The sequence below is a fragment of the Pseudophryne corroboree genome, chromosome 2, assembly GCF_028390025.1.
Source record: "Pseudophryne corroboree isolate aPseCor3 chromosome 2, aPseCor3.hap2, whole genome shotgun sequence".
Lineage (NCBI taxonomy): Eukaryota > Metazoa > Chordata > Amphibia > Anura > Myobatrachidae > Pseudophryne > Pseudophryne corroboree.
The window spans coordinates 557,670,581-557,742,669 of record NC_086445.1 but is presented as its reverse complement, the minus strand read 5'-3'; positions in this window follow the sequence as shown (position 1 = coordinate 557,742,669).

The following is a 72,089-nucleotide window of genomic DNA, read 5'->3' as shown; positions in this document are numbered from 1 at the left end:
AACCATACCAACAAGGCAGATATGTGAACCTTGAGGGAGGCCAGACGAAGACCTAAGTCAAGGCCTCTGTGCAGAAAAGCCAGAATTCTGGAAGTTCTGAACCTAGAGATATCATAATTCTTATCAGCACACCAGTTGAAGTAAGAATTCCAAACCTGTAATAAATCCGGGTAGAGGCTGGTTTGTGGGATTTCAACATAGTCCGAATAACTGCTTCAGAAAAACCTTTGTCCCTCAGAAGTGATGCTTCAAGAGCCACGCCGTCAAAGCCAGTCTGGCCATGTCTGGGTAGACACAAGGGCCCTAAACGAGGAGGTCCGGCCGCTGAGGAAGTAGAAGTGGACACCCCATCGACAGACTCTGCAGGTCTGAGAACCAATGCCTTCTGGGCCATGCTGGAGCGACTATCAGTAGCGATTCTCCTTCTTGTTTGCACTTCCATAAGACCCTGGGCAGAAGTGACACCAGAGGGAACACGTAGGGCATTCAAAAGTTTCATGGAATTGCCAGTGTGTCCACGAATGCTGCCTGAGGATCCTTGGTCCGAGATCTGAAGACCGGAACATTGTGATTGTGTCGAGATGCCATCAGGTCTACATTTGGTAGGCCCCACCTGTCCACTAGAAGTTGAAAGATTCTGGATTAAGACTCCATTCACCAGCGTGTACATCCTGATGACTGAGGAAGTCCACTTCCCAGTTTAGGACTCCCGGAATGAACACTGCCGATATTGCTGGCAGATGGTGTCCCCCCCCCCCCCCAACGAAGGATTTTTGACACTTCAATCATTGCCAAGCAGTTTCAGGTGCCACCTTGATCATTTATGTAAGCCACCATGGTGGCGTTGTCTTACTGTACTTGAGCAGGCCTGTTCTGTACCAGAGGCAGGGCGAGAAATAGCGCATTGAACACCGCCCTCAGCTACAGAATGTTTATTCGGAGGAGTTGCTCCTCCTTGGTCCAGCGACCCTGAAAAGAGTGGTGCTCCAACACGGCACCCCATTGCCTCAGACTGGCATCCGTTGTCAGCAGGACCCAGTTGGGGATCCAGAAGGGACAGCCCCTGCTTAATTGCTGGTCCTGAAGCCACCAGGTCAGCGACAGATGAACCTCCGGAGTCCAAGTGATCATGTGAGACCTGATCCACTGAGGTAGGCCATCCCACTTGGAAAGAATTAACCTCTGTAGAGGACGGGAATGACATTGAGCTTACTCTACCATGTCATATGCCAACACCATCAGGCCAAGTACTTGTATCGCTGAGTGTATTGACACTCTGGGGCGACAAAGGAAGCATCTTATCCTGTCCTGAAGTTTCAGGACTTTCTCTGGAGACAGAAACAGCCGCTGACTGTGTGTGTCCAGTAGTGTTCCCAGGTGCACCATGCTCTGAGCTGGGACCAGCGAGGACTTCTTACAATTGATGAGCCACCCATGGGCTTGGAGGAAGGTTACCATCAGATGTAGATGACTGTGGAGGACATCATGGGAATTTGCCAGAATCAGCAGGTCGTCCAGATCCGGCATGATTCTGACTCTGTGACGACGGAGATGAGCCATCATCACGGCCATAACCTTTGTGAAGATCCGAGGAGCCGTAGCCAGTCCAAATGGCAGAGCCTGGAATTGGTAATGAAGGTTGCCAATAGCAAACCGTAGAAACTGCTGATGCGATATAGCATTGGTTATATGCAGCTATGCATCCTGTATATCCAGAGATACCATATAGTCTCCGGGTTCCATAGCCAGTACAATGCACTGCAGTGTTTCCATATGAAACTTTCACACTCTCACAAACTTGTTCAGAGATTTTAGGATGAGTATAGGCCAGAAGGACTCATTTGGCTTTGGGTCTAGAAACAGGGTCGAGTAATAACCTTTGCCTGTCTGAGACTGAGGTACTGGCACAACCACTCCTGTACTCAGGCGAGAACTGACAACTGATTGCAAAGCTTGTGCCTTTTAACGGGTATGAAGGGAGAACCATGGTGCAAAACTGGCGAGGGGGACGTCTATTGAAAGACAAAAATGCAAAGAGTGTATTGATGGAACAGAAAATAGCGCTTAGTAGAAAGGAGCTGCCCAGGTGAATTCTGGTGATTCACAATCACCAATAGAAACTAATATAAGGCAATTTTTTTTTTGAATACACCTTAGGCGCTACCACCATATAGACAAATATCACATGACATTATTGATAAAATGTCCCAGAAAAGTTTTTCAATAATTGTCACGCTTTTTCAGAATTTCTCACAGTTCTTCACGCTTTAAATCTTCCTCGTGGGCAAACGGAGACAGTATGCAAGCAAGAAGAAAATATCGTATATAGTGTAGTAAATTTTTAAAAGTTTACAGTTTATTTTCATATATAACATATAAGAGATAAGAGCATTATTTTGTCCAATTAAAAGTGATAGCTTCACTCTCAAGTAAAAATTGGAACCGTACCGTGCCCAGCTCCCAGCAATGAGCAATGGAAAGAGTATAAATGGAAGGTTCCGGAATTCCTCCCTTCTCCCTCCACGCTATCCGCTGGCCACTGGATTTTGTAAGTCCCTCTGTGGATGCAGGTAGATGGACCAAGGTATGCCTCCAACGCGTTTCGAGTTATCCTTAACTCTTCCTCAGGGCAGAATCTGAAAGAGACCGTGTACCTGTGAGAGACAACTTCCAGCACCTATGCATATCAAGTGGTCTTTAACCAGACCTGGGTGAACTGTAGAAGTTGGCCCCCGCCCTGGGGTCCCCAGGGGGAGGCCCACCCCATCATGCAGCAGGCTTGTCTGTTTTAGAAGCAGGCTGACGGGCCATCTAGGATTGTTTGGCCTTGGGCTTGGTGGTTTTGGGAGCACAAGATTGTCTCGGGTATGCCTGACCTTTTGCTTTCCCCTGAGGCCAAAAGGAACAAAAGGTGGTACCTTTTGCCTTCTGTGCAGAAGGATTAGTATTTGTGAGAAAAGCAGTCTTAGCAGCTGCCAATTCAGACACAATTTTATTCAGGTCTTCCACAAACAAAATGTCCCCAGTGAAGGGGAGTACCTCCAAGGTCTTTTTGGAGTCTAGGTCCACCTTCCATGACCTCAACCACAGAATACGGAGAGCCAGGACAGATGTAGTTGATGCCTTGGCCGCCAACACAGCCGCCTCAGAGGACGCCTCCTGAATATAATAGGCGGCAGTGGTAATGTGAGACAGGTGTTGTCTGGCAATGTCAGAGATATCCTCGGGCAGCTCCTCTAATGCATGAACCCACACTTCAATGCCTTTTGCAATCCAGGAGGCAGAAATAGTGGGCTTATGTATAGCTCCTGTAAGGGAGTAAATAGCTTTCAGGCATCCCTCCACACGCTTATCTGTCGGTTCTTTCAGTGAAGTGACAGTGGTGACAGGCAGAGTGGACATCACCACCGGCGGTGGTTTTTCCCATTTGGTACATAACGCTGCAGGGAGAGGATAGTGAGCCAAAGCCTGTTTAGACAGGTAATTTCTTCCCTGGATTGGACCAGGGTTCCCGCCTGATGTCCACTAAATGGTCAAAATGGGGTAATAGATTTTTAACTACTTTCTGCCATTTAAACATATCAGTTTTCTTTGCCACAGTAGTGGGATCCTCATCATCAGAGATCTGTAGTATTTGCTTAATAACAACCACTAGGACAGGGACATCAATCTGCAAGGGAGAATCCTCATCAGTAACACCTGATTGACAGGCAGAGGCGGTCGTTGGGCAGGAGGGGGCGGGATGGCAGCGTTATGCTGCCGTTTAGGGGGCACGGTCCGGCCAACGCAGGCGTGGCTGGACCATTGGGGGGTGGGACGCGTCGGCTGCGTCACGTCACATGCAGCCGCTGGGACCCGGGCTGCTATGAGTAGCTTCCGGCCTGCGCGCAGGAGCTGCGCTGACTGGGAGCTACTTCTGAAGTACAAAAGCATTGCAGCTGTGCGATGCTTTTGTACTTTTGCGACGGGGCAGGGAGTGACATGCGGGGCGGGCTAGCCCTGTGCTGGGCATCCCCTCGCATGTCAGTGTGACTGATCGTAGCTGTTCTAAATTTAGCACAGCTACGATCAACTCTGAATCACCCCCTCAGTGTCTGACAGGACCGTATGCTCCCCCGTCCTCTTCAGATGAAACATCAGAGAAGTATGTGGATTGTGAGGAGGAAGCAGCCCATTTAGATGACCCAGAGACATGGGAGTGACCTGGGGTGGATTTTTGTCTAACCAAGGACTGATTTAATTGCTGCAGCTGGTTAGATAAATTTTCCACCCAAGGTGGAATAACCATAGGGACAATTTGTGGCTGTAGTGGCACAGGTGGTCCCATAGGGGGCGTAAGACATTCCACCAGAGTACCCAGTAGGGTACTTGACGCAGCCTGGGGTGGCTCTTGAGTAGGCACAGGAGTTGTGGGCTGCTTGGGAGGTGATCACTAGGCTGCATTTTCGTACAGCGGGCGATCAGGTCTAAACTACGCATGCGTATGCACCGCAATGCGCAGGTGCATCGCATGGGTACAAAGTGGATTGCCACTCAGCGATGGGTTTGTGCGAAGTAGCCGTTCGCACAGGCGTTTGCAAGGAGATTGACAGGAAGAAGGCGTTTGTGGGTGTCAACTGGCTGTTCTCTGAGAGTGTTTGGAAAAACGCAATTCCAGTCCCGGACAGGCTGAAGTGTTCTCAGCAGCTGAGTAAGTCCTGGGCTACTCAGAGACTGCACAAAATCTGTTTGTACAGCTCTGCAACACATGCGTTTGCACACTTGCAAAGCGAAAATACACTCCACTATGGGCGGCAACTATGAGAACGCAGGACTGAAAAAACACACTAGCGAGCGAACAGTTCTGAATTAGGCCCATAGCACACAGACCATCATACAAAAAATCCTTGGAGCATACTCTGCAAGCTGCAGGAGCTTCCACTGATTTACCGCCCTTTCTAGTGGATATTGTGTATAAATGCAACAACAGAGCGACTTAGTACAATAAAGCCAGACAAAGTATAATACCTGCAAATAAATTCGGTATTATGAGACTGAGGGGGTCACTCCGAGTTGATCTCTAGCTGCCATTGTTCGCAGTGCAGTGATCAGTGAAAAAAAAAAAGGCTAATCTGTGCATGCGTATGCATCGCAATGCGCAAACGCAACGTACGGGTACAAAGAGCATTGTTGTTTAGCACAGGTTCTAATAAAGCTTTCAGTCGCACGGCCGAATGAAGGTAGATTGACATGAAGTGGGCGTTTCTAGGTGTCAACCAACCGTTTTCAGGGAGTGCTTAGAAAAACGCAGGCGTGTCGGGAAAAACGCAGGTGTGGCTGGACGAACACTGGGTGGGTGTGTGACGTCAAAAGCCGTCCCTCCATCGTTAGAATTGACGCACACGAAGAGCAACTACGGGGCTGGTCTTGTTGTCACAAAATGATTTTGCAGGTGCTCTGCTGCACAAGCGTTCGCACTTCTGAAAAGTGAAAATACACTCCCCGGTGGGCGGCGACAATGTGTTTGCACAGCTGCTGAAAGTAGCTGAAAGTCACACTATATTAGCGGACCCAGTTGCACCTAGTCCCTTAGGGTACAGAATATAGTGAAAGTTTTATCTGGGAAACACTGAGAGTGAAACCACACAGCAGATACAGGCACACACAGTCACAGTCAATGCAGAAATTATTATCACAATAAAGTTGCACTGGACTAGTATACATATACTGTATATGTAAATATATCATTGCGTGGTCAGTAACCGGAGGATATTGAAGAATACTCATACAATATATTCAATACTAGGTACACTCTTTCTCAACTAACACTGTCTGCATAACGACATGTAGGATACTTAAGCGTTTGTAATGGCTCAGCGTTGTATACAGGCGGCTTTACAAGGGAGACCTTGCCCTGCAGTTCCGGAGACCAGCCGCAGCTATGCTAATAAGATGGCTCCTAGTGTCTCAGTCAGGTGGTGAGGAAGAGTGTGAGGCAGCTCCAGGGTGGGATAGTGACCTGGGACGGAGGAGGAGCTACAGGTCAAGCGCTTCCTCCCCTATACTGGACTTCCACCCTGGGTACTGTGAGCCTTATTAAATGGGGTGTTAGTACACCCGACCTGTACTCCGACACCCCGGTGGTCTAGTAGGGTCCCTGCTCAGTTACAGTGTCCATGCCAGTGCCGCGACCCGTCTTCCTAGGTCATGGACAGAACACAATTTAATGGCGGGTCCCGTCTGGCGTACCCTCTTACTAAGGTGGCCAATCCTGGGCCATTTTTTCAATCCCGGGTATTGGGATTGTAAAATGGTCAATCCTGGGATTCCTGGGATACCTAGTATTGGCTTTTCCCTATGTGTCCGCCCCTCTCACCCCACACACATAACTCACCATAGTACGGGGACGGGAGGGTGGGAATCATCCTTCACTCTCGGGGGGGTCAGTGGCGAGTGGCAGGCAGTGCAGCGGGACCTGTGACTACACGTCATACTGCGCAGGGGGAGCCAGGAGGAGGGAGCCGGGTAGCGTATGAGCATCCTGAGGATGCTCAACGCTGATCCCTCAATCCCCGGGATTGGAGCTACCAATCCCAGGATTTAATCATGGCCTTTTTTGGCCTAAATACCGTGATCCCGTCGTTCCCAATCCCGGGATTGGCCACCCTACCTCTTACCTCCTCCCTGTAGTAGCTAAGCGCACCAGGTGAGCAGTCTGCGCTTGTGTGCCTAAACCGAGACCTGTTCATTGTAAGTACCTGGGAAAAGGCCGTGGGAGTATGCACCGCCACTTGGGAGGTGATGGAGCTGCAGTGCTGAAGTGTCACCCTGACATACAGTGCTGACAGCCCAGGGGAGAAATCTTTTTAGAAAAGCTTTTTCAGGGCTACCCAGTGCAGCCCCCTGTTAACTGACCTGCTGCTGGATGCACCAATTCGAAACAGAGCTCCCAGTGCCTGGAGGCGGTGTTATAGAGGAGGCCCCAATCAGGGCCGTCTTAACAGCAGTGTAGGCCCCTGGGCACAGCAATGCACTGGGGCCCCTACCCATCCTCCAGTTTTAGGGGTGGGGGTGCTATCAGCAGCAGCTTTGATGTCCCGTGGGCAGTAGGGGGTGTTCTATCTTCCGCTCAGCATGTAGGACCTGGAGCAGTAATTTCTGCTTATTACTCCTTTACTGCACAGATGCGGCTAAACTGTAGAAGGGGGCATTGGGCTGAATGAAGAAGCACTGGTACATGACTTCCAGGGTGGTAGGGCAGGGTTTAATACGTAGGGGAGGGGTGTATAGTGGAGTGGGCTTAATATTCATTTTCTGGTGGGAGTGCAGCTTGCTTGACTGCAGATATTTCAAGTTCCTGAAAATAGATTTCTTAGCTTTCAATGGTATAAGCAACTGGAGAGTCCCACCTTTCAGGAGGAGGTTCTAGGGGCTTAGGGATCAGCGCTCAGGAGCCAGAGCAATTCACCAACGAAAATATAAAACTGCATATTAGGCGTGTGGAGCTGGAGCAGGGACCAGCTGCTTGAAGGCTGATATCTCTAGTTCTGGGCATAGAAAAAACAAGCTGCCAGTTTCCACCAAAAGTGGAGAGTCACAGCTTTAGGATTATACCCTTATAAAAACTCTAAGTCAGACAGAACCTGAGATATCTGGCTGGAAAGAGCAATTAACAGGCTTGGATGGGGACCACTGATTTCAAGTCGGATATCTCCGGTTCCCCAGTGCCGATTTTCAAAAATCTGGTACCCCTGGAAAGAGGGGACCCTCAGCTATCAGCCTAGGGCCCTTATACTCCTGGGGCCCTTGGGCAAGAGCCCATTGAGCCCATACGAAAAGACGGCCCTGGCCCCAATGCATCCTGGGACACCCTAAAGCATTAGCCTGTTGGTGCCTCTGGATCAAGATCCACTCTACACCTCTGGATCAAAATACACTCTACACCCTGATGTTTCACTGTGGAACACAATGTACCCTGCTGCAGAAATCAGTGTTGAGAACAAAGCACTTTGATGGCAGACACCATCAATATTGTACACTAATAGATGTGATGTGATTGTTTGTTTATAGTTGGGGAATGAAAAAATTATAGCTAATGCCAGTGCAGTAACTAGGGCAGTGTAGAGTGTGCTTTGCCCACAGCACATATGTCCTGTGGGCAAACCCAGCGCATCCCCCCACAAACCCCTTAGCATGAGTTGCCTCCATGTCAAGTCCAGAATGGGATACATGAGTAGGCACACCCCCTTTAACTCATCAGAGCAAAGAGACAGGAGCAGCGCGCTATCAGCATACTCTCCCCGGTAAAACAGAATGCAAGTTTCTCATATCAATTTGACAATATACTTCAGGTGCTTAAAAGGGAGGGGTAATTCTAAGCAAGAGACAGGATGGGGATTAACCCCCGGTGCCCCCCAGCCTTCCAAACTATATTGGTAACATGACTTGAAAACCTATATATAATTAGAGATGAGCAGGTTTGGTTTCCAGAGAACCGACCCCCCCGAACTTCACATTCCGAGCCGGGAACCGAGCCCATCTCAGGACTTCCCGCCAGACTTGGAAACAAGAACGAGGCAAAACATCATAATCCCGCTGTCGGATTCTCGCGGGTTTGTCATCATTTTCACTCCGGACTTGGAGAGTGAGGGAGACAGACCTCTGTCTCTCTCTGTGGGTGGTGGCATCGGGTGGGGTCAGTGTGTGCCCTGTAGGGGTGCTGTTCCTGTCACTGTGGTATCCCTGTGATGTTAGGGTTGCTGTCCAGGCTGCCACTGGTGTTTCATATGCTGTTAGGGGCAGTGACGTGCGATGAGGTCAATGGCTGGGGAGGCACTGGCTTCTCCAATACATCCCCAGTAGCACAAGAACACAAACCTCAGCTCACTTTTTAGGAACAGCAGATAACATTACACATAATGCGTCCTGTGTTGCCAGTTACAAGTAATGCATTCTATAGTGCCAGTTACACGTAATGCATTCTATAGCGGCAGTTACAAGTAATGCGTCCCATAATGCCAGTTACATGTCTTGTGTCCCATAGTGTCAGTTACAAGTAATATGTCCTATAGTGCCAGTTACAAGTAATGCGTCCTATAGTGCCAGTTACATGTAATGCGTCCTGTAGTGCCAGTTACACGTAATACACTGGCCCTGTCTTGTATCCTGTAAAAATTCAGAGGTGCAGTAAACATAACTGTACACTGGCCCTGTCTTATATGCTGTCAAAATTCAGGGGTTCTGTTGCTAAAATAAATGTACACTGGCCCTGTCTTGTATGCTGTAAAAATTCATGGGTGCAGTGAAAATAAATATGCACCGGCCCTGTCTTGTATGATGGAAAAATTCAGGGGTGCTGTTGTTAAAATAAATGTATGCTGGCTCTGTCTTGTATGCTTTAAAAATTCAGGGGTGCAGTGAAAATGAATGTGCACTGGCCCTGTCTTGTATGCTGTAAAAATACAGGGGTGCTGTTGTTAAAATAAAAGTACACTGTTCCTGTATGCTGTAAAAATACAGGGGTGCTGATGTTAAAATAAAGGTACACTGGTCCTGTATGCTGTAAAAATACAGGGGTGCTATTGTCAAAATAAAAGTACCCTGGTCCTCAAGGCTGTAAAAATACAGGGGTGTTGTTTTTAAAATAAGAGTACACTGGCCCTGTCTTCTAAAAATACAGGGGTGCTGTTGTTAAAATAAAGGTACACTGGCCCTGTGTTGTATGCTGTAAAATTACAGGGGTGCTATGAAAATAAAGGGGCACTGTTCTGTGTCACAACAAGAGAAAATTGCTGCTATAAGCGCCAATACAAAGGTAAATTCTATTACTGGACCATCATTCGCTGCTGTAAAGGTAATGTGTATACCTCTAAAAAGAATACAAGAGAAAAAGAAAACCACAGCGCTCGAGGGGGCAGAAATAATTGAAGTGAATGGAGAGCTGAAAAATAATATATACTGTAGTATATAATAAATTGTTTAATAAATTCAATAATAAAACATGTCCGCACACATAATATAAACATGAATAAAAAGCACAATTGGACATGTAATTAGATATAAAAAAGGGTAGTAATATGCTGATCACTGAATTACCGCAACTTGGTAAATATGCAGCTTATGATGTTTAACAGGTGCCAGTCCTTTGAGCTGGGAAGCCGTGGTGATCAGCTAATGAGCATAGACAGGCTCAGTATGGAGCCAAGCTGAATACAATATCTGTTAGAAACTGAAACAAATTAATGTGCAGAAGTGTGAAAAAATTACAAAGTTTCTTGGCAAAGTTACTTTGTATGGATTATACCTGAAAGGCAATTCAACAGCGGAGCTCCCAATGTAAATGATGGATAACTATAATTGATCCACTGAGGCTGGTGTCTGCCGCGGCAATGGTGAATGGATGAATGGCAGGTATTATGTTACCTCTCCTGTGGGCTGGTCCACCCAAGCGTCCTCTGATGAAGTAAAATGTGGTGCCCACTCCTATATGTGTTGGGGAGAGTAAAACCTGTGGCAGGCTTGCCAGGGTACGCCGCGGGACAAAGCCTTGGTCTGCTTCTCAGTGAGATGGAGCGGACGCTTCAGTATTGAAAGAGCAGGTGGTAGAGTCTGCAGAAGCCGTGCGGTAACCCAGTGTGATGGGAGGAGGAGTCCTGAAGCGTTTTGTCATGGATCACGTGACTTTTTAAAGGCATTCCTCCAAGACTGACGGCTATCAGATATATAGCGGCTAACAGCGAAGATTCTAACTGGTCAAATTAACCCTATTCAAGTCAGCTCTCCATTCTATTAAAATGAAACAAACATAATATTGCAGATAAAACTTAATATCATATGGAAAAATTCATGTGTGAAAAAGAAAATGCATGTAAAAATCATGTTTTGCCTTTATACTTACAAAAATAAATGAAAACAAAGAAAGATAATAAACAGGAAATAGATTATTCAGACCCAGGACATAGAGGAAAAACTAGTTTCTAACAGTTATGCTTGAAGACATAGGTAACTGAGCTGAATGATTGCTTAGAAATACAAAGCACAATTATATATATGAGGGATGAACTTAGTCACTAAAATACTTTGTAGAGCATTCTTTCATTAATTTTTTATTATTTTTTTATTTGATATTTTTTATTTTTTGTTATTTTATTTTTATATGTAGATTTTTATCTAATATAACTATACTGCTTACTAGTGGCCATAGATCATTAGATTCCACAGGAACATTAACATAAAACAGAGCACTGCGGATCAAGCCTGCATTTGTAAAATTATTGTGAACTTACATTTGTTCACAGACACGGTGGACTCCATGGACACAGTTGACAATAGTTTCAAATTTGTACATAGACACAGAAGAGTCCATATACACAATTAACAATGGTTTATGATAAATAAGTATATGGATTCATTTTTGATAGACAAATTATGGAGTGTCGGTTGGACATCCATCAATCCTAGCACATGAAGAAGAGAACTGAAATCACCCATAGTAACGGATGATAAGCAATACGATGGTATGCAGAACCATACTAAAAAAGAGAGACCCTTGAGAGTTCAACCATCCTCCACTAGGGAGGGCCCCCTCTGCATCCTGACAAAGAGGGGAGCAGAATGTGTATCTATCAAAACAGAACAACCAATAACTGGAGGATGACCAGTATGGTGACGGAGAAACTTGTGAATTTAAGGACACTGAGGGGATATTCTGAGATTGAATATTTAACATGAATGAGAAGTGGGTAATTCAGATAGTTCTCTGCCTTATAGGTCAAATTCAATCAATTAATTAAGTCCCTCGGGAACGAGGGTCCTCAAATTGTGAATCCAGAAGTTTTCCCTTAGGCATAATCTTCTGTATCTATCCCCTCCTCTTGGAGTGGGTGTGACAGTTTCAATCCACAATAGATAGATGGCATGTGGGTTCTTGGCATGAAATTCCGCACAGTGTCTAGAGACTCTGTGGGAAGTAAGCCCTTTAAGAATATTACGCTTGTGCGTCAAGAATCTTTCTCTGAGTTTGCGTGTAGTCCTATCCACATAAATTAGATTGCAGCTGCATACCAGAATATAAATAACAAAGGTGCTGTTGCAATTAATAAAGGATTTCATTTCGAACTGTTCATTCTGGGATGAATTAAAAGTTCTGCTGTAATTACGTATGAATGAACAAGTTATGCAGTTATTGGAGCGGCACTTGAAACAACCTTTGGTTCTCATTGGAAGCCTTTGTAGAGGATTAGTTGTAGTTTTGGAGCACTCTGAGATCCTTTTATCTATGAAAAAACTGGGGGCAAGGTGTGTAAATTAGCAGAACGTTTGAAAATAACTGTAGGTGTATCACCCAGTTGTGTTTTTAAAATCTGATCTGTAAGTAGTATGGGAAAATTATTGGAAAGAATTTTCTTAATTTTAGAAGATGAGTTATTAAATTGTGAAAAGAAGTGTGGCACTTCCTGTTGGAATCCACACTTCTGTACTCTATATTCTAAGAGTTCCTTCCTCTCCAGCTGGTCTACCTGTTTCCGGGCTGAACTGATAAGAGCCAGGGGATAGCCCCTATCATTCAGGGATGTAGATAATTCATCTACTTGGATCTCATAATGATAAAATTCACTGCAATTATGTCTAATGCGTTGCATTTGTCCATAGGGAATGTTGTTAACCCAAGGTTTGTAGTATAGACTGTCATAGTATAGAAAGTTAAAGTTGTCCACTTCCTTCCTAAAGGTTTTTGTGGAGATAAACCCATCTATAATGGTAAGGCAGATATCGAGTAAAGAGACAGAAAACCTATCCATAGTGCTGGTGAATTGTAAATTAAATTTGTTAATGTTAAGAAGTGATGTGAAATCTGAAAAAAGAGTGAAATCCCCATCAAAAATAAAGAATAAGTCATCTATGTAATGGTCATAGAAGACGAGGTCCATGCTGAAGTTCCGCCCCCATATGTGTACCTCCTCGAACGCTCCCATATACAGGTTGGTGAAACTCAGCGCGATACTTGTCCCCATGGCCGTACCAAGTGTCAGTAAATAATAACTCTTATTGAATAAAAAATAATTGTGTGATACTATAAAGGAATTTGATGCTAAAATTAATTGTTGTAATTCCTCAGATAAATTATCCGATTTGGAGAGGTAAGGTTCAACCATTGTCACACCTTTCTTATGTGGAATGTTCAAGTATAATGCTTGAACATCACAAGTGACAAAGAAGTAAGAACTTTTGCATTTGATGTTGGAAATTGAGTTTAAAAATGCAGTGGTGTCTTTAATGTGTGAACGTAAAGAAAAAGAAAAAAGCTGTAAAAAAGAATCTACAAAGTGCGACAAATTAGACATGAGTGACCCCACACCAGAAATAATAGGTCTACCAGGAGGTGCTGTGAGTGACTTATGGATTTTAGGAAGTTGATAGTAAGTGGGTGTGATGGGATGAAGGGGAATAAGGTATTTCATCTCTTCCCTCAATAAAACTCCCTTCTCAAATGCACCCACCACCAATTTAGTTAAGGACTTATGATAGCTATTAGAGGGATCTGCTGACAGCCTAATATAGGCATTAGTGTCTCCTAATTGTCTATTGGCCTCAGAAATATAGTCATCAGTGTCTTGAATCACAATTCCTCCTCCCTTGTCTGCTGGCTTAATGACAAGGGAGGGGTTATTGGCAAGCTTCTGTAAGGAGATTCTCTCACTGACAAATTGTGTTTGTACTTGAATCACCAGAGAAGAACTGATGGTGGGAGTAGTGCATAATGATTACTGACAGTAATTATTCGTGGTTAGATACTTGTTTAAGTGACGAAGTAGTCCGGGAGAGACTAAGCATAATTAAGATTAATAAATCAGCTGGTCCTGATGGACTTCACCCAAGGGTTCTTATGGAGCTTAGGTCACAACTACCAAGATCCCTATACTAGATTTTCAATAGTTCAATTAGATCAGGCATGGTACCGAAGGATTGGCGCATTATTTAAAAAGGGACAGACCAGTTAGTTTGACGTCTATAGTGGGGAAATATTGGAAGGAATTCTAAAGGATAACATACAGGAGTATCTACAGACCACTATGATTATTAGCAAGAACCAGCATGGGTTTGTGAGGGACAGATCATGTCAAACTTACTTAATTAGCTTTCACGAGGAAGTGAGCAATAAACTTGACCAGGGAAAAGCAGTAGATGTGATCTACCTAGATTTTACAAAAGCCTTCAATACAGTGCCTCACAGGAGACTGATCATCAAATTAAAGGAGCTTGGCCTAGGAAAAATTATTTGCACATGGATAAGTAACTGGCTGGATAACAGGGTACAGCGAGTAGTGGTCACCGGGAAGTCCTCAAGCTGGACCACAGTAGTCAGCGGAATATCACAAGGGTCCATACTCGGGCAACTACTGTTCAATATATTCGAGATTATCGTAATCCCTGAAAATGGAGAAGGGGGTACAAATTCAGAGGCTTTGTCCCCTAGTTTTTCAGTTTGTCCAGTAATGTGGTAATTATATATTTGCTTGGTTGAAGATCTTTCCGTTCCACACCAAGATAGGAGTGGAGGTGAAAGCCTGTGTATTGTTCCTGATTGTGTGTGCCTCTCTAATTCTTAATCACCTTCTTGACACTGTCCTCTTCCTCTTTCCTCTTCTCATAATGTGAAAAGTCATCAAAGAAGGAGGTGGTATGTTTGTAGCTGATGGGTTTATTAAACTGTGCATGTCCGGTTTAAACAACATAAGGATGGGTGGGAGATCCCAAGGACAATTCCATGTTATGCCTCTTTTTTTTCTTTGCATTATGTGCCCTTTAGAGCCTATTTTTTTTAAACTGCCATCGTGTCTGCCACTGCAGTGCCACTCCTAGATGGGCCAGGTGTTTGTGCTGCACACTTGTGTCGCTTAGTTTAGTAATCCAGCTACCTCGGTGCAACCTTTTGACCTAAAAACAATATTGTGAGGTGTGAGGTGTTCAGAATAGACTGGAAATGAGTGGAAATGAATGTTATTGAGGTTAAAAATACCGTAGGATCAAAATTACCCCCAAATTCTGTGATTGTAGCTGTTTTTATGGTTTAAAAAAAACAAAACATCCAGATCCAAAACCAAAACCAGAACCCTAAAGGGTTGTTTTGGCAAAACCAATCCAGATCCAAAACACGAACGGAGATCCAGATCCAAAACCAAAACGCAAAACCCAAAAAGTGTCAGCCGCACATCTCTATATATAATAGAAATCTAGAGGTTTTAGTTACATATATCTGCAGAAATATGACAAAGCCTCCAGGCCTCGACAAGGCTCCTCTGATGCTGGTGGTCCTACTCCTAATACTATATCTGGGCCTGGGGTGCAGAATAGAGATGAGCGGGTTCGGTTTCTTTGAATCCGAACCCGCACGAACTTCACTTTTTTTTCCACGGGTCCGAGCGACTCGGATCTTCCCGCCTTGCTCGGTTAACCCGAGCGCGCCCGAACGTCATCATGACGCTGTCGGATTCTCGCGAGGCTCGGATTCTATCGCGAGACTCGGATTCTATATAAGGAGCCGCGCGTCGCCGCCATTTTCACTCGTGCATTGAGATTGATAGGGAGAGGACGTGTCTGGCGTCCTCTCCATTAGAATAGAGATAGATAGATTAGATAGAGAGAGATTGTGCAGAGTCGCAGACAGAGTTAGTTTACCACAGTCAGTGACCAGTGCAGTTGCTAGTTAACTTTTATTTAATATAATATATCCGTTCACTTCTCTCTGCTATATCCGTTCTCTGCCTGAAAAAAAAAACGATACACAGCACAGTCAGTCACACAGTGTGACTCAGTCTGTGTGCACTCAGCTCAGCCCAGTGTGCTGCACAGTCATCAATGTATAAATTAAAAGCTTATAATTAATTGTGGGGGAGACTGGGGAGCACTGCAGGTTGTTAGCAGGAGCCAGGAGTACAATTATATTAATTAACAGTGCACACTTTTGCTGCAGGAGTGGTGACCAGTGCCTGACCACCAGTATAGTATTGTTGTATACTACTAATATCTCTTTAAATATCAACCAGTCTATATTAGCAGCAGACACAGTACAGTGCGGTAGTTCACGGCTGTGGCTACCTCTGTGTCGGCACACGGCAGGCAGTCCGTCCGACCAGAATTGTATTATTTATTATTATATACCTACCACCTAACCGTGGTTTTTTTTTCATTCTTTATACCGTCATAGTGTCATCCTAATTGTTACGAGTATACTACTATCTCTTTATCAACCAGTGTACAGTGCGGTAGTTCACGGCTGTGGCTACCTCTGTGTCGGCACACGGCAGGCAGTCCGTCCGACCAGAATTGTATTATTTATTATTATATACCTACCACCTAACCGTGGTTTTTTTTTCATTCTTTATACCGTCATAGTGTCATCCTAATTGTTACGAGTATACTACTATCTCTTTATCAACCAGTGTACAGTGCGGTAGTTCACGGCTGTGGCTACCTCTGTGTCGGCAGTCGGCAGGCAGTCCGTCCATCCATAATTGTATTATAATATATACCACCTAACCGTGTTTTTTTTTTCATTCTTTATACCGTCATAGTGTCATACTAGTTGTTACGAGTATACTACTATCTCTTTATCAACCAGTGTACAGTGCGGTAGTTCACGGCTGTGGCTACCTCTGTGTCGGCAGTCGGCAGGCAGTCCGTCCATCCATAATTGTATTATAATATATACCACCTAACCGTGGTTTTTTTTTCATTCTTTATACCGTCATAGTCAGTCATACTAGTTGTTACGAGTATACTACTATCTCTTTATCAACCAGTGTACAGTGCGGTAGTTCACGGCTGTGGCTACCTCTGTGTCGGAACTCGGCAGGCAGTCCGTCCATCCATAATTGTATTATTATAATATATACCACCTAACCGTGGTTTTTTTTTCATTCTTTATACCGTCATAGTCAGTCATACTAGTTGTTACGAGTATACTACTATCTCTTTATCAACCAGTGTACAGTGCGGTAGTTCACGGCTGTGGCTACCTCTGTGTCGGAACTCGGCAGGCAGTCCGTCCATCCATAATTGTATTATAATATATACCACCTAACCGTGTTTTTTTTTTCGTTCTTTATACCGTCGTCATACTAGTTGTTACGAGTATACTACTATCTCTTTATCAACCAGTGTACAGTGCGGTAGTTCACGGCTGTGGCTACCTCTGTGTCGGAACTCGGCAGGCAGTCCGTCCATCCATAATTGTATTATAATATATACCACCTAACCGTGGTTTTTTTTTCGTTCTTTATACCGTCGTCATACTAGTTGTTACGAGTATACTACTATCTCTTTATCAACCAGTGTACAGTGCGGTAGTTCACGGCTGTGGCTACCTCTGTGTCGGCACTCGGCAGGCAGTCCGTCCAACCATAATTGTATTATATACCACCTAACCGTGGTTTTTTTTTCATTCTTTATACCGTCGTCATACTAGTTGTTACGAGTATACTACTATCTCTTTATCAACCAGTGTACAGTGCGGTAGTTCACGGCTGTGGCTACCTCTGTGTCGGCACTCGGCAGCCCGTCCATAATTGTATATACCAGTGACCTAACCGTGGTTTTTTTTTCATTCTTTATACATACATACTAGTTACGAGTATACTATCTCTTTATCAACCAGTCTATATATTAGCAGCAGACACAGTACAGTGCGGTAGTTCACGGCTGTGGCTACCTCTGTGTCGGCACTCGGCAGCCCGTCCATAATTGTATATACCACCTAACCGTGGTTTTTTTTTCTTTCTTTATACATACATACTGCAGTGCCACTCCTAGATGGGCCCGGTGTTTGTGTCGGCCACTAGGGTCGCTAATCTTACTCACACAGTCAGCTACCTCATTGCGCCTCTTTTTTTCTTTGCGTCATGTGCTGTTTGGGGAGGGTTTTTTGGAAGGGCCATCCTGCGTGACACTGCAGTGCCACTCCTAGATGGGCCAGGTGTTTGTGTCGGCCACTAGGGTCGCTTATCTTACTCACACAGCTACCTCATTGCGCCTCTTTTTTTCTTCTTTGCGTCATGTGCTGTTTGGGGAGTGTTTTTTGGAAGGGCCATCCTGCGTGACACTGCAGTGCCACTCCAAGATGGGCCAGGTGTTTGTGTCGGCCACTAGGGTCGCTTAGCTTACTCACACAGCTACCTCATTGCGCCTCTTTTTTTCTTCTTTGCGTCATGTGCTGTTTGGGGAGTGTTTTTTGGAAGGGCCATCCTGCGTGACACTGCAGTGCCACTCCTAGATGGGCCAGGTGTTTGTGTCGGCCACTAGGGTCGCTTAGCTTAGTCATTCAGCGACCTCTGTGCAAATTTTAGGACTAAAAATAATATTGTGAGGTGTGAGGTATTCAGAATAGACTGAAAATGAGTGTAAATTATGGTTTTTGAGGTTAATAATACTTTGGGATCAAAATGACCCCCAAATTCTATGATTTAAGCTGTTTTTTAGTGTTTTTTGAAAAAAACACCCGAATCCAAAACACACCCGAATCCGACAAAAATAATTCGGTGAGGTTTTGCCAAAACGCGTTCGAACCCAAAACACGGCCGCGGAACCGAACCCAAAACCAAAACACAAAACCCGAAAAATTTCAGGCGCTCATCTCTAGTGCAGAACCCCACAATCCGGCACAAGCCAGCCACCCCAGGGTAGCACCAGGAAGTGGAGAGCTGCATTGCATCTCCATACACGCCTGGTAATCATCGGACTCACGGGGCTTGGGAAGAGTCTCAGGGGTCTATTTATTAAGCAGTGAAAAGTGTGGAGAAGTGAGCCAGTGGAGACGTTGCCCATGGCAACCAATCAGCACTGAAGTAACATTTATAATTTGCAAACTATACAATTGGACTCCTCAGGGTCACTTTCCCACTCTTTTCACTACTTCATGAATAGACCCCTAACTCATACCTCCCAACTTTCAGGATGTAGGAATTGGGACTCCGGCGAAGTGTAGCCGCCCCTCCCTGCTGGAAAAGAGGAATGGTCTCAGGAAAGGGGGCTTGGGTTCGTGGTAATGCCACAATAGCCAGCCATGCCCCCATTTCCTGTCACTTTGGGGACATGGCCAGTGCTCTGTGAGCTTATGGCCATGCCCCCAGTCCCTCTTGTCTCCGTGAATAGACGCCCAGCCCAGAGTGACAGGAGCCTCCCAACTGCCCCCACCACAGGATACTGCACCCTGTGAGTGGGAGAGCGGGACAGTCCCAAAAAAAAGAGACAGTCCTGCGAAAATCAGGACAGTTGGGAGGTATGCTAACTGAGCTGCAGTAACTTTGGTAAAACAGGATGACACCCATACACTTGACATTAAGCTGTAAACAGCAATGCCTGCGGACAGTCTCTCCCAGTCTAGTGTTAACTCTGCACTAACCAAAGCACACATTGTAAGGAAGAGGTTTTTAACTACAGTTTACAAAACTGCAGCTAACCCTGCAGAAATGTGACACACTACAGTCTGGACACTGATTGAAAAAATTAACACTGCTGATTAAAGCATATTGATAAAGTTCTTAGTGAAACCATATATTGACATTTGATAAGCTGACTTTTATTAATGTATGTCAAAATACCAAAGCTGCAATTCCGATACAGCTGAGAATGTCGACGCCAGAATCTCGAATTGGATCACAATCCCGGTACTGCCATACCGACACCCGGGATTTTGAATTTCCCACTGCCAGGCTGCAGGAGGGGTAAGCTGCAGTAGGATGGGGTTGTGTCGGTTAGGTTTCGGCTGCGGGGAGAGGGTTAGGTTTAGGCTGCGGGCTGGGGGTGGGGGGGGGGTGGAGAGTTAAATTATGTTCTCATGACAGGACTAGACTTTAACAAACCCCTCAGAGAACTCATCCATTTCCAAAAAAACTCTATTGCAGACATTCAGCAAATGTTCCATTGCTTCCTCGTGAGAGAAAAAGACAGGAATTTCCTAAGATTCTTTTGGTTCAGAGACAATGGGGTATATTTACTAAAAATCGTATTTTTCTGAATGTGGTTAAAGTGTAATCACGAATGTCATCGAATGTGTGAATTTGCAACTTTTTGAATTTATTACGCCTCATTTACTATGCTGTCGTGTTTTGATTTTTACCATTTTTCGATGTCGATGTCATTCGTGTTTTTCCAAGGTAGAATGCGGCCGATTTTGTGGTTTTGCGGCCGTGTTCTCAGGTTTTTTTACGAATGCGCCATTTTTCAGTTACGGCAGTGTTTTCCCGTTCCCGGCCGCATTTTTTTTCTAAGTTTCGTTTTTGTCACTCGTCCGTGATTGGTTTGATTCGTGATGGAGGAGTGTCTGTGCTCATTACTATAAAACCGCCCCAAACCGTCCGCACCTCGTGGGTTTAGCTAGTGGAGAGGTGAGAGGAAGGTGTGTTTGGAGTTGGTGAGTTGTTATGAGTTTTTGTCGGTTTTGAGGAGGTTCTTTGCGATTGTTGAGTGCTGTACTGTGTGTGTAAGTAGTCTTGTCATACTTGTTGTGTAGTTATTTAAAAGTCTGTCTAGTTTTAGGTCTTTGTTTTTTTTTAACATCTATTGTCATTGTTTTTGAGTGTGTGTCTGTGTGTTTGGTGTGTAGTGGTAGTGGAGGAGTGTGTTTACTGTTTTTTTTCTCAGTGTTATTTGTTGTTTGTCCTGAATATGTCCCAGTCAGAGGTGAGTGTGGTGGAGGAGGTGAGTGTTGTGGAGGAGGTGAGTGTGGTGGAGGAGGTGAGTGTGGTGGAGGAGGTGAGTGAGGTGGAGGAGGTTAGTGAGGAGGAGGGGGAGGTTGCTGCTGCGGCCTCGACTGATAGTGACAGTGATGGTGCTGTGGCTCCGCAGCCACGCACCACTACAAAGACGGGCCGCAATGTCAAATTCAGCTATGCAGAGAATATGGCATTGGTGCGGGAGCTGATGAGGCATCATCGACAGCTGTTTGGCCATGATGCTGCAAAGGTTTCTTCACGCAGGAAGAGTGTTCTGTGGGGGAAGGTCGTTGCGGCAGTTAATAGTGAGGGTGTGGTGAGGAGGACCGATGACATGTGTCGTAAGCGATTCTACGACATCAAGCGCCGTGTCAAGGCTAAGATGTCTAAGGAGGCTAAATCAGCCCGCCAAACAGGGGGTGGACACCCCTTCCGAGCGTCATATCGGGATTGGGAGCAGCCTGTGCGTACTCTTATTCCGCCAGAAGTGGTTGGTGCGACTCATGTCCGGGATTCGGATCGCCCAAGGCAGGATGGTGAGTTGTTTTTTTTTTGTTTATTTATAATTAAAACATCTGTGCTTTGTCCTTAGTTGTCTGAAATGTCTTCTAGCTAATTGTGATTGTAAGTTGGTTAATTCTTCTAATGTGTTGGTGATGTAGTTTTAATCAAAAATAGTTATGTTTTTATCCTTTGTATTGTCAATTTAGTAGGTGGCCTTGGGCTTTTTCTGGTGTTTTAATACAAAAGTAAATTGTTGTTGGTGTCTTTAAAAGAAGTGTGAGTCATGTGTTTTTGCAAATTTAGTTTTTTTTTTTTAAATATTTTCAATGGACTTATGGTTATTGTGTGTTGTTCTGGGTTGTCCTTTGTGTGGTTGATGTGATTTTTCATGCATATTTGTTTTTGATGCTTACAATTTTGCGCATATATTTGGGGGTAGTGTTTGGTTGTTAGCAGCAAAAAAATGTAAAATACAGAGCAATATTCTGGTTGTGTTAAGCTACCACGGTTGGGTTTTAAGTAGTATAATATTGTGAATTCTGCACCTTTGTGTATGGGTTGGTTGGAGTAATTGTTTCATAATTGAACTATACACACCCAATGAAGTCAGGCAGAAAAGCATAAGCATAGTTTTGTTTACTTCTCATCAGGTTCCTCATATGTTTACATCACAATAAGGATTTTGCATAAACATATAAACATAATAGTATGTTCAGGACATTCTTCATATTTCTACAGTACGAAAGAAATGCAGCACAGCCAGGCCACAACCCACACTGCCAAGAGATGCAGATGCTGGCGATGCAGGTAAGAATTTAGTGTATACACATATTCGGAAAACACATAGAAAAGCAGAATGCTAATGTTTATCTTATCACATAGGTCATTCTTCATCAAACCCCCCTCCACTAAGGCGCCCATCACAGGGCTCGGATACTCTCCATAGGATGCCTACCAAGAGACGCCGTCTTGAGGCTGAATCTCCAGCAGCATCCTCACCACCACAACGGTGCATCTCCACAGTGTCGTCCCTGCCACCACAAGCCATTTTGGCCAGTCCACAAAGCGAGGATCCACAATCCCCTCAGCTGTCTGGTGAGTAAACATAAAAATTTATTGTAAATAAGTTAAAAAACAGTGGGGCAGCAGCCAAACAGATCCTGTTAATTTACAGATTGGAGCTGTTTGGCTTGTGCCTTTATCACCTTGCACATATCACTGGTTTATCACTTCCTTATGCCTTCTCCAGGTTAATTCATCTTCCCCACTGTTTGTGCACAGCCCAAAAAAATGTGTTACAAATAAAAAGTCATCCTTGTAATAATCACCAACAGCAAGCACATGGGGGTAATGTTATTTTTTTTGTTTATTTTTCAGATGTGATGTTGGCCATAGCAACCAATTTTTTTATTTTTTTATTTGCTAGAAACAGCTACATAGATGTTAAGTCTAATCCAATTGTTTTGCATGCCCAACATCACCAGTTCTAAACATAGGCCACCTTAAGACATTTTCAACCATTTTTAAAGTTTTCATTTTTTTGCAGCTATATTTGTTAAAGTTTTGGCCAGACCACTGACTGCCTTGAACAATGTATGAGTGTATTGCTCAACACATTTATTGTATTGTGTGTGTGTTTTACAAAAGGAAGCTTCATACACAATATGTAAATGTAGTAATTTGTAATTGTTAGAGTTCTTAGTGTTCGCACATTAATTATGGCTCAGAGTCCAACAATTCCCTCAAACATTTTTCAACTGAGTAGGGAACGTTAGAAGCCACATATTTCTACAAAAAGGTGAGCTACATAGTTAAGTTTAGGCCACAATCTATTTATCATTTCCAACAAAATATTGACTAAATAGTGGCTGTCTTCAACCTCATACAGAACCAACCATCATGCCCGAGGATGGCCAGCAGGAATCTGACTTGCAGGATACGTACACACTACACCTGCAAGCGATAGATCCTAACCAGCCAACCACGCCGCAGGACATAACCCAACCACCCCAAACATCCCACAGCCCCCAATTGAGCCCAACACCACCCCAGCAACAAATGGCCCCAGAGTTTTGGAGCAGTTGGGCCACACAACTCTATGCCTGCCTGAACACCCACACCCAATACCTTGCCAGTCTGCCCCATCATCTGCCTAGACTCAGTCGGAACTCAGGCAGACTGATAGTTCAGGTTGGCAGAATTGCCAATTCAATGGAGCAGATGAGGGCAGACAACAGCCAAATGCAAGCCAATTTGCAACGAATCATGGATGACCAATAGCGGCAGCAACAAGCCCTCATTCAAATTATTCAACACAACCAACTGATAAACGAAAACCTCTCCCGAATTATTGCCAACAACACTGCTACTAATACACAACTCACTGCAAGCCTAAACAACCTGAGCCAAAGCCTTAATGTGTTGGCATCACACCAAGTAAGCTCAAGCTCGGGAACAACCACACCAAGCCAGACCCCAGTTACCTCCCAAGTTAGACGCTCCAGCAGAACACGGACCAACGAACCAGGCCAATCCTCTGCACCCAGCACACAAAAATGAAGGCTACAGCATATAGTTCTTTAAAAATAATGTTTTGGGAATTGTTTCACTAAAAATGCCTGTGTTCAAGGTAATAAATTATTCACACGCAATATGTGTATTGTTTAATTTGCTAATGAGTGACAGTGTAAGTTATACATTTTATTGCCTAATTGTAAACAACATGAGAAATAACAAACAATAACGCAACACAAACATAACTAAGACCTATAAAACATTTTATAATAGTGGTTAGGCAAGGTTATTCATGACTAAATAATACTTACCGTTAAAAAAACGCAGAATCACTTCTTGCTATACCTGCCTCCCTACATCTGTACTCACACTGTCGCCAGATGTTTCTAAATCACCTACTTGCTGACTGTTTTCTTCATCAACAACATGTGGCAGATGTTGGCGCAAACACATGTTATGAAGAAAACAGCAGCAGAACACAATCCTAGTCACCTTTGAGGGACTATACAACAAAAGCCCTGCAGACTTATCCAGACACCGAAACCTAGATTTCAGCACCCCAAAACATCTTTCTATCACATTCCGCGTGGACTTATGTGCATTATTATAATTGTGTTCAGCAGGAGAATCAGGTTGGGATAATGGAGTGAGGAGCCAAGAGTAGCAGCCATAACCACCATCACCTGAAAGACAGATATAGGCAAAATTAGGACATGTGGTTTATGGGAAATAAAATAAAAAAATAAGGAGGTGGAAGTTTTCACACATACACACAACACACTTGGAACATACCCAGCAGCCAGCCATCAGGCATTTGTCCGGCCTCAAACTTATCATAGAGGGATGACTGACTGAGGATGAAGGAGTCATGGCAGCCGCCAGGGTAACCCGCAACAACACTCATAATTGTTAAATTTGCATCACAAACCACCTGGAGATTAGTGGATTGGACCAGATATCTACTGGTATAAATATATTGCCTGCCCCTAGGTGGGCTCAGCTCAACGTGTGTGCAATCTATGGCACCCAGCACATTGGGCATGCCAGCAAGCTCATAGAAAGCTACCCTGACTGCATGCCACTGCGACTCCTGGGTAGGGAAGCAGATAGAGGCATCTATGTGGGCATCCAAGACATCCAAAACCTGAGTGGACATTACAAAATATAAGGTGAGTGTCATGACCTGTAATCAATACTATACTGTGTTATATTACATAACAGAAGCACCACTTAGACATAGACATGTATGTATGTTTTAACTCACCTGAATTAAATATTTTGAAAAGGTGGGCTGTGAGATACCAATGACATCGCCAGTCACAGCCTGGAAGCTGCCAGTAGCCATAAAGTGCAACACAGCCAGAGGTTTGTGCAGGCCTGAGACAGAGCGAGAGCGTGCTGTCTCAGGGTCTAGGTCCAGTTTGACAAGGTCATATCGATGGAAAATGTTGCTTCTATTTAGCCGGAACATCTGTATTACCTGGTCATTGGCCAATGCGTTCAAGTTTAAATGCCCCCTAAAAAAACGAGGCCTACGCAGCCTACGCGGAACCTGTACAACCTACTGACCATGTTCACTTTCCTGGCCCTGGTTTATTGTTGCCTCATGGAGCAGTCTCAGGTATCCACCAGCAAACAAGAAATCAGTACTACACACTGCAGCAGCCATTTCAGAGTGAGAGATGTGAAAAATGTTCTTGGGTCCCTTTTTAAAGGTCAAAAAATTCAGGTGTGAGTAATGTATAATTGGAAACTAGTGATGTGCACCGGAAATTTTTTGGGTTTGGATTCGGTTCCGAGGCCGTGTTTTGGATTCGGACGTGTTTTGGCAAAACCTCCCTGAATTTTTTTTGTCGAATTCGGGTGTGTTTTGGATTCGGGTGTTTTTTTTACAAAAAACCCTCAAAAAAAGCTTCAATCATAGAATTTGGGGGTCATTTTGATACCATAGTATTATTAACCTCAATAACCATAATTTCCACTCATTTTCAGCCTATTCTAAACACCTCACACCTCACAATATTATTTTTAGTCCTAAAATTTGCACCGAGGTCGCTGGATGACTAAGCTAAGCGACCCAAGTGGCCGACACAAACACCTGGCCCATCTAGGAGTGGCACTGCAGTGTCAGACAGGATGGCAGATTTAAAAAATAGTCCCCAAACAGCACATGATGCAAAGAAAAAAAGAGGCGCAATGAGGTAGCTGTGTGAATAAGCTAAGCGACCCAAGTGGCCGACACAAACACCTGGACCATCTAGAAGTGGCACTGCAGTGTCAGACAGGATGGCAGATTTAAAAAAATAGTCCCCAAACAGCACATGATGCAAAGAAAAAAAGAGGCGCAATGAGGTCGCTGTGTGACTAAGCTAAGCGACCCAAGTGGCCGACACAAACACCTGGCCCATCTAGGAGTGGCACTGCAGTGTCAGACAGGATGGCAGATTTAAAAAATAGTCCCCAAACAGCACATGATGCAATGAAAAAAGAGGTGCACCAAGGTCGCTGGATGGCTAAGCTAAGCAACCCAAGTGGCCGACACAAACACCTGGCCCATCTAGGAGTGGCACTGCAGTGTCAGACAGGATGGCAGATTTAAAAAATAGTCCCCAAACAGCACATGATGCAAAGATAAATGAAAGAAAAAAGAGGTGCAAGATGGAATTGTCCTTGGGCCCTCCCACCCACCCTTATGTTGTATAAACAGGACATGCACACTTTAACAAACCCATCATTTCAGCCACAGGGTCTGCCACACGACTGTAACGGAAATGACTGGTTGGTTTGGGCCCCCACCAAAAAAGAAGCAATCAATTTCTCCTTGCACAAACTGGCTCTACAGAGGCAAGATGTCCACCTCCTCCTCCTCATCTGATTCCTCACCCCTTTCACTGTGTACATCCCCCTCCTCACAGATTATTAATTCGTCCCCACTGGAATCCACCATCTCAGGTCCCTGTGTACTTTCTGGAGGCAATTGCTGGTGAATGTCTCCACGGAGGAATTGATAATAATTCATTTTGATGAACATCATCTTCTCCACATTTTCTGGAAGTAACCTTGTACGCCGATTGCTGACAAGGTGAGCGGCTGCACTAAACACTCTTTCAGAGTACACACTGGAGGGGGGGCAACTTAGGTAAAATAAAGCCAGTTTGTGCAAGGGCCTCCAAATTGCCTCTTTTTCCTGCCAGTATACGTACGGACTGTCTGACGTGCCTACTTGGATGCGGTCACTCATATAATCCTCCACCATTCTTTCAATGATGACAGAATCCTATGCAGTGACAGTAGACGACATGTCAGTAATCGTTGGCAGGTCCTTCAGTCCGGACCAGATGTCAGCACTCGCTCCAGACTGCCCTGCATCACCGCCAGCGGGTGTGCTTCGGAATTCTTAGCCATTTCCTCGCACCCCCAGTTGTGGGAGAATGTGAAGGAGGAGCTGTTGATGGGTCACGTTCCGCTATACTTGACAATTTTCTCACCAGCAGGTCTTTGAACCTCTACAGACTTGTGCCTGCCGGATAGAGAGATACAACGTAGGTTTTAAATCTAGGATCGAGCATGGTGGCCAAAATGTAGTGCTCTGATTTCAACAGATTGACCACCCGTGAATCCTAGTTAAGCGAATTAAGGGCTCCATCCACAAGTCCCACATGCCCAGCGGAATTGCTATGTTTTAGCTCCTCCTTCAAAGTTTCCAGCTTCTTCTGCAAAAGCCTGGTGAGGGGAATGACCTGACTCAGGCTGGCAGTGTCTGAACTGACTTCACGTGTGGCAAGTTCAAAGGGTTGCAGAACCGTGCACAACGTTGAAATCATTCTCCACTGCGCTTGAGTCAGGTGGATTCCCCCTCCTTTGCCTATATCGTAGGTAGATGTATAGGCTCGAATGGCCTTTTGCTGCTCCTCCATCCTCTCAAGCATATAGAGGGTTGAATTCCACCTCGTTACCACCTCTTGTTTCAGATGATGGCAGGACAGGTTCAGGAGTGTTTGCTGGTGCTCCAGTCTTCGTTACGTGGTGGCTGAATGCCGAAAGTGGCCCGGAATTCTTCGGGCCACCGACAGCATCTCTTGCACGCCCCTGTCGTTTTTTAAATAATTCTGCACCACCAAATTCAATGTATGTGCAAAACATGGGACGGTTCTGGAATTTGCCCAGATGTAATGCACGCACAATATTGGTGGCGTTGTCCGATGTCACAAATCCCAAGGAGAGTCCAATTGGGGTAAGCCATTCTGCGATGATGTTCCTCAGTTTCCGTAAGAGGTTGTCAGCTGTGTGCCTCTTATGGAAAGCGGTGATACAAAGCGTAGCCTGCCTAGGAACGAGTTGGCGTTTGCGAGATGCTGCTACAGGTGCCGCCGCTGCTGTTCTTGCTGCGGGATGCAATACATCTACCCAGTGGGCTGTCACAGTCCTATAGCCCTGAGTCTGCCCTGCTCCACTTGTCCACATGTCCGTGGTTAAGTGGACATTGGGTACAACTGCATTTTTTAGGGCACTGGTGACTCTTTTTCTGACGTCTGTGTACATTTTCGGTATCGCCTGCCTAGAGAAATGGAACCTAGATGGTATTTGGTACCGGGGACACAGTACCTCAATCAAGTCTCTAGTTCCCTGTGAATTGACGGTGGATAATGGAAACACGTTTCTTACCATCCAGGCTGCCAAGGCTGTGATATTTCATCTTCCTCGCAAAGGACTGTTGGACAGTCAATTGCTTACTGGAAGTAGTACAAGTGGTCTTCCAACTTCCCCTCTGGGATGACGATCGAGTCCCAGCAGCAACAATAGCAGTGCCAGCAGCAGTAGGCGTTACACTCAAGGATGCATCGGAGGAATCCCAGGCAGGAGAGGACTCGTCAGACTTGACAGTGACATGGCCTGCAGGACGATTGGCTTTCCTGTGTAAGGAGGAAATTGACACTGAGGGAGTTGGTGGTGTGGTTTGCAGGAGCTTGGTTACAAGAGGAAGGGATTTAGTGGTCAGTGGACTGCTTCCGCTGTCATCCAAAGTTTTTGAACTTGTCACTGACTTCTGATGAATGCGGTCCAGGTGACGTATAAGGGAGGATGTTCCTAGGTGGTTAACGTCCTTACCCCTACTTATTACAGCTTGACAAAGGCAACACACGGCTTGACACCAGTTGTCCGCATTTCTGTTGAAATAATTCCACACCGAAGAGGTGATTTTTTTTGTATTTTGACCAGGCATGTCAATGGCCATATTCGTCCCATGGACAACAGGTGTCTCCCCGGATGCCTGACTTAAACAAACCACCTCACCATCAGAATCCTCCTTGTCAATTTCATCCCCAGCGCCAGCAACACCCATATCCTCATCCTGGTGTACTTCAACAGTGACATCTTCAATTTAACTATCAGGAACTGGACTGCGGGTGCTCCTTCCAGCACTTGCAGGGGGCGTGCAAATGGTGGAGGGCGCAACCTCTTCCCGTCCAGTGTTGGGAAGGTCAGGCATCGCAACCGACACAATTGGACTCTCCTTGGGGATTTGTGATTTAGAAGAACGCACAGTTCTTTGCTGTGCTTTTGCCATCTTAACTCTTTTAAGTTTTCTAGCAGGAGGATGAGTGCTTTCATCCTTAGGTGAAGCTGAACCACTAGCCTTGAACATAGGCCAGGGCCTCAGCCGTTCCTTGCCACTCCGTGTCGTAAATGGCACATTGGCAATTTTACGCTTCTCCTCAGACGATTTTGATTTAGATTTTTGGGTCATTTTACTGAGCTTTGTTTTTTTGGATTTTACATGCTCTCTACTATGACATTGGGCATCGGCCTTGGTAGATGACATTGATGGCATTTCATCGTCTCGGCCATGACTAGTGGCAGCAGCTTCAGCACGAGGTGGAAGTGGATCTTGATCTTTCCCTATTTTACACTCCACATTTTTGTTCTCCATTTTTTAATGTGTGGAATTATATGCCAGTAATATATCGATATCAATGGCCTACTACTATATATACTGCGCACAACTGAAATGCACCACAGGTATGGATGGATAGTATACTTGACGACACAGAGGTAGGTAGAGCAGTGGCCTACTGTAACGTACTGCTATATAGTATATACTGGTGGTCAGCAAACTGAGCAAAACTGAAATGCACCACAGGTATGGATGGATAGTATACTTGATGACACAGATGTAGGTAGAGCAGTGGCCTTCTGTACCGTACTGCTTTATAGTATATACTGGTGGTCAGCAAACTGTGCAAAACTGAAATGCACCACAGGTATGGATGGATAGTATACTTGACGACACAGAGGTAGGTAGAGCAGTGGCCTTCTGTACCATACTGCTATATAGTTATACTGGTGGTCAGCAAACTGTGCAAAACTGAAATGCACCACAGGTATGAATGGATAGTATACTTGACGACACAGAGGTAGGTAGAGCAGTGGCCTACTTTACCGTATTGCTATATAGTATAAACTGGTGGTCAGCTAACTGTGCAAAACTGAAATGCACCACAGGTATGGAAGGATAGTATACTTGACGACACAGAGGTAGGTAGAGCAGTGGCCTTCTGTACCGTACTGCTATATAGTATATACTGGTGGTCAGCTAACTGCAAAATTGAAATGCACCACAGGGATGGATAGTATACTCGACGACACAGAGGTAGATAGAGCAGTGGCCTTCTGTACTGTACTGCTATATAGTATATACTGGTGGTCAGTTAACTGTGCAAAACTGAAATGCACCACAGGTATGGATGGATAGTATACTTGACAACACAGAGGTAGGTAGAGCAGTGGCTTTCTGTACAGTACTGCTATATAGTGTAAACTGGTGGTCAGCAAACTGTGCAAAACTGAAATACACCACAGGTAGGGATGGATAGTATACTTGACGACACAGAGGTAGATAGAGCAGTGGACTACTGTACCGTACTGCTATATATATAGTTATACTGGTGGTCAGCAAAATTCTGCACTGTCCTCCTACTATATACTACAATGCAGCACAGATATGGAGCGTTTTTCAGGCAGAGAACGTATAATACTGGTGGTCACTGGTCACTGGTCAGCAAAACTCTGCACTGTCCTCCTACTATATAATACTGCTGGTCCCCAGTTCCCACAATAAAGCAATTAGCACACTGAGCACAGATATTTGCAGCGCACTGAGCACAGTCAGATATGGAGCGTTTTTCAGGCAGAGAACGTAGATATTTGCACTTGCAGCACACTGAGCACAGATATTTGCAGCACACTGAGCACAGATATTTGCAGCACAATTTGCAGCCCAATGAACACAGAAACTGAGAGGACGCCAGCCACGTCCTCTCACGATCATCTCCAATGCACGAGTGAAAAATGGCGGTGACGCGCGGCTCCTTATATAGAATACGAATCTCGCGAGAATCCGACCGCGGGATGATGACGTTTGGGCGCGCTCGGGTTAGCTGAGCAAGACGGGAGGATCCGAGTTGCTCGGACCCGGGAAAAAAAAGGTGAAGTTCGGGCGGGTTCGGCTTCGGGCGGGTTCGGATCCCGAGGATCCGAACCCGCTCATCACTATTGGAAACACATGTAAACACGCTTCTCAAAAGCAGGTCTACTTTTTTTTAGTCTTTTTTTTTTACGATTTGTATCTTTTCCCGGTGGCACATGCATTTTCACGGTAGAGATTTCAAATACGAATGCATAGTAAATGACCGAGTTCTATACATAAATAGCCGCGTTTGACCGATGGTGTATTCATTCATATTTTTACTATACAGCCGTAAAAAAAATACGAATGCCCTCATCACTGCCGAGATTTGAGTTTAGTAAATTCCCGAGATGACACTTTGAACAAAAAACACCAAATCGGTCAAAATCGGCAGCTTAGTAAATATACCCCAATGACCCTTCTAAAGATACAGTATTGTGAAGTACTGCATGAGGGTACACATATTTGGTAACAGCCTTTACCCTGCAGTTGCCATCTATGGACTCAGATGTACAGCTTCAGAGCGTTCTGATGTTAGACAACTCATATAAAAAGATATATACATAGATGACTGTTTAAAATCTATGCTAGCAGATGAAAATGCAATCAATCTCATCAAAAGAGCTCAGGAAATGCTTGCCTTTTCTAATCTCAGTGATGGAAGCCCCCCCTTTCCAAAATCATACCAGTGGCTTAAGTAATTTGGATTTAGGAACAAATTCTCCACCAGCTCAACGTTGCTTTGGACTCATATGGGACTTAAAATCTGACTCCAGTGTAGAAAGACATTTCCACCGCAGAGGTATCTTGTCAGCTATAAACAGCTTGTATGACCCCTTAGAATTTGCAGATCATGTCACTATCCAATGTAAAGTCCTGCTCAGAGACCAAACCTGTGAGTCATATGACTGGGACACCCCACTACCTCCACAGAAAAGGGATTTGTGGGAACAGTGGAAAGCTTCTCCATTCACCGTAACCAACCTTTATATTACACTTCCATATGCTCCTGTGCCTTCTGCAGAATTACAAAACAGAGACTACAGTACAGTATGTTCAATCTCTGATGTTTTAAACCAAGCAATCACTGCTGTTACGTATGTTAAAACTGTGGACATTAAAGGACATATTGAATTTGGCATGATCACAGTGAAGTTAGCACCACACCTAGAGCACACTGCATCCATACTAGAACTTTGTGCTGCAATACTAGCTGTAGAATTAGCTGAACTCATTTAATCTGAGTTGTCAATCGAACTCTCAGGAACAGAATTCTACACAGACAGTAAAGTAATGATAAACTACATTTGCAACGACACCAGATGACTGCATTTTATATCAGCAATCGGGTGCTACAAATCAGGAGATCCACCAATCCAAAACACTGGCACTATGGGTGTCATTCATATCTGATCGTAGATGTGCAAAATTTAATAGCCGCGTCCCGGGTCGCAGCGGCTGCAACGTTCCGGACACACCTCCGTTGTCCAGATCATGCCCCACCAACGGCGTTCTAACACTCTTGTCACGCCCCCTCCCGCCCTGCGACCACCTCTGCCTGTCAATCAGGCAGAGGCGATCACAGCCCAGAGATGCTTTTAGCATCTGACTGGGCTCCCGGGGTGCGCGGGCACACTCCACAAAATGATTTAGACTGCGATTGCTGCTGCTTTAGCGATCCAGTCTGAATTAGGCAATATGTATCTACTGTTCACAATCCTGCAGACCATGCTACAAGAGCCGTCTCAGCCAGTCTCCTTTAAAACACTTCATGGCTCAGAGAACCTGAATTCTTGTACATGACAGATTGGAACTTTCCTGAAAGTGATACATTTGTACTAGAACACAAAGCCTCAGATATCAGGATACATTCAGGGGTGAATACATACCATATCACAATCTCAGCAATTGTCAGTTCAACGCCCTTGACTTAAGTTTCCAACGACCCAGAAGATCCACTTCTGTTTTCTCCAGCCACTTTCTTACTCAAAGACCGGGGGGTATATTTACTAATAATCATGTTTGAGTCGATTTGTGTTGTGTTTAAACTCATTTTTTATCGGGTGCATTTTCATGCAACTTTTTGAATCTATATATGCTAATTTACGAAGCTGTCGATTTATTTATTTATTATTTGTCGAGTTTCGTATTTTCCGATGTCAATAGCAGTCGTATTTTTTTGCTCAATTTATGTCTGGCAATGATGTTTGCGTTCGTGTTTTGGTTGTTTTTACTTGTTTTTTTCAAAGTACAACGCGGCAGTGTTTTTTTTCAACCACGGCCGCATTTTCACTTTTAGTTTCGATTTTCATCCTCGTTCGTGATTGGTTTTGTTTCCGATGTAGGAGTGTCTGTGTGCAACCATATAAATACGCCCCAAACAGTCCGTACCTCGTGGGTTTAGTTAGTGGTGAGGAGGGAGGTTGTGCTGTGGAGGTTGGTGAGTAGTTGGTTTGGTGATGAGTTTGGTTTGCGATTTCTGAGTGTAGTATTGTGTTTGAAAGTAGTCTTGTCATTCTTGTAGTCTTGTTTTGTTTTGGTATTGTCTCATTTTTTGTCCTAGTTTTTTTTATTTATAGTCCCTTGTCAGTGTTTGTTTGTTTGTGTGTGTGTTGTGCAGTGATAGTGTGTGAGTCAGAGGTGAGTGAGGTGAGTGAGGTGGAGGGTGTGAGTGAGGGGGAGGAGGTTGGTCAGGTTGAGGAGGTGAGTGAGAGTGACGTTAGTGAGGTGGAGGAGGTGGGTGAGGTTGCAGCAGCAGCCTCAAGTGACAGTGATAGTGACAGTCAGACAGCTCCGCAGCCACGCACCACTACGAAGACTGGGCGGAATGTTAAAATATAGTTATGCTGAAAATGTGGCATTGGTGTGGGAGCTGATGAGGTATCACCAGCAGCTATTTGGGCCTGAGTCCGCCATGGTGGCAACACGGAAGAAGACGGTGTTGTGGGCGAAAGTAGTTTCTGCTGTAAATAGTGAGGGGGTGGTCAAGTGGACGGAGGACACGTGCCGCAAACGGTACTATGACATAAAGCAGCGTGTCAAGTCCAAAATGGCCAAGGAGGCGAAGTCGGCACGCAAAACCGGGGGTGGACAGCCCTTTATTACCAGATATCTGGACTATGAGGAGCCCATGCGGAGTTTAATACCTCCTGAAGTGCCCATGTCCGGGATTCCGATCAGGCCAGGAAGGATGGTGAGTATGTGTTTTATTCTTTACATTATGTTTTTTTTTTTGGGGGGGGGGGGGTATCATGTGACGTTACACATTAATACTATCTCCAAGTGCGCATCATAAAAATATATTTTTTTGGTAATATTTTATGCAAAAGTCAGTGTAACATAGTACTTTATTGTATGTCATGTTGTTTGGTCACATTTAATTTTCCATGTGTGTGTTGACTTGGTGTGTCATTGAACTGTACAGCAGTAATTGTGTCCTTTATCTTGTGAGTAATGGTTTTCCTTAGGTTTTTAGATTGGGCTGGAGTAGTGCAAAGTCACTTTGCAACCACTTATATGTGTGATTTCATTTGTCCAGAATGTATTCAGGTGGAAGACCAACCCATTTTTTTTGGCCCATTTAGAGGTTGTATTTGTACCCTGACACAACCCAGCTGACTTAGTTATATTACTATTATGTTTGTACTGATTTCTAATCAATGATGAACGTATGTATTTGCTGTTATTGTGCTAGTGTGTGCTTGTATTGACACATCAGTGACCAATTTCTGTATTACATTGTAAATTACTGACATTAGATGTACAAATCAAATTGTGTGTATTTTGGCTTGTTAGAGTATGTATTTGTGATTGTGTCCGATGTTTGTGTCCTGTACATTATTTCCAGTGTAGCACTTTCCATATTGCATCTGTATTTTTTTTAATTAAAATTTTGGATATTTTCGCCATTAAACATAGACAATTTTTTGACATGTAATGCTTATCAAAATAATGGTTTGATTTAACAACAATAGCATTAGTAATGAACAATTATACATTATATCCTTATTTACCGTGTTGAAAAAAAGCTCTACTGCTCATCCTGCAGTCAGTCCCATGACATCTGAGGATGATGATGATGCTGCGGAAGCAGGTAAAGTGTCCATTGTAGTACAGGTTAACTTTGTAAAGGTATGGCCATACCAATTTTTTTACTTTAAATAATAGATCCCTCAATAGAAGTCTTGAGCAGCAGAAGGTGGCCACCTGAACCCCAACAAAGAAGGACACATGTGCCAACAAAGAAAGGCTGGTCTGATGGCCACTCCCAAACACAGCAGGCTACCCCGCCACGAAGATTGTCTGCAGTTTCTTTGGTACCACCACTGCAAATTTTGGACACACCTCCAAGACGCAAATCACATTCTCCTCATCTGGATGGTTAGTAAGAATCTGAAACCAACAAATATATTAGTCATCTCGTAATAATCCAATCCATTTTTTAATAAGTCGACAAGCTGCAAAATCAGTGCTACTTACCGATGTCACAAAAACATCAAATGGAACCCAAGCCAAAATGCCTTGTCTACTTCCAGTAGAGATATGTATGTCCACTTCAGCCATACAGTAGCAGATTGTTTGTAAGATGCTGCAACAGAAACACATGTGTAAGCTTCTCAAATAGTAAGGTTGGAAACCTCAGTTTAATGTGTGTGTTTAGCTAACATTGCCACCAACATACAATAAGATTACTAGGTTTTTGGTTTAGACACTACAAGGCAACACATTATGTGGTTACATGTGTTTGTAAGGTGCAGTTTGTCTGATCTACGAAACAACTCATGTGCTTTCATTCACAATGAAGTAACCACACACATTTGTCATAAACAGGCATATGTATGTGTATAAATTATGAGTGATGATGTTGCTATGCTGAATATCTGAAAACAACATTCAAATACCTGTGTTCCATGATTCTTGTTTTTGAACAATGTAAAACACATATGGATAACTAACATCTAAATTTATTGTTCCCCAGATTCTAGTACTGGTACCAGCATCCCTACGCAACCACATTAACACAGTGACATGGAGGAGACAATCATTCTACAAATGCAGCCAGTAATTGAAGGAAACAGCCCCCCAGCACCTGTGAATACAACACCACAGCAAAGCACACCACCACCACAACACAGCCGAACAACACCATTAGCACAAGGCCCTGATCAAGTGTTTTGGGACAGTTGGACTACACAGCAGGCCACTAATCAGGATTGCCTGCATAGGCAGACCCACATTTTTTCAAGCCTACCATCTCACCTCAGAAGAATCAGCAGAAATATCAGCTTCCAAAATGAACCAACCACCAGAATTGCAAATACCATGGAAATCATGCGTGCAGACATTGTCATGGGCAACTTACAACGCATAATGGAAGAACAGCACAGACAACAGCAAAACTATATCAACATTTTAGAAAACAATCAAATGATAAATGAATCTATCACCAGAATTTTAGAAAATCAAAATGGTGCAACACGTGAACTCAATGCCACCCTCACTAACCTCAATGAAACACTCATCCCAGCACCAACAGCAACCAAGCAGCAGTTCTGGAATGAATACTCCAATTATATTGCCTGTGTCCTCACCACCAAGGCGCTCCACCAGAGCACACCAACACGACAGTGGTGAAGGCAAAGGCCAGTTTAACCAGCCACCCAAAAAAAAAAATGATATAGATCACGAATTCTGTTATGAGAAGAAAACAAACTCAGTAATTGTATGATTGTCTGCATATATATACACCATATTGCACCTTGCAAATTTTTTGAACATCATTAATTAGCAATGTAAAAAAAAAAAGTTTTTGTTGGCAAACAATTATTATTGAACTGCTTTGTTTTTTTGGTGAGGAGGGAAATGTTCTTTGAGCTGCACATTGATATTAGCCTGCAGAAATAAGTCCACTATATTTGATTAACTAATGATTCTTTCTTGATTCCAATCACTCTTATATTCTGCAGCCAGACTAATTTGCAGCCAGGAAGAATGTCTTTTGGGTGCAGAATTAAGACCAGTATATTTGATTATCTAATGATTCTTTCTTGATTCCAATCACTCTTATATTCTGCAGCCAGACTAATTTGTAGCCAGGAAGAATGTCTTTTGGGGGCAGAATTAAGACCAGTATATTTGATTATCTAATGAATATTTCTTGATTCCAATCAATCTTAGCTCCTGCAGCCAGACTAATTGGCAGCCAGCCATATTATTCCATGACCAATACAACTTACATTGTGAATGCAAACTCTTTTACATTTCTTATATATTGGACATTACAATAAGAACACTATTGTGTGTGTAAATAATGTCCTAATATTTTATATAAAAAATTTGAACATTATTTTTCCTAATGAATGACATTATTGTACTAACATTTTTGCATGTGGTAAAAAGGAAAAATATGCATCAGAAACATGAGGCAGAACCAAAGAAACGTATATTTATAAATGTATATTTTAAAATAACAAAAATGAAAGTGGGTAATAATGAATATATGTTGAAAACTGTATTGTCTACAAACACTGAAAGTTTACTTCAGCAAACCAAACTAAATAAATTATTTTGTATGAGACCACGTTTGTGTCCCTTAAATCTAATGCTAAACCACACATAAGGACACATGTATTCATCAAGGATAAGTTAATAAATGTGTGTAAGTGTTACATTAGGAAGAAACACACATTCCTAAAGTAAATGATTAATTTCTTAACCGGTTTTTTGTTTTTTTTTTAAAGTAATTAACATTTTAAGTTTATGAATACTTATCCCGAATTCATACATGAGACTCTGATTCTGATGTGTACAATTTCAAACAACACAATACACATGCTGCATTTGAAAAGCATATAGCAAGGGTATGTTTGTATGTCTAAAGGAGATAGACACATGAGTATGTCTTTTAACAGATGCATTATGTAACAAAATTTAGCCTTACACAATAAATAAAAGATGCAAAACATACTTACTAAAAAATGTGTATTTATGAGGTGTTGCCTTACCTGCCTCCCTACATCTGTACTCCAAGTGTCGCAAGATGTCTCTAATTCCTCTGCTTGTTGGCTGCTTTCTTCATCCTCATCGTCCTCATCAACATGTGGCAGATCTTATTGCAAACACATGTTATGAAGAAAGCAGCAGCAGAACACAATTTGAGTCATTTTCAAGGGACTATACAACAAAAGCCCAGCAGACTTATCCAGACACCGAACCTTGCTTTCAGCACCCCAAAACATCTTTCTATCACATTCCGCATGGACTTATGTTCATTATTGTAATTGTGTTCAGCAGGGGAATCAGGTCGGGACAATGGAGTTAGAAGCCAAGAGAAACAGACATATCCTCCATCACCTGAAAGACAGATATAATAACGTGCTTCATGTTAAGATACAACAACACATAAGTAACACAGTGTATTTTTGATTAGTATACCAAAACATATCAAATTACATACCCAGCAGACATCCATCTGGCATTTGTCCATCCTCAAACTTATCACAGAGGGATGACTGACTGAGGATGAAGGTGTCATGGCAGCCCCCAGGGTAACCAGCAACAACACTCATTATTTTTAGATTTGCATCACAAACCACCTGCACATTTCTGGAGTGGTCTAGATGACGATTTGTATAGATGTGCTGCCTGCCCCTAGGTGGTCTCAGCTGAATGTGCGTGCAATCTATGTCTCCCAGCATATTGGGCATGCCAGCAAACTCATAGACAGATACCCTGATGGCATTCCATTGAGACTCTTGGGTAGGGAAGCAGATTGAGGCATCAATGTGGGGCTGCAAAACATCCAACACCTGTGTGTATATTTGTAAAAAAATTTTAATGTGAGTTAATGACATAACCTCATCACTGGACACTGAGAGTAATTCTAACATCAAAGAAACAGAGGAGGTTGTTAGGTATACGTTACCTGTGTCAGTATTCTTGAAAAGGTGGGCTGTGAGATTCCAATGACATCCCCAGACACAGCCTGAAAGCTCCCAGTAGCCATAAAGTGCAACACAGCCAGGAGTTTGTGCATGCCTGAGACAGGGCGAGAGCGTGCCGTCTCAGGGTCTAGGCCCAGTTTGACAAGGTCATACAGACGGAAAATGTTGTTACAATTTAGACGGAACATCTGTATGACCCTGTCATCGGACAATGCATTCAAGTTTAAACACCTCCCCAAAAAATGAGGCCTGCGCAGCCTCCGTGGAACCTGTACAACCTGCTGACCATGTTCAGTTTCTTGGCCCTAGTTACTTACAGGCTGATGTCTGAGTCTGAGGAATCCCATAGCACACAAAAGATCACTGCACCATACTCCAGCAGCCATTTCTGAGTGTAGGTTGTTTGAAATGGGCCTAAGATCCTTTTATAGGCATCCTCAATCAAGTGTGATTGATTTTGAAGTTGCAACACATGTAAACAAGCCTGAAAAAAGCAGGTCTATTTTTTTGCTGCTTTTTTTTAATTATTCAAAAAAAATACGACCGCAATTGAGCAAGCAGAGACTAACACCCAAATACGAATGATTAGTAAATTAACCGTGTTGTATGAACAAACAGCCGCGTTTGGCCGATGGTCTATTCATTCGTATTTCTGAACTTAGCCATGAAAACCATTACGAATTGCACCAACACTGCCGAGATTTGTGCTTAGTAAATTCCCGTTTTGTCACTTTGAAAAAAACCCCCACAAATCGGACAAACACGAATTTTTAGTAAATATACCCCTAAGTTGTTTCTTTGAATAATATCTGAACTGATTTTACTGTTACCTTCTTAGGGTGCAATTTAATTGTGGTGCACGCCCCATGCTTGGCATCTATAAAAATGGGCGTCTGTCAGAGCTATTCAACTGTTGTTCCGATCAGACACCCATTTGCATTTAACATGCCTGACAGCTCTGGGCAATTCTAGTTCTAGTCCAGATTCTAGCAATTCTGGTTCCTGTCCATTTCTCAGCAATTCTAGTTCCTGTCCAGTGCCCATCAATAAGTATTGCCATATACAGCCTGGTTCCCTGCATAGCCAGTTCCAGTCTGGCATCAAGCATTGCCAATTCCAGACTTCTCACATTGCTGGTACCAGCCCAGCATCCAGCTCAGTTTGTCCCCCCGCCGTCATCCTGTCTGTAATCCGGTTCCAGACATAACCCGGTTCCTCAAAAATGGGAAAAGGGGTATTATTATGGTGCACTGGTCGACATATTATGCTGTTCAAAAATAAATAACCTTTATTAAGTATATTTTAAAATATGTTGTTTTTCCAAAAAATTGATAAAATGGCGAAGTATTTTAAAATTATAGATACAGAAAAGAGAAATTAAAGAATGGTAAAATGATTGTGCCTGGGGTTCTGTCACACTATCTTGAAGAATTCTTGGAATGTCATATCACTGAAAAATGATCTGTTATATGCACAGAATTATGTATATTACAATGATGTGTGCAAGAATAAATTATTTCTTTGCTTTATGTTCTGTGCTGTTTCTTTATTAAATGTCTAATTCTAAGGACTGTTTACTGTTTTTCATTATAATGTTTATCAACCTCACTGAGGCAGGCTAAGGGATCATGTGCCCATATTGCTGTTAGGTACACTTGTGTTCCTAGAATGATTTAGACTATACCGAGGATTAAAACCTTACTTGTTAGTGGATAATCTCTTATATAATCCTAGTAGTCTCTTCACTATTAGAATAACCTGGGTCGTGTCTGTAATTCAGTTCCGAGTACCCCCGATTCCAGCCTGGTCTGAAGCATCTCCGGTTCCAGCCTGGTCCCAAGCATCTCTTGTTCCAGCCTGGTCCCACTGGTTCTAGCCCGGTCTCAGACATCACTGATTCATGATCAGTTATCTGCCTTGCCTTAGTTCTAGGGGTACATTTACTAAAGCATCTAAAACAGAGAATTGGTGATGTTGCTCATAGCAACCAATCAGATGCTGTCTATCATTTCTCTTTTGCCTTTTAGAAAATGATAGACAGCATCTGATTGGTTGCTATGGTCAACATCACCAATTTTCATTTTTAGAACCTTTAGTAAATTTACCCCCTAGAGTCTCCTCATATAGCAGCATCTTTAAAGTAATTAGCTAATCTCCTTACAGCCTCATCTATAGGCCAGTGATCCCAGTTCCTGGGCTCACAGACTAATATCCTATGGGGTTATGGGTCGTTGGATCGACCCAACTGTAGTATCTATGTAAATAGTTTATGTGCATTAGCTAGATGAGGTAGTGTACCTTTAAGAATCTGGCTGCACAGATGAACATGTGATCAGGAAGTAGAAGGAAGTAGGAAGTAGAAGGAGAGTAAGGAGGAGAGCAGCATGTGGAGTTGATGTCTATCTATAACCATGCAAGTACTACTTACCAATAAGAAATAAAATACATAATCTTTATACTGCATGATTCATTGAAGTAAAGATATGTACATCAGGAAATAACAACTGGCGACGAGGATAAACTTTTAACTACTTGTACTCAGCTACTGTACATTCCTCTTAGTCACCATGGCTGACATGCTAGCATTAATCCCTCAGTTTCTGCATACTGATTAGTGATGAGCGGGTTCGGTTTCTCGGAAACCGAACCCCCCCGAACTTCACCCTTTTTACACGGGTCCGAGCCATACTCGGATTCTCCTGTATGGCTCGGTTAACCCGAGCGCGCCCGAACGTCATCATCCCGCTGTCGGATTCTCGCGAGATTCGGATTCTATATAAGCAGCCGTGTGTCGCCGCCATTTTCACTCGTGCATTGTAAATGTTAGGGAGAGGACGTGGCTGTCCTCCTCTCCGTTATTGTTGAACTTGATTGTGCTTTATTTCTTAATTGTGGGGAGGACTGGGGAGCAGCTGTATAATATAGGAGTACAGTGCAGAGTTTTGCTGATCAGTGACCACCATTTTTATCCGTTCTCTGCCTGAAAAAAAATGCTCCTTATCTGTGCTCAGTGTGCTGCATATATCTGTGCTCACACTGCTTATTTGTGGGGACTGGGGAGCAGCTGTATAATATAGGAGTATAGTGCAGAGTTTTGCTGACAGTGACCACCAGTATACGTTGTCTGCCTGAAAAACACTCCATATCTGTGCTCAGTGTGCTGCTTTATTGTGGGGACTGGGGACCACCAGTATAATATTATATAGGAGGAGTACAGTGCAGAGTTTTGCTGACCAGTGACCACCTGTATATAATATATAGCATTACGGTACAGTAGGCCACTGCTGTACCTACCTCTGTGTCATCATTAAGTATACTATCCATCTAGATTCTATACCTGTGGTGCATTTCAGTTGTGCAGTTTGTTGACACAGTGACCACCAGTATACTATATATAGCAGTACGGTATGGAAGGCCACTGCTGTACCTACCTCTGTGTCGTCATTAAGTATACTATCCGTCTACATTCTATACCTGTGGTGCATTTTAGTTTTGCAGTTTGCTGACACAGTGACCACCAGTATATATAGCAGTACGGTACGGAAGGCCACTGCTGTACCTACCTCTGTGTCATCCTTAAGTATACTATCCATCTACAGTCTATACCTGTGGTGCATTTTAGTTTTGCAGTTTGCTGACACAGTGACCACCAGTATATATAGCAGTACGGTAGAGAAGGCCACTGCTGTACCTACCTCTGTGTCGTCATTAAGTATACTATCCATCTACATTCTATACCTGTGGTGCATTTTAGTTTTGCAGTTTGCTGACACAGTGACCACCAGTATATATAGAAGTACGGTACGGAAGGCCACTGCTGTACCTACCTCTGTGTCATCATTAAGTATACTATCCATCTACACTCTATACCTGTGGTGCATTTTAGTTTTGCAGTTTGCTGACACAGTGACCACCAGTATATATAGCAGTACGGTACGGAAGGCCACTTCTGTATCTACCTCTGTGTCGTCATTAAGTATACTATCCATCTACATTCTATACCTGTGGTGCATTTTAGTTTTGCAGTTTGCTGACACAGTGACCACCAGTATATATAGCACTACGGTATGGAAGGCCACTGCTGCACCTACCTCAGTGTCGTCATTAAGTATACTATCCATCTACATTCTATACCTGTGGTGCATTTAAATTTTGCAGTTTGCTGACACAGTGACCACCAGTATATATAGCAGTACGGTACGGAAGGCCACTGCTGTACCTACCTCTGTGTCGTCATTAAGTATACTATCCATCTACATTCTATACCTGTGGTGTATTTTAGTTTTGCAGTTTGCTGACACAGTGACCACCAGTATATATAGCAGTACGGTACGAAAGGCCACTTAGCTTAGTCACACAGCGACCTTGGTGCGCCTCTTTTTTTCTTTGCATCATGTGCTGTTTGGGGACAATGTTTTTGAAGTGCCATCCAGTCTGACACTGCAGTGCCACTACTAGATGGGCCAGGTGTTTGTGTCGGCCACTTGTGTCGCTTAGCTTAGTCACAAAGCGACCTTGGTGCGCCTCTTTTTTTCTTTGCATCATGTGCTGTTTAAGGACAATTTTTTTGGAGTGCCATCCTGTCTGACACTGCAGTGCCACTCCTAGATGGGCCAGGTGTTTGTGTCGGCCACTTGTGTCGCTTAGCTTAGTCACACAGCGACCTTGGTGCACCTCTTTTTTTCTTTGCATCATGTGCTGTTTGGGGACTATTTTTTTGAAGTGCCATCCTGTCTGACACTGCAGTGCCACTCCTAGATGCTCCAGGTGTTTGTGTCGGCCACTTGTGTCGCTTAGCTTAGTCACACAGCGACCTTGGTGTGCCTCTTTTTTTTCTTTGCATCATGTGCTGTTTGGGGACTATTTTTTGAAGTGCCATCCTGCCTGACACTGCAGTGTCACTCCTAGATGGGCCAGGTGTTTGTGTCGGCCACTTGTGTCGCTTAGCTTAGCCATCCAGCGACCTCGGGGCAAATTTTAGGACTAAAAATAATATTGTGAGGTGTGAGGTGTACAGAATAGACTGGAAATGAGTGGAAATTATGGTAATTGAGGTTAATAATACTATGGGATCAAAATGACCCCCAAATTCTATGATTTAAGCTGTTTTTTAGGGTTTTTTGAAAAAAACACCCAAATCCAAAACACACCCGAATCCGACAAAAAAATTTCGGTGAGGTTTTGCCAAAACGCGTCCGAATCCAAAACACGGCCGCGGAACCGAATCCAAAACCAAAACACAAAACCCGAAAAATGTCCGGTGCACATCACTAATACTGATGCCCCTCATGCAGCAGAGTTATGGAGAAAATGGCTTGCCCAGTTTGATCACTATATTGAAGCTATGGGGGTTACTTCTGATAACAAAAAGAAAAGCATGCTTCTTCTCAGTGCTGGCTCCAAGATTTATGAACTGTATGATACTTTGCCAGAGGCAGACACCAGGGATTATAACAAATGCAGGGACTCTCTGACTGCCTATTTTGCCCCAAAATGCAGCCTGTCACATTCACAATACCTATTCAGGACAGCTATGCAACTGCAAACTGAATCTGTTGATGCATACATTACTAGATTACGGATTCTTGCCAAAACTTGTCAGTTCCATAATGTAGAGGATGAAATTAAGCAGCAGCTAATCGCATTTGGAACATGTGGAAAGTTGCGCAGACGTGCTCTTAAATCTGAAATGACGCTGACTGAGCTGCAACAATATGCTAGAAGTCTAGAACTTTCAGAGACACATGCTAAAGACATGGAGAGGGGCATGACCCAGCTGCAAGTGTGCAATAAATTACACACTGACACAAGTACCATTCCAGAGACAGGGAAATCTAGATCATGTAACAGGTGTGGACGCTCCTATCCACATTCAGGAGACTGTCCTGCCACAGGTAAAATTTGCACTACATGTGGCAAAATTAATCACTTTTCCTCTGTTTGTAAATCTAAGGAAATCAAGTCTACACCTAGACAATCTTCACAGCAGTTTAAATCCAGGCGAAAGACAGTGCGTTGTGTGGATCAACATTCTACAGTGGATCTGCCTGCAGAATCATCTGACAGTGATGACAAGTCAGAAGGATTTATCTACATGATTCATCAAGTTGGAAAAAACAAGGTCAGTCCAAAAACTGCCATCACTCTAGAAAACACTTCTGTCGACTTTCTCATAGATTCCGGTGCTTCTGTAAATATAATGGATGCTAGCAGTTTCAAGAAGCTGCATGGCAGAATAATTTTGAATCCAACATCTGTGAAAATATTCACCTATGGTAATAAACGACCTCTTCCACTAAAGGGTTCTTTTGACATAATTGCACGCAAAAATGACAAAATGACAAAAGCTGTATTTTATGTCACTAAGTATGCAAGAGGTAAACTTTTGGGATTGGATACTGCATCAGAGTTGGGTCTTACACAAATTGTGGCACACACTCATGATTCCGCTCATGTCTTACATGACCCTCCCAATCTCACTCCTGTCCTACATGACCCAAAACCACTACGAAGTGATGTGGATGTTTTACTACGGGAGTATGATCATCTTTTTCATGGCATTGGAAAACTTAAAGACTATCAAGTTCATCTTCACATTGATCACTCAGTTATCCCAATTGCTCAAGAACATCGGCGTATTCCTATTAACATAAGGAAGCAAGTGGAAGAAGAAATTCTGGCCCTTGAAGACTTAGATATAATTGAAAAGGTATCTGGTCCTACACCATGGGTATCCCCTATTGTGGTAGTGCCCAAACCAGGTCAACCAAATGCAGTGAGAATATGTGTTGATATGCGTCGTCCTAATGTTGCCATTAAAAGAGAGCGCCATATTACTCCTACTATGGATGATATCATATATCGACTCACAGGTGCGAGTTTCTTTTCAAAATTGGATTTAAATAAAGGTTATCATCAACTGGAACTTGATGAAGAGTCACGGCAAATAACAACATTCTCAACTCATGTTGGGTTACGACGATACAAACGGCTATCATTTGGAATCGTATCTGCAGCAGAGGTGTTTCAAAATGCTATCCGTCAGGTTATACAGTCAGTTCCAAATGCCATCAATTACAGTGATGATATCCTGGTTTTTGGAGCAACACGCCAGGAACATGATGTAGCTCTGCGTCAAGTGTTGCAGTGTCTTCAAGCCAAAAACTTAACACTGAATAAAGATAAATGCGTCTTTCTTCAACAGAAGCTCAAATTTTTTTGGCATATATTTTCTCAAGATGGAGTTGGTCCTGATCCACAAAATGTCCAGGCTATCACAAATATGTCCAAACCTGCTAATGCTGGTGAAGTCAAGTCGTTTCTTGGGATGACTAACTATTGCTCCCAATTCATTCCAAATTACGCTACTCTGACTGCCCCACTTAGGGAACTCACAAGGAAAAATGCAAAATTCATATGCACTTCCTCTCAATCACAAGCATTTGATGACATAAAACGATGTCTGCAGGATAGTGTCACAATGTCATATTACAACACTGACTGGAAAACAGAACTTATTGTGGATGCCAGTCCTGTGGGGCTCGGAGCTATCTTGACTCAGTTGAATACACATGGGGATCATCATATTGTAGCATGTGCAAGTCGCAGTTTGACAGAGGTGGAAAAACGTTACTCTCAACCAGAAAGGGAAGCTCTTGCAGTAGTCTGGGGTTGTGAACGCTTTCATCTCTATCTATACGGCATTGACTTTACCATCCAGACTGATCATCAAGCTCTAGTGACACTTTTTGGAAATCCAAAATCCAAACAACCAGCTAGGATACAGTGATGGGGCTTACGTTTGCAGGCATACAATTTCTCCATCATTCATAAAGCTGGTGCTGACAATCCCTCAGATTACATGTCCAGACATCCTCTGCCTTCTGACATATCGCAGTCTACTTCAGTGGAGGAATATGTGAACTTTATTATTAACAATTCAATTCCTGATTCACTTACTAGTGCCAACATCAAAGAGGCTTCTTCCTCAGATAAAGTTTTGTCAGCAGTAAAACACTGCATTATTTCCAATGATTGGTGACGGGGACAGTTTTTATTTTCAACTGATGAGGAACAAGAATTCCGAACACTTCATAAACATTGTCAAGAACTTACTGTACATGATGATTCAATAATTCTCAGAGGTGACAAAATTGTTATTCCAGCTGTTTTGAGAAAGTTTAGGAATCCTAAAGACCAAACAACTTTTACGTGAAAAGGTATGGTTTCCCTCCATGGAGCAACTTGTTGAATCGGAAATCCGTAACTGTATGACATGCACCCTTCTTTCTACGCAAACTAGCAGTGAACCATTGCGAATAACTAATCTACCCGACAATGTCTGGGAAAATGTCGATGTTGATTTCTATGGACCATTATACAACGGTAAATACGTACTAGTGGCTGTGGATGAATATTCAAGATATCCTGTTCTTGAAATAATATCTTCAACGTCTGCCACATCTGTCTTACCAGCGTTGGATAGAATATTTACTACTTATGGAATTCCAGGAACAATAAAGACTGATAATGGTCCGCCATTTCAAGGTGATGATTTCAGCAAATTCATGAAACATTTTGGAATTCGACATCAAAAAATCACTCCCCTGTGGCCACAGGCTAATGGTCTTGTTGAACGTTTCATGCGTAATCTGGGAAAGCAAATAAAGATTTGTAAAGTACCCCGAATTCCAATTCAACAATCTCTAAATCAATTTCTCAGACAATATCGCTCAGTGCCTCATTCCACAACAAATGTCCCTCCTTAGACATTAATGTTTCAAAGAAAAGTAATCAGATCCACTCTTCCAGATATCCATTTGACTCCTTCATCTAAAGATTATCAGGTTAGACAGAAGGACTCTGCCAATAAACAAAAGGCTAAACAATATGCAGACCTGAAAAGGAGAGCTATTGTTTCGGACTTACAAGAAGGAGATCGTGTTCTGGTGAAACAAAAAGTAATACGTAAGGACATGACTGCTTTTCACCCAAGTCCACTGACTGTAGTGAAAAGGAAAGGAACAATGGCTGTTGCAGGAAATGACCATCACACTGTGACAAGGAATGTGTTCCATTTCAAGAAGATATTCCCATCCTTATCTTCTGATGCACCAAGTCAAGATGATGTCAACATACCACCTATAACATCCTCAGCACCAAGTGATTCTATTGTGTCTGTTCCTTTGAGTGAAGGATCATATACTTGGACGAAAGCAGGCAGAGTCATTAAACCTCCTACAAGGCTTATTGAGCAGATATGACTTTCATCTTAAAGCTCATAATTTGTTGTTCAAAAATCTTTTCCAGTTTAATGTGTATTGTATATTGTGGGTTAATGTACATGCTCAAATTCAGTCAGCATATTGTTGTATGTTTAATTGGTTGAACGTAAAATCAATTTTTAGGTGTTTTAAAGAAATATATTAATTTACATATATGAAAGGAAGGGGGAGATGTAGTATCTATGTAAATAGTTTATGTGCATTAGCTAGATGAGGTAGTGTACCTTTAAGAATCTGGCTGCACAGATGAACATGTGATCAGGAAGTAGAAGGAAGTAGGAAGTAGAAGGAGAGAAAGGAGTAGAGCAGCATGTGGAGTTGATGTCTACCTATAACCATGCACCAATAAGAAATAAAATACATAATCTTTATACTGCATGATTCATTGAAGTAAATATATGTACATCAGGACATAACACCAACTTAGGTCGACACTCATTAGGTCGACCACTGAAGGTCGACATTGCCATTAAGTCGACATGCATTAGGTCAACATGGGCGTTAGGTCGACATGTACTAGGTCGACATGTCAAAAGGTCGACATGAGGTTTTTGACTGTTTTTGGTGTCGTCTTCTCTGTAAAGTAACGGGGAACCCAAATTAGTGCACAGTGTCCCCTCGCATGGCTCGCTTCTCTCACCATGCTTTGGTCAAGGTGCCTCGCTCCGCTACCGCTTCGCTCGGCACAGATTACCATTCCAATCGTAGTCCACATGGATCGTTAAGTATGAAAAAAATCCAAAAAATATTAAAAAAAAAAACTCATGTCGACCTTTTAACCTGTTGACCTAGTACATGGCGACCTAATGGCCGTGTCAACCTAAAGTATGTCGAGCTAATGGCATTGTCGACCTTCAGTGGTCGACCTAATGAGTACCGACCTAACGACCGTAACCCTCCTATGGATCCAGACAGGGTGGATACTGACAAATGGGGTGTCTGTGTATTTTATGTGCTTCAATATACAGTGTTCGTTAAGAGTTGAATTATATTTGATCAACAGTGCATCCATTATGATGCCTGTTTGACAATAATCAAGTGGGAAAATATATAATAAAATGTATTTTTAAATGGTTGAAGCTGTTTCTAATTTTGCATAATGAGCTATGGGGGTTGTTCTTTGATATTTAATTTTTATTTTAATGTCAATGTGTTAATTTCAAAGAATAAACTAATAATGCTCTTTCTACGAGATTGTTACAAGATCATTAAAAATGTCTGTCGTTGCGTAGATATTTTGCAGTGTTCTCTGTTACGTTCCTGTGATTACACCATTAAAGAAACTGCAGCAATATAAATCCAGCTTGTACAGTATTTATGAACAGCTTGAGAAAACACTGTACAGATCAGCTTTCTTTACTTACTGTTTTGAAGTCATTTGCACCACGTTGTTTACACCTACACATAAAAGCAATCATTTGCATAACTTTGATTAAACAAAATATTACAAAGCAAGTAAAATAAAAGAAACAAACAAACATAAATATCAAAACGTCTATTACATCTATTACAGAACATTTTATTGCTGAAAATGTGGCAGATTAAGTGAAACATTGAATTACAGTATCTTATAAGAACGCAGTCATCATATACCCTGTGTTAAAAAAAGAAGAAAAAAAGGTTATTCTCAATTCTTTTTTCTTTTCTACTGATCGTTTTTTCCCTAAAATTAGTACTATATCAATATTAAAAATTAGTTTAAAGAAATGATATTGGGGGTCATTCCGAGTTGTTCGCTCGCAAGCTGCTTTCAGCAGCTTTGCACACGCTAAGCCGCCGCCTACTGGGAGTGAATCTTAGCTTATCAAAATTGCGAACGAAAGATTAGCAAAATTGCGAATAGACACTTCTTAGCAGTTTCTGAGTAGCTCCACACTTACTCGGCATCTGCGATCAGTTCAGTCAGTTTCGTTCCTGGTTTGACGTCACAAACACACCCAGCGTTCGCCCAGACACTCCTCCGTTTCTCCAACCACTCCCGCGTTTTTCCCAGAAACGGTAGCGTTTTTTCGCACACACCCATAAAACAGCCAGTTTCTGCCCAGAAACACCCACTTCCTGTCAATCACATTACGATCTACAGAACGAAGAAAAAACCATGTAGTGCCGTGAGTAAAATACCTAACTGCATAGCAAATTTACTTGGCGCAGTCGCACTGCGGACATTGCGCATGCGCATTAGCGACTAATCGCTCCGTTGCGACAAAAAAATAACGAGCGAACAACTAGGAATGACCCCCATTGTGTAACACCAAAGCACAAGTTAGACCGCACTGAGAAAGACTGTCTGAAGTATAATTTAATATTTGTCTCCTCTGCAGGTGATATGGCAGGAGCATAACCAAATTATTTTCCTCCTAACCAAATTACTTGCCATCAGTGTAGGAAAGTCAGGGTGACTACACAAATAATGGGTGATCTCCCGAGAGCTATTTTCCTGATGCAGATCCTCCGTGGAGGAAATGCGGGGCAGAAGACTTATACCCCTTTTTCACTGACCTGAAAATCTTGGGATAAAACCACAGCAAACTGGGATTTAGGTCAATGGAAAAGAGTCCATCTGGACTCCTGGGATTTAGGTCAATGGAAGAGTCCATCTGGACAACCTGGGATTTAGGTCAATGGAAAAGAGTCCATCTGGAATTCTTCCCAGGTACCTAGCAAGGTTTTACCCGAGAAGGTCTCGGGTGAGCTGCAGTATAAATGGGTAACCCAGGTCAGGAACCATTTACAAGATGGGGAGAGCCGCTCTCTCAGCGCAAGGAGATGACAGCATCTTCAAGTGTTAGAACTGCACTCGTGTGCAGTGTCAACGGCGCTAATCTGGGAATGATCCGGATTTGCACCATGGTGGAAATGGGGCTGTGCCAGGTCTGACCTGGTTTGCACCTGTGTACTAAATCTCAGGTCAGATCCAGGACTTAAGTGGAAAAAAGATACTATACCGCTTTTCCACTGCTGCAATAACCCAGGATATTGCTGGGTTAACCCGGGTCATGGCTTAGTGGAAAACGGTCTCCAAAAAAAAATAAGTCAGGTCTAGTGACCTGTGACTCTAACCCAGTTAGCAATCAGAGTTTGACATGGGAAGTACCGGGTAATGGAGCAGGGTAAATGGGCAACCCAGGTCCCACTAAAAACATGGGGAGAGCCAGCTCACCGGCGCTTGGAGATCCAAGCACTGGCAGAAAAGGAACAAGCTGCACATGGGTGCAGTGTGAAAGGGGACGACCTGGGAATAACCCGGGTCGAGGCAGTGGTGTAAATGGGGTCTGTCCCGGGATGGTACCATGTTCAAATACCTTGGTCAGACCCAGGATTTACATGTAAAAGGGGTGTTAGTGGCTACCAATGCTATAAGAGAACCAAAGGCACCATTTCATATACATTATTCTTATATTCTGATTGGTAGTCATACTTACCAATGTGAAGCTGTCTGATTTTTCTAAGTGTTCTGGTGTACAAATGTATAGAATAACACTGTTGTAATGGTTTTCTTGTTTGCCTCAAATGTGATTCACTGATGCTATGAAATTATCTATTGACATTATAAGTGTATGTACCACTGTTACCCATTTTCATTATGCCACCTGCATAGTTTTTCCATTCCTCTGCCCTTTTCCCTACCTCCTGCCATATGTATATGTAATGTCATATACAGTACAGTGTGTGTATATGACATGTAATGTCATATACAGTACAGTACAGTGTGCCACCTGCATAGTTTTTCCATTCCTCTGCCCTTTTCCCTACCTCCTGCCATATGTATATGTAATGTCATATACAGTACAGTGTGTGTATATGACATGTAATGTCATATACAGTACAGTACAGTGTGCCACCTGCATAGTTTTTCCATTCCTCTGCCCTTTTCCCTACCTCCTGCCATATGTATATGTAATGTCATATACAGTACAGTGTGTGTATATGACATGTAATGTCATATACAGTACAGTACAGTGTGCCACCTGCATAGTTTTTCAATTCCACTGCCCTTTTCCCTACCTCCTGCCATATGTATATGTAATGTCATATACAGTACAGTGTGTGTATATGACATGTAATGTCATATACAGTACAGTACAGTGTGCCACCTGCATAGTTTTTCAATTCCACTGCCCTTTTCCCTACCTCCTGCCATATGTATATGTAATGTCATATACAGTACAGTGTGTGTATATGACATGTAATGTCATATACAGTACAGTACAGTGTGCCACCTGCATAGTTTTTCCATTCCACTACCCTTTTCCCTACCTCCTGCCATATGTATATGTAATGTCATATACAGTACAGTGTGTGTATATGTAATGCCATATACAGTACAGTATATGTAATGTCATATACAGTACAGTGTATGTAATGTGTCGAAGTCAGAAAATATTACAGTACACACATCACGTACAAACTCCACACAGATGGCCTCCATGCGCGTACTTGTTCTGCCGTGCGTGTGCATGTTCGCAAGTTGCGTATGACCGCTCACGCGGTCCTGCGTATTAGCATGTGGTATGAGTAATTATGGTGGCATTTGTATTCACATGGAAAAGCCACAAAGACATATCTCATATTTAATCCACATAGTGCACAATGTACACATAGCCCACATGCACCACACCAGCAAGTTATACTTGTTTAAAAGGTACAACAACAAAGGGATTCACCTTTACAGGATATAAGGGGACAGCATTAGGTTATAAGGTGGTGTTTGGTATCCAACTGTAGGGTATTTTAAGGGCAACATTCCGGTAGCAGTTTGCAGAAGATAGCACGCTCCTGCGCATAGTTATGCGCAGGAACAGGATATTAATATTATACTGTGTTTACTGTACTCTGATATTCAGCGGGAACCCAGTGGAGACCAACTGCAAGTACACCTGGACCAGACATCGCCCACCTATTCAAACCAACCTATGACCCCCCCTGTACTGTAAATGACCAGCCCTTTGACCTATGGATGAAGAGGTTACAGTTTCCATTGTATTGTTTTTTTACCAACTGTATAAAAGCTAAGCTGCCTAGCCGGTCACTCTCTCTCTCTCTGAAGGTCATCTTGCAGATTGACTGAGCACCGGACCGTGTGGCGCTGGCGAAACAAAACGTATGTACCATTGTATTGTAGCCTCTTTTCTCTTAGTGTAATTGTATATCTGTTGTAACCCCCTTTCAGTAATTATATGTTGGTGGGTTGGATCCCAATATCTTAAATACAATTGGTGTCATGTCTCTTTTCCTGCTAAATTTTTACATGTATTTCAGCCACACGTGAAGCTGCATTGTACTCTCAGCGTGTCGGTGTGTGTGTATGCACTGAGTGTACTTTGTACGTCCGTCGCGGCGTGTGTATGCAAAGTGCGTGCACGGTACGGGCCTTTGTAAGCTGAGTAAAACGTACGTAGGTTAAGGATTGAATACAGCGGCGGCAGCGGCTCGATTTTAAAGTGTATTAAAGTATTGCTTTTAGTCCTGTAAGTAAATCAGCATTTACAATTGGGAGCTCGATCCGGTTTTTCACACGCTCGTAGGCTTGCAGATCATAGCAGACTTTAATCTATCAGCAAAGGGTGGAGATACATCTTTAAGTAAAACCTTTTCCTGGTTGCTTGGATGTTTAGAAACCCTATTTTTGTGCTGTTAGATTGCGTCTGCTCTGTCTGGTCTGCAGAGGTGCTGATAGAACCTGGAGGGAACAGGAAAAAAGCTATTTAAAAATCTGTGTAATTTTTTTTGGCGCCAAAAGCGTATATACAAAGGGTACCGATATTTTGCATACTCTTCCACATATTGTTGCCATAGGTTATTAGTCATTATAGATCTGTGTGAAATCGGATACATTTGTTTGCTATATAGATAAATTTGAAATAAATGTATTAAGGGTGTAATTATAAAACACAAAACGCAGTTCTGGCCTAGTCGTTTTAGGTTTATACAGAACAAGTGTGGGTTGTGTTTGTGAATGATAGTAGGTTTTATCGCTCATATTTATAGAGATTGTGTGGTTTGTTTTATTGCGGACGCCTGTTTGTAGGATTACGGACGCTAAGTACAAATCACACGATAGTTGTTCAATGAAAGGCGGGATAGTACACGTTTAATACAATAACACATAACTATCCGATTTCAAAAGCAGATTACCTTGATATTTTGTTTAAAACTGTAAGTACCTCTGGGGTAAAGTATCCAACATAAGGGAGTGGAATTGTCTGTACAGAAAAGAAAAGCAAGGTGTATCTGAGTGAGTGAAAGCAGGAGTGAGTGGAGCTGAACCCCCGGAAATTCAGGTCCCATGGGAACACTGGGTTAGTAGAGGCCTTGTGGCTTAAGGACTGCTACCTTACGTGAACATATTGTGAAAATACGCAAGTCATGAGGAGACTTGCACAGGAGCGTGGTAGGAAATTGTGAATTGAGAATTGTGACCCCATATAGTTTTTGTTATGCTCCGGCTGAGGATCACAGCTTGTGAATTCGACTCCCGCAATCGTAGGGCATATAGATAACTAGTATCTATAGGCTGTGTGATTTGAACCGCACGTCCGTGTGTTCTACACAGCACAACGGGATACCATTGTGTCATATGCGCTGTGGAAAAGCAGACGCAGATGTGATTGTGTAAACAAAGGGGATTTTCTTTGATAACGTCGGGAAATCTCCCTGGTGGACTACCATTGGAAAGGGTGAAGCAATAGTTATTAGGCAACTATTTTTTTCACCCTACAAAAATTCCAGTGGAAAGATACCGAAAAGGAATTTTTTGCTGCCTCTCTCAGGAAAATGTTCCAACAGAACCTCCACCGAAAGAAATTAGGGTGTTGTAAGGTCTTATAGGAGCCCTAAATTGGGTACATTGTGATCCACTGACGACAGTGTATCGTTGTACTGGCCAGCATGGGCGAGAGCAAGTGAAAGGCGCTCGAGTAACTTTAACCGTCTGCTTGCATTGAGTATTTTGGTGTTTGTGGGAATGGCTGAGAGGGCAAGACCCACAATTATGGGAGCCAGTTGCTCAAGTGAGAGACGTTCAGTATGCAGGGTTCAGGCTGGAGAATTGCGGCCCAGGGGGTCAGCAAGGTTTATTATGTGTGACAAATATGGTTCACACACGGAGGCTTTTTGCAATGAATGGGTACGTATGACTGCTGAAGATAGGGCCTCATTCCCTAGGATGGGCAGCTTTGAATCAGAGGTGTTACAAAACATAAGGATTAGAATATGTCTGATCAAATCTAGAAAACAAAGGATCAGACATACCGATTGTTTAAATCTGTGGCAACAAGAGGGGGAGGTGCAGAAGGAACTGGCTAGCACAGCAGGTTCCAAACCTAGCGGGAAAGCGATTGCGAGTTCACCACCACCACCATATGTTGATGGGGAGAAATTGGCTACAAGCAATGGTGCATTGGTAAAAGATAGGAAAGTGATTGATCAATGTGATAACCCTAACCATTGCCAGTTGTATCCCATTTAAAATTTTCCCAAGGATTGTGAGCAAGAAGATGAGCCCAGCACGATATCGGCACTCTCTCTAGCAGCCACCATACAGGACACCCAGGTGGGCACGGCCCAACCACCAAGAGTAGTAGCGATACCCCCCAGCGGAGGGGTGAGTGAGGTTGTGTCCACTGGTAAGTACGGTACCATACACTATGCAGAGACAATAGCTCCCTGCATTATAGAATCAAACAAAAAAGATATAGTTGAACTAAATCCTGTCAGGGTGATTGCTGTTCCCAATGGGAGAACTGATAGTCAGGGAGTAACTCCCATCAGGAACATTGCCATGCATTGTCCTTGGTCCCGAGCAGAGTTAAGGTCAATCATGTCAGAATTCCCCGATCCCAGAAAAGATCTAGTCGGATGCCAGAAATTCGTTAGAGTTAGGTAACGCCCACGAGCCCACGAATAAAGATTGGTGAACAGTGCTACGGGTGTGTCTTCCCTCAAATATTGACATCACAAAATTCATAACGGATTGTAAGTTAGATGCAGAGGTACCTCTCACTGATGAGTACAATCAGGAGAATGTACGGCAAATCAACCTGCAATTAGGAGTGTATTTCCCTACAGTTGTTAAATGGAATAAAATCTTCTCCATATGACAAAAGGAAGGTGAAATGGCATCCGAGTATTTCCATCGAGCACTGAAGGAAATAGCTAGATACACTGGGATTGAGGATATTAAGGATAATGCACACCACAGGGAGGTAGCTGTCTCTGTGTTAATGGACGGTTTAAAGGAGGCACTGAGGACAAGGGTGCAAACCTCTCTACCTAACTGGAGAGGTATCTAGGTGGCTGTGTTGAGAGAGTCCGCTATCGAGCACGATCAGAACATCAGTATACACAGGGAGTCGCAAGGGGATAGGCTGATGATGGTAAGTATACAGGCTCAAAACTACATCAGCCAAGACCCCAGACCCCTGATGGTAAGTCATGGTCAATAGTATATTTCAATTGTAAGAAGGAAGGACATTTTGCAAGGGACTGTAGGAATAAAGGGACACATAACGTATACAGATCCCCTAGACCTGAATACGAGCCACACTACAATTCACATAATTGGGATCAGGGACCATTTAGAAGAGATTACGAGCCACATAGAGGGGAAACAATGAGGTACCCATACCCACCCAGGAGAGACTGGCAGGCCTCCGAAAACTCACAGCTAACCCCCTCACATATTGTAGCTGCCAATGCGCTGTGGGAGGGTCCCACTACACAATAGGGGTTGGGCCACACCTGTAGTCTGCAGCCAGTGAAGTTGATTGCTAGCCTTGGTAGTGAACCTGAGGTCATGGTTGATGTAGCTGGTGTACCATTACCTTTTCTTGTAGATACAGGGGCGGCCAGGTCAGTGTTGAATTCCACATCAGGTGTAAAAACCACGGGTAAAACTATTTCGGCAATGGGAGTAACAGGAACGGTGCAACAATACCCTTTGAGTAGACCTGCAGAGGTTACGATAGGGCCCTTGCAGACAAAACATTCCTTTCTGCTGGCTGCATCGGCTCCAACTAATCTACTTGGCAGAGACTTATTGTGTAAAATGCGGTGTGTCATATATTGTACTCCTAAGGGTGTCTTGGATATACCTGAGAACCATGCTCAAGAAGTACAAGATATACTAGACACCCCTCAAAGGCTAATGTCGCATTCTACTGTTATAGACACATGTCCATCGCAGGTAGAGGAAATGATCTCACAAATACCGGGTTCCCTATGGACCAAAGATGGACAGGACACTGGATTGATGGCGAATGTAGCTCCAGTAGTAGTACAAGTAAAAGATGGGAGGATAGCTCCAAAAATCCCTCAGTATCCTCTGAAGCCAGAGGTAGAGTTAGGAGTGTACCCTGTCATAGAGCGGCTGCTACAGCAGGGCATCCTAGTCAGGACGTCCAGCACAGCCAATAGCCCCATCTTCCCTGTGAAAAAGAGTGGGGGGAGGGGTTACAGGCTAGTGCAGGATCTAAGGGGGAGAAACAAAATAGTTAAGAGCCAATTCCCCGTAGTGCCTAATCCAGCTGTCATCCTTATGCAAACTCCCTCTACCGTAAAATTCTTCACTGTCATTGATCTCTGTTCTACTTTCTTTTCTGCCCCTCTTCACCCTGACAGCCAATACCTGTTTGCCTTTACGTACAGGGGAGTACAGTACACCTGGACACAACTACCCCAAGGTTTCATTGACAGCCCGAGTATTTTCTCCCAGGCCTTGCATGACTGTTTGCAATCCTTTCAACCTGAGAGTGGATCAGTGCTAATACAATATGTTGATGACTTGTTGTTGTGTTCTGACTCACTCGAGTCGTCCTTGGCAGATACTAAACAGCTTCTGTTTCATCTTTCCCAGACAGGACACAAGGTTTCAAAGGATAAGCAGCAGTTGTGCCGGACCAGGGTTAAATACTTGGGACACAAGGACTTAGGCATCTGACCGCTGATAGGATACAGGCAATTCACGACATGACTCTGCCGCAAACTCAACAACAGATCCGCACTTTATTCAGAATGTGTGGGTACTGTCGGAACTGGATTCCAGGGTTCTCCATACTGGCACTACCTTTACAGGAGATGATCTCTTCGAACAAACCAGAACAGGTCTCTCACACAGAGGAGTCCGAACTGGCGTTTGAGAGACATATTATCACAAGCACCTGCGTTGGGTATGCCAGATTATGAAAAGCCCTTTGAATTGTATGGTACTGAAAGTGCTGGGTGCGCGGCAGGTATCTTAACACAGAGACATGGTGATGCCAGCAGACCGGTAGCCTACTACAGTGCACAGTTGGACACTGTAGCACGGTCTCTCACCACTTGCTTGCAAAGTGTTGCAGCGATAGCTTTTCTGGTAAGTAAAAGCGAGGATGTAGTGTTAGGACACGACTTGACCATCCATACCCCACATGCAGTATCAGCCTTGATAAACTCCACCCAAACCAGACATGTCTCATCTGCTCGGTTTACAAAGTGGGAATTATCACTGATGGCCCCTGTAAACATCACCATTAAGACATGCAGCTCACTAAATCCTGCAACGTACTTGCAAAGTGTGCCTGGTCATGCACAAAGGGAGGAGGATGAGAACGATGGTGAAGGAGGATTTAGTGCAGATACTGATATGCATGATTGTATGGAATACCTGAACCAAACTTTCACTGCGAGACCTGACATTAGTGACAGCCCACTGGAAGGAGTAGACTTTAACTTCTACACTGACGGTATTGCCACAGACAGACGGAATCGGGAGACGTGTGTACCGGATATGCAGTTGTAGATGACGAAGGTATCATAGAAGCTGAACACCTTGGACTACCACACTCAGCACAAGTCGCTGAGCTGGTCGCCCTGACCAGAGCATGTGAGTTGGCCAAAGGTAAGTCAGCTAATATATACATGGACTCTAGGTACGCCTTTGGAGTGGTGCATGATTTTGGGGCCCTGTGGCGCCTCAGAAATTTCATGATGGCAGCTGGCACACCTGTAGCGCATGCGTCTCACATCAAAGGCTTCTGACAGCAATACAGGAACCAGACAGAGTGGCTGTTATCAAGTGTAAAGCACACACTTACAACAAAGACCCAATCTCACTTGGTAACAGCCGGGCAGATGAAGCTGCTAAAACAGCAGCAAGCACAACCATAGGAACTAACATCACATCACTGATGACATTTGAAACAGTTAATTGAAATGCAAAAGTTGTGTTCCCTACAGGAAAAGGCAGTCTGGAAGGTGAAGCTATATGGTCAGGAGTCCTCAGGACTTTGGACATGGTAAGCCAGTGGCCCCCAGAACGTATCTCCCAAGTCTAGCTGACTCATCTGGGCAAGGAGGGTATGTGCAAGCTGGTCAGAGCCTACTGGAGTGCGCCAGGATTCTCTTCTCATGCAGGTAAGAAAACAATGACATGTCTTACATGCTTGAGGAAGAATATTGGTAAGGCAATACCAATGGAGCCATCCCATATCCCTCCTACAGACGGACCTTTTCAGGTAATACAAATCGACTTCATACAGTTACCACCCTGTAGGAATTTGAAATATGTGTTAGTATGTACTAATGTGTTTTCCAACTGGGTAGAAGCATTCCCCGCTGCCACAAATACTGCTGTGTTCACTCCAAAGAAAATCGTGCAGGAATTTGTGTGCAGAGATGGTGTCCCTAGAATGATTGAAAGTGATAGGGGTACCCATTTTACAGGTGAAGTCTTTCAGGTCATGTGCAAACTGATGGGAATTAATAGCAAGCTGCATACTCCGTACCGGCCACAGGCGAGTGCAAAGGTAGAGAGAGTGAACAACACTATTAAGAACATGCTGAGCAAAGTGATGGCTGAAACTGGATTGCTGTGGCCAGAAGCTTTGCCACTAGTGTTGTACAGCATCAGAACCACTACCAGGTCTCCACTTAACTTATCACCCTTTGAAATTCTTTTTGGTCGACAACCTCATGTAATGATAGACCCCCAGGATGATTTGAAATGAAATAATGAAGTGACTGTGAAATATTTGGTTAGGATGAACCAGCAGCTGAGAAATCAACAAAGAAATCTAAAGCTGGTGATTCCTGACCTACCGAACAGTAATTGTCATGACATTGAGCCTGGGGATTATGTGGTGATTCAAAATTTCTTACGCTCAGGTTGCATCATAGACAGGTGGGAAAGACCATACCAAGTCTTGTTAACCAGCACGACAGCACTAAAGGTCGCCGAAAGAGAGACTTGGGTCCACTTGTCCCACTGCAAGAAGGCCGCTGACCCGGAGAACTGTGTGCTCAAAGAGCAAGGTGAAGAGAACCTCGTATCACTATAATGTTTATTCCGGGAAAGCTGAGAGGCAGGACTGTTGAAACGGCACCTGAGTGCAGAGAGCAACAAGATCAAAGATGGTTGTTGTACCAGTTTTCTTTTTTCACCTCCCACTGCCCTTTTCTCTTCCCCTCCCCCTTCTTATCTTCCTTCTTTTCCCTTAACGAAATGGATCTACCCCAAGAGACTGCGTTTTGGGTTCTGCTAGTAATTCTGTTTTTGCTCAGGACAATTTGTTTTGGTGAGGGTCCCAGAGAAGTCGAGCAAGGATCTGGAATGGGTTCTGATGGCAAGTATGGATTTGTAGGATCTCAGGAGCAGAACATCACTCGAGTAAAGGCTGGTATCCGTAAGCGCTCTGGTAGTCATGGAGCTCGGAGGCAATGTGAAGGGTTATTGTCTGATGAATATTGTATTTGTAGGAATTGTGAGAACATAGTCGAAGATGGGTGCATCCAGAGGTGTCAGTCCAACATTAATATCGACATGGACCGACATCTGTTGACTGATTACCACTCATTAGTGGGTAAGGTCTTAAACCAGACAGAATGCTGGGTGTGCTCACAGGTACCTCAAGGACAGAGTAAGTCAGGATTAGTACCATACCCTTTAGCAATAGATGAGGTACTCGAACTATGGGGTGGGAGACCGGTGGACAAGAAATTCAATATATCTAGGCCCCCTAGCTTGAAGCTCCACCAGTACAACGTAGATAGGTCCCTGTTGTGTTTTAATATTTCCAATTTCCAAAAACCAGGAAATTGGGAAGTGACTTGGAATAACCAGACAATGACGTTTTCACACAGAGCTGATAGGATTCCTATCGACTCTGAACTTGTACGCAAGATAACCAACAGTGGGAAGTATTTTCGGTACCGGTATACATGTGGAAGCAAAACCATGTAGGTTGGAAAGGTATCGCAGGGGTATTGTGCCCACATCATCCAGCCTGATACTTGTACTGAGCAAATGAGAAAACTAGGGACTGGATTCTTTACATGGAAGATTTGCAATATGGTGATGTTACATTTTGTCCCCTATGTTCTCCCAGATGATGCCTATTTCATATGTGGGAGGAAAGCGTACAAGTGGCTTACTCCGAGCTCTGAGGGATTGTGTTATATTGGGAGAGTACAACCAGAGGTCATGACCATAACCCACGACAAAATGAAAGACGTTCACCGCAACGCTCAGACTCCTTATACTCATACCCACTATGAACACATAATCAAGAGACACCTCATAGATAGGGCAGAGCACGCAGCCTCTGATTTGATCCGCGAATCCACCGGGATTCAGTTCCTTCTCGCATTAGATATCACCCGTACTGCCGGAGGAACTATAAATTATAGGTACATCCATGCACTAGCGAACTTGATAGATAATATCACCGAGATGTATGATGACACCTTCAGGTATACGGGAAGGGAGTTACAAGCCTACAAGAAGGAACTGATTCAGCACAGGATGGTCCTTAATAACATTACAGCTGTGACAGGTGGGTACTGTGTTACCCCGGAAACTCAATATGGTGTGAAGTGCTGTACGTATATTACGAATAGCACTGACGACCCCACGGAGATCATCGATCAAAAGATGGATGAGATCTTGCAGGTGAAGTGGGAGTTCAGGAGAAAGCACAACCTTACCTTGGCGGCTGTGGGTAATGAACTGACCGGCTGGGTCTCATGGTTGAACCCACGCAAATGGTTCTCTGGGTTAGGAGAGTGGGCACAGAATGTTATTATGAGTGTGGGGAAGTTTCTCCTTTGTATCCTGGGAGTCAACATAATTATTGGTCTGATATTCAGGTGTGTTCAAATTCTAACGCGGCGCAAGTATGGCACAAATTTGATGAGTTTAAGGAGCGATGACGTTGTTACAGCAGCAGATTTGGTTTATGACCCATCAATAGAAATAGTGTTATGATAAGGATTGCAAATGAATTTCATGGCCTGTTTTCTTTCACCATTTTTCTCTGTCTCCCACTTTACCCAGAAACATCCAACCGGAAAAGACGTCAACCCTACCCAATATTTATGTGAATGTATTTTTATATATGTGTCTTACCTTCATCTCTGCAACCCTCAGTTAATGGCACACATAGTCGACAGGTGTTATACACATATAGTAGCATTCACATATATTCCCCCTCTATGTATCATCAACTAAATGTGCTCCCCATTTGTTGGAATAAGAAGCTGAAAAGAGCTCGGTAGTGTTTGTTTGCCCATTTACAGACCCTTAATACGGGATGAGAAGGATTTAATGTATACTTCGCAATACCTCGAAGCTTACTTAGAACATTTATGGCACGATGATACATGCCCCTCAGACATTGATTCATACATACATGCTTTTACTATCCCACTAGGCTATACATCTCCCACCTACTACTCTCCCGATCATCCAAGCTTTATATATATATATTGTATAGGTAATATTTTTAGTTTAGTAGTTAAGAGTAGCAGTTATTGATGACTGCCAAAGGGTGGACTGTCGAAGTCGGAAAATATTACAGTACACACATCACGTACAAACTCCACTCAGATGGCCTCCGTGCGCTACTTGTTCTGCCGTGTGTGCGCATATTCGCAAGTTGCGTATGACCGCTCACGCAGTCCTGCGTATTAGCGTGTGGTATGAATAATTATGGTGGCATTTGTATTCGCATGGAAAATCCACAAAGACATATTTCATATTTAATCCACATAGTGCACAATGTACACATAGCCCACACGCACCACACCAGCAAGTTATACTTGTTTAAAAGGTACAACAACAAAAGGATTCACCTTTACAGGATATGAGGGGACGGCATTAGGTTATGAGGTGGTCTTTGGTATCCAACTGTAGGGTGTTTTAAGGGCAACATTCCGGTACCAGTTTGCAGAAGATAGCACACTTATGCGTATAGTTATGTGCAGGAACAGGATATTAATATTATACTGTGTTTACTGTACTGTGATATTCGTCGGGAACCCAGTGGAGACCAACTACAAGTACACCTGGACCAGACATTGCCCACCTATTCAAACCAACCTATGACGCCTCCTGTACTGTAAATGACCAGCCCTTTGACCTATGGATCAAGAGGTTACAGTTTCCATTGTATTGTGTTTTTACCAACTGTATAAAAGCTAAGCTGCCTAGCCGGTCACTCTCTCTCTCTGAAGGTCATCTTGCAGATTGACTGAGCACCGGACCGTGTGGCACTGGCGAAACAAAACGTATGTACCATTGTATTGTAGCCTCTTTTCTCTTAGTGTAATTGTATATCTGTTGTAACCCCCTTTCAGCAATTATATGTTGGTGGGTCGGATCCCAATTTCTTAAATACAATTGGTGTTGTGTCTTTTCCTTCTAAGGTTTTACATGTATTTCAGCCACACGTGAAGCTGCATTGTGCTCTCAGCGTGTCAGTGTGTGTGTAAGCACTGCATGTATTTTGTACTTCCGTCGTGGCGTGTGTACGCAAAGTGCGTGCATGGTACAGGCCTTTGTACGAGTGCGTGCGTGCACGGTACGGGCCTATCTAACTGATTAAAAAGTACGTAGGTTAAGGATTGAATACAGCAGCCACAGTGGCTCGGTTTTAAAGTGTATTAAAGTATTGCTTTTAGTCCTGTAAGTAAATCAGCATTTACTAATGTCATATACAGAACAGTGTGTACATATATATATATATATATGTGTGTGTTTATATATATATATATATATAAATACATATATATATATATGTGTGTATATATATTAGAGATGTGCACCGGAAATTTTTCGGGTTCTGTGTTTTGGTTTTGGATTCGGTTCCGCGGCCGTGTTTTGGATTCGGACTCGTTTTGGCAAAACCTCCCTTAAATTTTTTTGTCGGATTCGGGTGTGTTTTGGATTCTGTTTTTTTTTTAAAAAACCCCCTCAAAAAAAGCTTAAATCATAGAATTTGGTGGTAATGTTGATCCCATAGTATTATTAACCTCAATCACCATAATTTCCACTAATTTCCAGTCTATTCTGAACACCTCACACCTCACAATATTATTTTTAGTCCTAAAGTTTGCACCGAGGTCGCTGGATGACTAAGCTAAGCGACCCAAGTGGCCGGCACAAACACCTGGCCCATCTAGGAGTGGCACTACAGTGTCAGCCAGGATGGCACTTAAAAAAATAGTCCCCTAACAGCACATGATTCAAAGAAAAGAGAAAAAGAGGTGCACTGTGGTCGCTGGATGGCTTAGCGACACAAACACCTCAATATCACAGGAATTATTCGTTCTAATCAGGGCCGGATTAACAATGGGGCGGATGGAGCTGCAGCTCCAGGCCCCCCATGAAAATAGGCCAACACCACCAAGGAGGATCCGCTGGAGACAGGAAAAAATATTTTCCTGTCACCACCAGCGGCCGTCCGAGGCTCTGCCCGTTCAAAGCACACCTCCAATAAGCTCCTACATACCCCACCCGGTGGCCGGACATACATTCAAAGAGCGGCGCAGCGGAAGGCTTCACAAGCCCTCCCTGCACCGCATACTACTACTTTGCCCGCTCTATGCGCGGCGCGCCGGGTGACGTCACATAGTCTCCACCGCGCAGGGCTCTGCATGGGTAACGCTGGAGACCCTGGGGAGGACTGAGGACGGGATCCGCCACACACTGGATGCCCCTGACTGCCGGAGTGCTGTCTGTTGCTATACCGCTGGCAGCACCAGACTTTCCTGGCTGTCAGCGCTTTTCAGGGGAGAGAAGACACGAGAACGTAAGTGACCTTCAGGGTGGAGAGACCGCACTAAACGTATAAAGAGGGAGGAGGGAAACACCATAGTAGATGCAGTGGTGTGGGAGAACACACAGTACTAATGGACACAAGGGGGGGGGTGCTTATAATGGTCACAGGGGGGACGGGGACATAATAGTAGACAGAGCAGAGGGGGAGACATAATAATAGACACAGGGAGGATTAATAATAGACACAGAAGGGGCCTTAATAATGCCACAGAAAAGGCCATAAAAATGGACATAGAGGGGGCATAATAATGGGCACAGAGAGGGCTAAAAATAGGCACAGAAGGGGAGGGTGGGGCATAATAACAGACGGGGGGGGGGGGGCAATGCAGAAATCAAGAGCAACAAGTTATTGCTCACTGATAGCAGCTTTTTCTGATATATAATATAGAAGTATAGAATGTCCATTTCTTAAAATATAAAATTGTCTTATAATGACAGGTAGACTGCGGCTAGTCAGATGGCCTGTTGTTTGCCTGGCCCTACACAAAACACAATGAAAAGGGTAAAAAAAACTCTGCAAAATATTGTTGATATATATCTGCTTAATTATAAAATTGATAGGAGACTTCTGTTTATATAAAAAAAAAATACAGTATTTATTGTCCGACCTGAACACACATAAGACTTAAAGTGGGTACACACTTAGCAATTTAGTGAACTATATCGCTCATTTTTCCCCTCCTGAGCGATATAGTTTACTAGTATATCGCAAAGTGTGTATGCCGCCAATGACGAGTGATGCACGGCCCTGTGGGTCATTAATGACCCTCGGTCTCGGCTGTGTATGCAGCTCAATTTGGACTCATGCACCGGCCAGCTGTGGCATGACATTACTGTGTGATATTGCACTGTCTGTTATGTGGTCATGGCATGATGGTGAGTGAGGGTATTTGTGTGTCTGTTATGTGGTCAAGGCATGATGGTGAGTGCGGGTATTTGTGTGTCTTATGTGGTCGAGGCATGATGGTGAGTGAGGGTATTTGTGTGTCTGTTATGTGGTCAAGGCATGATGGTGTGTGAGGGTATTTGTGTGTCTTATGTGGTCGAGGCATGATGGTGAGTGAGGGTATTTGTGTGTCTGTTGTGTGGTCAGGGCATGATGGTGTGTGAGGGTATTTGTGTGTCTGTTATGTGGTCAAGGCCTGATGGTGAGTGCGGGTATTTGTGTGTCTTATGTGGTCGAGGCATGATGGTGAGTGAGGGTATTTGTGTGTCTGTTGTGTGGTCAGGGCATGATGGTGAGTGAGGGTATTTGTGTGTCTGTTGTGTGGTCAGGGCATGATGGTGAGTGAGGGGTATTTCAGTTTGTCAATTACAGGGTCAGGGAGTGGTGGTTAGAGAAATTACAGATAGTTAAATGTGGTGGTGGATGAGGGGTATTTCAGTGTCTGTGGTATGGGATCATGTAGTGGTGATGAATGAGGGGTATTTTAGCATTTGAGGGATAGTATCTGTGAGCAGTAGTAGATATTAGGTTCTGTATACAGGACTGATGCTCAACAAGGATTTAAGGGGGTGGTGGGTAAGGTAGTGTAGCTCAGTCAGCAATGCTTACCCCTATGCCTGCACAAAGGTGGTGCGAATTTGTGCCTATCACCATAGGTAACTACAATCAACCTACCAAAATATGTTTTTTTTTGGGGGAGGGGCATATCTATCTATCTATCTATGTAATGTATATGTGTGTGTACAGATCATTCCCCAAAGCACTGGTCACGCCCTCCACATCCTAAACCAAACCCACGTGAAGCTGGTCACACCCCTTATGACGGCACGCAATAGGCCCTTCATAAATTTCAGCTCCAGGCCCATGTGAACCTTAATCTGGCACTGGTTCTAATCAATGGTATTATTGGTCCAAATCACTGGAAGAAAATGACAAATCCACAGGAATTATTCGTTCTAATCAATGGTATTATTGGTCCAAATCACTGGAAGAAAATGACAAAATCACAGGAATTATTCATTCTAATCAATGGTATTATTGGTACAAATCACTGGAAGAAAATTATAAAATCACAGGAATTATTTGTTCTAATCAATGGTATTATTGGTCCAAATCACTGGAAGAAAATGACAAAATCACTGGAATTATTCGTTCTAATCAATGGTATTATTGGTCCAAATCACTGGAAGAAAATGACAAAATCACTGGAATTATTTGTTCTAATCAATGGTATTATTGGTCCAAATCACGGGAAGAAAATGACAAAATCACTGGAATTATTTGGCAAGATCACTGTAATTAATAATTATAAATCACTTATATTAATTGGTAAAATCTCGCTATCGCCTGCCTAGTGAAGTGGAATCTAGATGGGATTTTGTACCGGGGACACAATAACTTCATCAATTGTCAAAATTCCACTGCACTAATGGCGGAAAACGGGCATACGTCTAACAGCGCACTGATTATACTGAGAACTGATTATACTGATCACTGATGATACTACGGAGAACTGACACTGAGCAGCGAGAACAGCACTGGACTATTGTACTGTAGTATACTGGTCACCACAATGCAGCACTGACACTGAGCACAGATATTAAGCACTCATCAGGATACTAGAGGTGACACAGAGCTGCAAGATACAGCAATGGTCTACTGTACTGTACTACTATATACTGGTGGTCACCACAATGCTGCACTGTACTACTATCTATATATATATATATATATATATATATATATATATTTATACTAGTCACAACAATGCAGCAGATATTGAGCACTGATCAGGATACTAGAACTGAGTTTGACACGGAGCTGCAAGATACAGCAATGGCCTACTGTACTGTGCTACTATAATATACTGGTGGTCACCACAATGTAGCACACTTAGCACAGATATTACCAGGTGTATCTCACACATCGCTCAGTACAGATTACAGGATGTATAATCACCAGGTGTATAACACACATCGCACAGTACAGTATACATGGTGTATAATTAATTACCAGGTGTATCACACACATCGCACAGTACAGTATATAGGGTGTATAATCCCCAGGTGTATCACACACATCGCACAGTACAGTAGATAGGGTGTATAATCACCAGGTGTATAACACACGTCGCACAGTACAGTATACAGGGTGTATAATTAATTACCAGGTGTATCACACACATCGCACAGTACAGTATATAGGGTGTATAATCCCAAGGTGTATCACACAAATCGCACAGTACAGTATATAGGGTGTATAATCCCCAGGTGCATCACACACATTGCACAGTACAGTATATAGGGTGTATAATCCCCAGGTATATCTCACACATCACACAGTACAGTATATAGGGTGTATAATCCCCAGGTGTATCTCCCACATCACAAAGTACAGTATATAGGGTTTATAATCCCCAGGTGTATCTCACACATTGCTCAGTACAGTATACAGGGTGTATAATCACCAGGTGTATCACAAACATTGCACAGTACAGTATAAAGGGTGTATAATCACCAGGTGTATCACACGCCGCACAGTACAGTATACAGGGTGTATAATCCCTAGTGATGAGCGGGTTCGGATCCTCACCTTTTTTTCCACGGGTCCGAGCAACTCGGATCCTCCCGCCTTGCTCGGTTAACCCGAGCGCGCCCGAACGTCATCATCCCGCGGTCGGATTCTCGCGAGATTCGTATTCTATATAAGGAGCCGCGCGTCGCCGCCATTTTTCACTCGTGCATTGGAGATGATCGTGAGAGGACGTGGCTGGCGTCCTCTCAGTTTCTATGTTCAGTGGGCTGCAAATATGGTGGCCAATCCCGGGATCGGGATCGGCAGGATCCCGGGATTTAGGCCCAAAAATGGCCGGGATTCAATCCCGGGATTGGAAGCTCCAATCCCGGGGATTGAGGGATCAGCGTTGAGCGTCCACAGGATGCTCAGACGCTGCCCAGCTTCCTGCTTTCGGGTCCCCAGCGCAGCGTGAGAGGTCACGCTGCGCTGTTAGCTGCTGCTGGGAGACACCAGCAGCATTCACACGATGTTGCCTGCCCGCCCGCCCGCCCCCGGTATATGGTGAGATATATGGGCGGGGCGGGGTGGGGCGAGGGAGCGGCCACCTAGGTAAAAGCCAATCCTGGGTATCCTTGGCTTCCCTAGCTGCAAATATCTGTGCTCAGTGTGCTAATTGCTTTATTGTGGGGACTGGGGACCAGCAGTATTATATAGTAGGAGGACAGTGCAGAGTTTTGCTGACCAGTGACCACTAGTATTATACGTTCTCTGCCTGAAAAACGCTCCATATCTGTGCTGCATTGTAGTATATAGTAGGAGGACAGTTCAGAATTTTGCTGACCACCAGTAAAACTATATATATATAGCAGTACGGTACAGTAGTCCACTGCTCTACCTCTGTGTCGTCAAGTATACTATCCATCCATACCTGTGGTGCATTTCAGTTTTGCAGTTTGCTGACCACCAGTATATAATATATAGCAGTACGGTACAGTAGGCTACTGCTCTACCTACCTCTGTGTCGTCAAGTATACTACCCATCCATACCTGTGGTGCATTTCAGTTTTTCACAGTTTGCTGACCACAATTATATATAATATATAGCAGTATGGTACAGTAGGCCACTGCTCTACCTACCTCTGTGTCGTCAAGTATACTATCCATCCATACCTGTGGTGCATTTCAGTTTTGCACAGTTTGCTAACCACCAGTATATAATATATAGCAGTACGGTACAGTAGGCCACTACTCTACCTACCTCTGTGTCGTCAAGTATACTATCCATCCATACCTGTGGTGCATTTCAGTTTTGCACAGTTTGCTGACCACCAGTATATAATATATAGCAGTACGATACAGTAGGCCACTGCTCTACCTACCTCTGTGTAGTCAAGTATACTATCCATCCATACCTGTGGTGCATTTCAAGTTTTGCACAGTTTGCTGACCACCAGTATATAATATATAGCAGTACGGTACAGTAGGCCACTGCTCTACCTACCTCTGTGTCGTCAAGTATACTATCCATCCATACCTGTCGTGCATTTCAGTTTTGCACAGTTTGCTGACCACCAGTATATAATATATAGCAGTACGGTACAGTAGGCCACTGCTCTACCTACCTCTGTGTCGTCAAGTATACTATCCATCCATACCTGTCGTGCATTTCAGTTTTGCACAGTTTGCTGAACACCAGTATATAATATATAGCAGTACGGTACAGTAGGCCACTGCTCTACCTACCTCTGTGTTGTCAAGTATACTATCCATCCATACCTGTGGTGCATTTCAGTTTTGCACAGTTTGCTGACCACCCGTATATAATATATAGCAGTACGGTACAGTAGGCCACTGCTCTACCTTCCTCTGTGTCGTCAAGTATACTATCCATCCATACCTGTGGGGCATTTCAGTTTTGAACAGTTTGCTGACCACCAGTATATATAATATACAGCAGTACGGTACAGTAGGCCACTGCTCTACCTACCTCTGTGTCGTCAAGTATACTATCCATCCATACCTGTGGTGCATTTCAGTTTTGAACAGTTTGCTGACCACCAGTATATATAATATACAGCAGTACGGTACAGTAGGCCACTGCTCTACCTACCTCTGTGTTGTCAAGTGTACTATCCATCTATACCTGTGGTGCATTTCAGTTTTGCACAGTTTGCTGACCACCAGTATATAATATATAGCAGTACGGTACAGTAGGCCACTGCTCTACCTACCTCTGTATAGTCAAGTATACTATCCATCCATACCTGTGGGGCATTTCAGTTTTGCACGTTTGCACACCACCAGTATATAATATATAGCAGTACGGTACAGAAGGCCACTGCTCTATCTACCTCTGTGTCGTCAAGTATACTATCCATCCATACCTGTGGTGCATTTCAGTTTGGCACAGTTTGCTGACCACCAGTATATAATATATAGCAGTACGGTACAGTAGGCCACTGCTCTACCTACCTCTGTATCGTCAAGTATACTATCCATCCATACCTGTGGTGCATTTCAGTTTTTCACAGTTTGCTGACCACAATTATATATAATATATAGCAGTATGGTACAGTAGGCCACTGCTCTACCTACCTCTGTGTCGTCAAGTATACTATCCATCCATACCTGTGGTGCATTTCAGTTTTGCACAGTTTGCTGACCTCCATTATATAATATATAGCAGTACGGTACAGTAGGCCACTGCTCTACCTACCTCTGTGTCGTCAAGTATACTATCCATCCATACCTGTGGTGCATTTCAGTTTTGCACAGTTTGCTGACCACCAGTATATAATATATAGCAGTACGGTACAGTAGGTCACTGCTCTACCTACCTCTGTGTCGTCAAGTATACTATCCATCCATACCTGTGGTGCATTTCAGTTTTGCACAGTTTGCTGACCACCAGTATATATAATATATAGCAGTACGGTACAGTAGGCCACTGCTCTACCTACCTCTGTGTCGTCAAGTATACTACCCATCCATACCTGTGGTGCATTTCAGTTTTGCACAGTTAGCTGACCACCAGTATATATTATATAGCAGTACGGTACAGTAGGCCACTGCTCTACCTACCTCTGTGTTGTCAAGTATACTATCCATCCATACCTGTGGTGCATTTCAGT